Genomic DNA, 72089 nt, shown 5'->3' with positions numbered 1-72089 from the left:
AAGAGAATACAGAGACTAGGGCTTTGTGGGGACTGAGGGAACTCTACACTTTTTTTCTTCTTCCTTTTTAGGTCAGTACTGTAAGAATCTCTGGCCACATCTATACAGGGAAGTTGTGCTGATTTAACTAAAGTCCATTTTATAATTCCTTTTAAGCCTGACAAGCTCTGGAAAATCCAGCCAGGATATATGAAGATGTTACTGACACTTCTGGTCCACCAAGAACCAAAGCCAGAGGTTTCCATTCCTATGAGGGAATGGTCAGAAAGTGACATTTGCCCATGTGCCAAAATCTTAGCACAAGGCTACAATCCTCTACAATTCGGGTACCTTAATATGACAAAAAGTGACTCCCTGGGTACCCCAGAATATCAAACTGTGAACGAGGATGCCTAAGGCACAAGCAGGACGCAGATTCAACAGCTCTGCTGAGTGAGAGCAAGCTCCGCTGGAGAAGCAGTGCAGAGAGCTGCCAGGGCTGGCATCTTCAATTGCTATGCTAAGCATCATCAATGGTCAGCTCTCAGAGACTCAGATTCCTTTTTTGTTTTTCTCCTACTAGGAGCAAGCCTAATTGTAGCTTGTACCAGTTTGGCACAAAGTCCATGCACTGCTAACGGCAATTATAGTGAAAGCAACGTCAAATGTCATGTAGCTGGCTTTGTCCGTAAATGTCCAGGAGCTTTTCTGTGGGACTATCATTATCTCAATTCTTAACAATGGGCAAATTGGTCACAGAAACTCAGGTGTCTGCAAACAGCCCTACTCAAGACCATTTTTAAGATTTTTTTATGGTTCTTGGTATATGACAGACCTTTGTATGAACTACATTTTGAAGACTCTTGTTTACTGCTGATGAAACCAGCCAAAGTCATTTGTGGTGCAGCTCTACAGAGCATGACAGAGATAAATTAAAAGGTTGAAAAGACATTTTTTACTGAAAGCCGAGGCAAAAACATAGCTTTCCTAAAGGGGTGGCAACCAGGAACCTTGCTAGCTTTCATAGAATCATAGAATCATTCAGATTGGAAAAGACCCTTGGGATCATCGAGTTCAACCACCAACGCCACTCTACAAAGTTCTCCCCTACACCATATCCCCCAACACCGCAGCTAAATGACTCTTAAACACATTCAGGGATGGTGACTCCACCACCTCTCTGGGCAGCCTTCAGGGTGAGAGGTTGCCATGCACTGACATGCAGCTGGGAATCACCATGTCAGTAACAGTCCTGCTGGCGGTCTCAAGGAAGACAGAGCTGACAAGAGGACTTTACTGTCCTCCTGCCTCCAGCTGGCCTCTCTGCTCCAGCACTAAAGCACACTCACAGCCCAGCAGGAGAATATTTTTCCACCTGTCATACCTTTATGCTTGTTTGGGTCTTTCACAAACTCTGAATCTATTAACGATAAACAGGATGTACTGGCTTAAGCTAAACATTGACCTTCCCTGAGACTTCTCCATAGCTAATTCACCCACAATATTTTTCATATCTCTTTTCTTCTTAAGAAGAAGCCATATTTAGGTCACAGTAGCTTATCTGCTAGCACTGTACATTTCCTTAAGAGGAGCTGAAATTGATGGCTGTCTTTTCAACAGAGCAAGACAGAATATTTCAGGCTGACGGTTTATTCTTGCTTTGCTGGACAATTGACACATGAGGAAATGGAGCAGCAGATGGAAGAAACAAGAGATAATTTAAGCTGCCTCCTGCAGTTCAGGCAGCACTTGAAGGGGAACTGTGGAATCAGTGCGAGGGAGTTTCCTCTGTTTGTACCTTTGGCTTGTCCTCACTCATTGCTTAGGGTTTTGCTTTTGATTAACAGACCGTCATGCCCTTGCAATCCATAGGACTCAATGAAGATGAGGAACTCCAGTCCACATCCTGTATGAGAAGTGGTTTAGCAGTTCCTCTTAAATCAGCGGCATGCTTATTAAGGAGGAGTCTGAATCTAAATATTTTTTTTTAAACCTGATCTTACCCTTTGAGAAGCCTGACAAGTATAACTTAATATTAGGGCTTCTTTCTGGCTTTTTGAATTATGGAGATCTCCAGATGTTCTTTCCTTTCTTTGTTTTTCTTGTTCTTCTTATTTCTTCTTCTTGTTTTTTTCTTGTTCTTCAGGCATATATATTATTTTCATTCATTCTGTCACAGGAAAACACATTACAAGGAAAAGAAAAGATGTATTTTCGCAATCTTTGCCCCAAAACCTCTGACACAGAAAGCAGGGGATGATAGTAGCCCCTTAACAGCATAAACCTTGATGTACAGCCCTAGCATTCAAAACATCTGCTGGGACAAGAAGATATGTTGGTGTTTCAAATGTTCAGCGCAGCAAAGTCTGGGCTGGCTTCACCCATGGCCTGGGCTGGTGAGGGAACTGCCAGGGGACCCTCAGCAGCCTTCCTCTGGGGGCTGGTAAGGCGGTACCAATGCTCCCAGGATGGTTCTCTGCCCAAGCCAGTCCTCCCTGCCCAGACATAGATCTTGTCACCCCTGGCACAGTGCCAGGCTAGCAAAAGGATGCCAAGCTGTCCTGGAGCTGCCCTGTGATGTGGCACCATGTCACACATGCGCTTTGCACGCTGCTGTCCTGGCGGAGGGGGTAAGAGGTACCCTAAAAAGTTAGTGCCAGTAGGTCCAATAGGATCAGGCTCTGTATTTCCCCAGGACCTGTCTCTAGGGTCTTTTTCTGATTATTGCTGAGTTCAGCATCACAGAACTGTAACAACCAAGTCCCCTTGGGCTTTGGGTTAGGCTAAAAGAATTCTTGAACATCACACCTCTTTCTTGGATAAAGGGAGACTAAAATATAAACAAAACACCCACAGAAAAAAAGAAAGAAGTTCCAGTTACTCCAAGCAAATGCAGACTAATTGGTCCCTCCTTGATCCTTACGGGGTCCTGCTCTTACCACACTCCTCCCCTCCCCTCTGCCCTCGCCTTTGCCTTCTCTAGCTGGAAACCAGGAGCTCCGCACAGGAGGATGCACGGTGCCGTCACTCCCACACCAGCATTATCAGCCCTTGATTTTATGAAGTACTGAGCATTTGCAGAGGTCATCTGTTTTTACAGGGTCGCTTTTCAACTTTGTCTTGCTTTCATCGCAGAAAAGACTTACTTGGTGGTTTCTGTAGTTTGAATGGTTGTCAGGCAGTCCAAACCACAGAAGTATGCGCCTGCGTTCTGAAAAACTCCCTCTCTGCCTCTGGAGATCAGTCATTCTTACTGAAAAAAGGAACGCTTCACTATTTTCATCCCTAAACGCTAGTGTCAGTTCCCTCTTTAAACTCCAGAGTTTTATGTCCTGCCCATATTAGGACAGCTACTTAAGTGGTGATTTAACCACACCAGCCTGAATGGCCGACAGGTAAACCTCTTCTCGTAGGCTTGTCCCCAGAGCAGCCCTTGTGGGGCTCTCGAGGTCCGTACCAGCAAGAGCAGCTGCGGTTGCTCCAGCAGCCTCTTTGCCTTGCCCACCGGCGGCGGGAATAACTGCACCCTGACCCCAGGGAGCAGCCTGCAGCGTTTCCCAAACCATCTGAGTCACCCCACACCAGCTGAACGCTACTTGTCCGCCAGAGAGACGCGAAGTGGATTCCATGGGCTTTTCGAAGGACTCCCCACACAAAACCCTCCCACTTTTGACCCTGTGGGAAGAGGGAAATGCATTCACAGCTCCCCAGGGTGTAATACTGGCAGAGAACTGCCCTTTCAAGGAAAAAAGAGAGAAAGCCAAGCTGTCCATGCGCTTCGCCAGGGGCTTTGAATCAAAACTGAATCACTGTTTGCTCTGTATTATATCATTCTGGGCCCATGCCTCAGCGCTTCCCCAAAGGCTTGAAACCAGGAAGGCTTTTTTCCTGCCTTTGATGAATAACTTTGGTGTCAGTGGGAGCCGGGGCTGGGGAGTCGGTCCTCTCTGAAATACCATGGATCAGCTGCAGCTAGGGACATGCTGTAGCTCCTCAGCCTCAAGCACTCCAGTGACTCTTCATTCCTGGTTATTAACGTGCCTTGGGCATCCGGCGCCAGGAAGGAACTGGCCAGGATTTGGCATTGGGTACCTCCCCAGGGGTGGGGACGGGATGTTGGCCTGTGGGTGAGGATCAGGATCAGGTCCAGTGAGGGGAATCAGCATCAGACAGAGCCCCGGGATGTCCAGGCAGGGTCACGGTCAGGCCCATTCACATAAGCCCCGGGCACATGCTGCTGGTGGTCTGCTACCTCCAGCTCTATCTAGGCAGGGTCCTGGCGGCAGTAACAAGCTCCCACCTGGGGCCACCCCCAGCAGATGCTCACCTCGGCTTCCTTAAAAAGTGCCAGGAGTCACGGTGTGTATGTCTGCCTGCCTGCCTGCCTGCCTGTCTGTCCTGCCATTCCTGCCTGCCCCCTCTCTCAGAAATACCCTGCCAGCTAGCCCAGAGCCTGTTGGCCAATGCCAACCATGACCCTCAGCGGCAGGAGTTTTGAAGAAAATTAAATTCTGCCAAATCTGTGAGAAGAGGCAGTTTGTCAGGGCAAGTGTCCCAGGTGGTAGAGGGATGCTATGACAGGAGGATAGCCCTCCTCGGGCACCCGTGAGCCTGCAGAGAAGGGACATTTTATAAACAAGCTCGTCACAGGAAGATCCCCAGTCAGAGCTTGCCATCCACAAAAGTTGCAGGCACAGCTCTGTAGAAAACGAGCCTTTACAAGCTCGAGGGCTAATACACAGAACTGGCTACCCTAACTCGCTCTTCAGAGCCTCCAGTGAAGGAGATGCCACAAAGCAAGACTTGGGCTGTATTTATGCCCCCACCCCTATATGACTGTATGCATTATCCCTTTGGGTTCCCACCACTTGCCTGCTGGAAAACAGCAAGAGCAGTTTCATAAGGGAGTGAGTGGGTTTGATAGAGTAAACCTGACCCTAGTCCTCAAGAATCCTCAAGGTATGTTGTGCGTGTGAAAGGATTTAGTATCAAATTTATCTTAGAAAGTCTGGTTTGCCAAGCAGTCTGCAGAAAGGCTGCGATAGCTCCCCCCTTTTGGTATGTAACCATGTAACATGCCCTCTTGCAAGAACGAAGGTGACTTCATGTCACCGAGCTCCCCTGTCTCCTACAAGGAATACAGAGTCACCGGTTTTTCTCGCCTTGTGACAGACAGACAAGACAGGCAGACAGACACGTTACTGCATGACATCTTCTCCTTTTTCTGGTGCGCACTGGGCTCACTCTGTACTTTCCAGTTGTGCTGGGGCTGTTGGCCTCCTGCCTGCCTTCAGTCAGCTGCCGGTGAGTCACCCCCGCCGCTCGGCAGGACTTTCTGAGAACGCCCACAAAAGCCAACAGTGACAGCGGGTCAGAGCTCATCCCCAGAAGACATGCACCTTTCCTCCTCCTCGTTCGCAAACTTTCACTAAGCATGAACTCGCTGGCTCCCAGCGACAGGCGCTGCCGGCCCCCGCCACAGCAAAGGCACAAAAAAGCAACTGGGTTAACAATTTCCAAGAATAACAGAGGAACGCTTTTCTTTTTCATGCATCATTTTCATGAATGAATTATTCATTCAATTGTGGCAATTCCTGCATTCATTAAAAAAACCCAAACGAACACAAACACGGTGACTTCTCTTGGCTGCCGGTGGCCGCTCAGCACTGGGATCTGCGGGGAGGGGACAGACACACTCTAAGCTTCTGACCCACAAGGAAGAAAGGAAGAAGTGTGGTCCAGTGGCCCCATTGAGCAGAGGAACTGCCCTACGGGAAACACGGGTGCCCTAGTCTCAGAGCTGATTTTGCATGCAACTAATTTAAGGTTGGGAAGTGAAATAGCCCAAATAACTGCAATTATTTTAATGCTGGGCAGATTATTTTGTATTCTGAGCAGGTTAAAACTGTTAAAATTGGTCAATGTTATATGCGTTGTCTTGATGTCTATCAGCAGCTCATTTACTGGGGGTATCCCACCGGGTATATCTTGCTGGACAAAGCTGGGTTTCTGTTCCTACCTCTGAGCCTACAAGGCATCCCATGAGGCTCAGGTACTTACGCTTGATTGAGCCCTGCTTTAGCATTAGAAGCTCCTCAGGCAGTGGGTGCATCATCCCCTCTGCCAAGCACTCACCTCCTCTGAGCTCATCTTAAAACTGTTATACAAGCCCACAGCCTGATCATGGTCAGAGAAATCAGGAAATACCATTGCTGCTGGCCTGGAGCTAAATCGATTTTTCAAAGGTGGAGAGAGGGGTCAAAATATATTCCTTTTACCTTTTCAACCCTTCACTCATTTCTAGGACTTTTCACGACACTCAGAGTGTGGGATATCGGCAAAATCCTAGACATAGGATCACAGGGTGTCAGACTGGAAGGGATGTTGACAGGTCTCTACTCCAACCTCCTGCTCAAAGCAGGCTCAGCTGTGAGCTCAGACCAGGTCGTTCAGGGTTCTCTTGCTTCCACTGGCAAAACACAGCATTACTTCTGAATTGTAGACAGCAGAATATTTCAGGCAGTGAAATCCTCAGCTTGTATTATAAGATGTCCGTTTTGGGGAATGCTACGTGAGTTTATTACTGAAATGGGGCTCAGAAAAGGACAGCGTGGAACACAGGGAGAAGTGCTGTCTGCCCTGGTTTCCTCCAAATAACACCTGAAACCTCCTCCCTAACTAGTATCTCAAAAATAAAAGGATGGACAGGCACGACCCTCGATTCTGGTCTCAGCAATCCTCAGAGAAGCTCTTTGCTAGCACGTTGTTATTATTCTGGTCTGGCACCAGAAAATGGCCCTCTGGACCTTCAAGTGCGCGTAGAAACTTCAGTGTGGGCAGGACTTTTCCTTGGTGTGGCCATCCAAGATACGCGGTACAGCATCAACACCAGCAGCGCTAAGGGGAGGCAAAGCCTTTCAGCAGTAGGAACAGTTGATTTTACTCTCGGTGTTTACCAGAAAGAGGAATGATCTGATTTAGCCATGCTGCTGCCCCCTCACCAGTAATCTATCCACCTCAGAGGTCTGTGTTTATTTTTGTAACATGCCTACGGCCCGACAGGATTCAACCCACTGGTAACCTGAAGGTTTAATGGTGTGGGGCGGGGAAACACCACCCACCACATGTCTCTCATGCTACCAGCGCCTGCCTGAAACTTGCTCCCTCTCCCTCCCTCCCTCGCACACCTACCTCGCCCACGCTGCTGCCACCAAAAGGGCTGCAGCGGAGGGGACCTTCCCTCACGACCAAACGTTATTCGTAGGCGGGGAAGGGCTGATGAAGCAAAACGCGAGCCGGAGGGTGAAGTCTAAGAGGGTACAAGTCGTGCCTAAAGCCGAGGACGCCGAGCGCAGCAGCCTCACCAAGCAGGAAGCCGAAGGACGTCAGCAGAGTCGCACGCCTGCAAAAACAATGTGTGTATGAGCTCAACCTCTGGCCTCAGCCGCAGCAAGCTGAACGAGCCCTCTGGCGCAGCTGGCAGTCACCTAAATCACACCTAGGTTTGCGGGGTCAAAAATGGATAGCCAAACAAAGAGAAAAATCGCTTTCCTCTTTTGAGCCGACATCTGCATCAGCAGGAGCGCGAGCCCTTAAAGGTAAAACGCTTTCAGGCGACTGCTAGAAGCAGAGATGCACAGAAAACAGTTGCACTTCTGAAACGATGGCGCTTTTGTCGAAACGATAGAAAAGGTAGATAGCCAGTGTAAAGTAAAAATAAGCAAACCAACAGGCTTGCAAAACCTGTTCATTAAAAATTAGTCATTATGCGTCCAGCTGGAATCAGTAGCCACTTCTGCAACAAAGCTGGTGACCTCTCTTAGTGGAAATGATCCACTTCCATCTGTCCGGTGTTGCCGGTCTTATGGTAAAAAGTCACCAGGATTGTCTGGTAGAAAAATATATTCATTTCAGCTATGACAAAACATGAATTTCAAACTAAATTAGTTGCTGCTGGGAAATGAAAAGTAATAGCGGCTTTCCCTGGTCATATAGCTAAAAATCACTTTCAGTAAAGTGGCAGTTGATTCTTGGGAAGTTGCCACATACTTGATGCACAAGAACTAGATGCATTAAGGAGTATTGGTAAATGTGCAGTATGAATGATTCAAGTGGTTTTCTTTTGTTTTTTCCTCCATTATGTAATTACAAGAGTTTGGCTAATGCGAAATTCTTGACAAATTCAGCAGAGGCACAGGAATGAATCGATATACAAACGGATATATGCATATATTTTAAGATGGTACTTGAGGACAGAATTTTGATGGATAAGAAGAAGATAGGGTTGCCACCTTTGAAAGAGAAAATTAATAAGGGAATTGCTATGCAGGCAGCGGCCGCTGAGTATGATCCAAAGCACCAAAAACTACTGGCACATCCACGCTGAAACAAGCTGAACCAGCCTGGTGGCTTCTTTAGCAGGATGGGAAAAGTGATGACCTATGCCATGGATTTATATCCAGGCAGATAATAAGCTAATTTTCAATCTAGGGTCTGAACCCATATGCTGCTACTAAAAATAATATCGCTGTGCTGTTGACTTCAATCGAGCTGTTCTGATTTATCGAGGATGTAGCTCTTTGCTTAATAATCTGGTCGATAAAAGTGAAATAAAAGGTAAGTCCATAGGATAAGAAGAGGTATAGGACCTGATCTGAAGTTCTCTGAAGGCTTTCAAACAAGACATTAACCACATTTTTGTTTGTTTCTGTGGAAAGTCGAGTCCTAGAATGTTTTGCTGGTATCACCGTGTCAGGAATGTGACTTCCCGGGTTGCCTCACACAACTCCCCATCTCGCTGTGCTGCCTTGGCTGTGTCCCAAACCCTACCTGGTGCCAGCACCCCACCGTGAACACCAGCCGACATGCCGTGGGGCGTGCTGAAAGCCACCACCCAGCCCAGGAGGAACCAGCGACGTCCGTTAGGAATTCCTCGTTCCGCAGACAATCAAAATAAGAAATATGTCAGATTTCTGTGGTGCTTGTCAGCCAGGGTATGGCGAGAAGACACTTGGGGATGGATGAGTGAGGGCAAGGTCACCAAATGGGACTGTTGCCCTCCCGCCACCCACAGAGTGACTCAGTTGCCGGTGTACACTCTATCCCACCGTCCATCACAATGGCCCCCAGCTTCACTGCAGACGCGTGAAATGCTGAAGTGAAGCAGTAGCTGGGCTCGCAGGTCTCGGACCAGTAGCAGTGACAGCATGTGCCAGTGACATGAGGTTTGTGGCTCAGTGCTGCCACTGGGCCTAACTGCAGATCAGGGGCACCTGCGGCATCCAGCCTGCAGTGGTGGGTTTTCTACGTTAGCTTTTCACTATGAAGACGGAAAGCAAAGTCTGAAATTAGGCATTTGCACTATAAATACCCATTTTCCCCACATTTCTTTAGTGGGAAAAAGAATCCTTCACTTACTTCCTACAAAATAGAAGTGTTTGGTGCCAAATGACACTTACACTCACATTACTTGGCTCCAACTGCAGAGTGCACAGGTCAGGGAGCTGAAAGTTAAACATGAGGAGACACCTGCAGTCAGTAAAGCTAAGGAGTCCCTGGACCAGGTTGCCAAGAGAGAGCGTGAAACCCTCATCATTGCAGGTGTTTAAGAACAGGTAATAGGGGCATCTGCCAGGGTCAGCTGAGGTGTGGGGGGTCCTGCCTCGGGACAGGGATAGGACAGATCACCTCTGAGTGCCAGGCTTCTTACCTCGTCTCTCATGACCCAATAAAAACTCACTTCGACCTGCTACTGCAAGAAATGCAGTAGCATCTACTGATGCTAAAAAGTGTCAAAACCTCAGTTCTAAATATCATGAGAAAGATAGTAACTATGCACCAACACAGTTTCTCTAACATCAGGCAGAGGTAAAGGATCGGTGATGACTCAGAGAAAATAATGCTGCCTCCTGAATCATTGCTTCCACTGTTGCCACATTACCATCTGCAGCACACGGGAATTTCCTTCACCATCTCCTACCCTCCAGCAGGGCCCAGAGCACTTTATCTGCTGATGTGTGGCCATGTGATGATCTAAGGCTGCGGACAGCTAGAGACAGTCGATACGGTCCAGGGTTATTTCTCAGTAAAAAGTGCTGTGCTTATCTGTTAGGGAATAAAATGTTCTGGCATGCCAAAAGGCACTTTCAGTTCTCTAGAGAATGGTCACTTCTCTCAGACGTCAGCCACATGGATAAAAGTGATTGCTTCCTCAAGAAGACAAGCAAAGCAAGGGTAGCCAAGGCAACTCAGACCATCTCTCTCCTTATCTGAGAAAGATTACAGCTGTCACTATGTCACATATCATAGTAGCACACCACAGACTGTGCCAGGCCAGTGTCGTCTTCTACCCCTGAGCTGCCTCTGAGTTCTTCTCCCTTGTGCACTGCTTCACCCACATTTCTCAGCAGACTTCACAAAGGAGAGCAGCATCCTTATTCACATTTGACAGATGAGGAAACTGAGTCAGAGAGATACCATAGCAGAAGCAAGAGTACAACCAAGGTCTTGTACACCAAGAGCTGTCTAGTCCTTATGAAGATCATAGAATGGTTTATGTTGGAAAGGACCTTAAAGATCATCCAGTTCCAACCCCGCTGTCATGGGCAGGGACACCTCCCACTAGACCAGTTTGCTCAAAGCCCCATCCAGCCTGGCCTTGAACACTTCCAGATGCATGGCCATGTCATCATGATAAAACACTGTCCCTCCTGTCAGTGAAGGGGTTGAGCTGAGGAAACTGGGCCCAGAGCTCAAGGGACAGACTGCACTTCTTGCCCTGAAGCATTAGCTCAAGTAGCAACCTCCCCTGTGGCTTTGTGCCTGCTTTGAGATATGCTCAGCTGCAGGTAGCTCGCTCAAATGCAAAAGGCATCCTGCTTTTCTGACAGTGGTGGGGTGGGAGGTGAAGGGAGGGAACATGCCCAAATAACCGCTCTCCTGATAATCAACTGTGGTATCCCCTCCTTAGGACCATCAGATAGCATCTGATATATAAAAGCAGAATTCAGGCTGGTGTCTCTGACAGCCATCAGGCCAGGCACACAATGATCTTCAGTTTTGGGATGTACGTGCCAGGCAGTGCAGTTTTAAAGCAACCTCACACGCAACCCAACTAAGACACTTGTCCCTCTGCAGCCTATCCTACAAAGTCCAATGGAAACCATCACAACCATTTTCTGTGCCTCTCAGCAAGAGAGAATCAGAAGTCCAGGGAGGAGAGCTTGGTACTGACACTTGTTTTTCTAGGAAGATCATTACGGCAGCTGCAGCGGCTCTTAGTTCACCTGAACTGCTTCATATCCTTTTTACCATGAGGACTGGAGAAGACAGCCTGTAAACAATGGCCCGTCTCTCACGTATCACTCTTTCTGCTTTACCCTCTGATAGTATCTTGCCACTGACTAAGGCCTCCATCCCTGCACGTGTGCTTATCTTTATGTGATGTGATGAGCACCACCGAGGTCACAAAGGAAGTACGCATACAGGTCCCAAGTCCACAGCAGAACAGTCTGAAGATAAAAATAGTCTCCTTGATGTATGTGAGAAGAGCAGTTAGAAAAGCATCCTTGACCTCTGACAGGACTCTGGGATATTTTCTAATGATGGCAATTATATATGCAAATAAATATATATTTGAATATATATTATATACATATTCAAATGGCCACTCAAACACCAATTTTCTGGCTACAACTGTAGTAAATGCCTTAATTTGAGAATCTCCTGTTCCTCTAGGAGGACTGCGTTACTTTGCCTTTCAATGCTCTATTTTTTTTCTTTAAAGCTCTTCTGATGTTTTTCTTAGAAAAGACGTTATCCTCAGCCAAAACCAGATCAGATGGAAACCGTGGAACGCCACCCTGGGAGACCTGAAAGCCTCCTCACCTTTAGATTTCTGTGTAGCGGTGCATGCAGTTCTCTGTACTGTGCATTTATAATAACCGAGAGACCACAGTCACTTTTTGGAAGGGACTGAGGGGCTCAATTTCCAATTGAATAGTTTTTCCCTGGGACATTCTCCCTAAAGTTTGACTTGTGTGTAACTGAAATTTGCATAAGAAAGTTTGAACAGTTTTAAAGGCTTTCCCTCCCCACTTGCTAAGCGGAGAGCTAGTGGCTTCCTGTGAAGGAAACATTTAGTCTGCTCTTGTCTTTGTTAGTCAAGTCTGGCATTCCCCTCCGAAAAAAAAAAAAAAAAGAGAGAATGAAAGAAAAGAAGATATTGCTTAAAAGAATGCAGCCAAGGGATGTTAAATTAGCCTATACCTATATAAATGTTAAAGAGCGTAGGCGCATCCTCCCACGTCTTGTACATGACGTGGGCTGAGACGACTGACCACTACACTCACCACTTCCAGAGACCATCCATTTCTAAGAATATAGTGGCTTTTCATTCCTACGTGCACGTATCTTTAGCACACAGTTTTACTCCAGACCAGCGCAGCAAGGATAGGCCTTTCCACTGACAACGTACCAGTGGCTTCAATCTGCCATCTCTTGAAGTGGCCGCACCAGCAAGTGAGCCAGATTAAGTCCCTTTTGGGGTGATACTGATCATGTAACTAAGGCGAATAAAATGGGTTGGATGTCAACAGCCGTCCCTAAGCAACAACTGATCTGTTGTGGCCACTGAGAGGTATGAAAAGAACCAAGGTTAAGAGGGCTTTAGCGTCTGCAGTAGCAGATTTGTTATTTGCGGAGAAAGTCATAAATGCTTTATCGTGCCAAAATGCTGTGGGAACAAAGGGAGACTGTAGGAAAGGATGAAAGTGGTTTGACCTTCTTTCTTAGATCAGCATCTCGTACTTAACTCTTTTAATTCTGTAAAGAGGCACCTGCTAGGAGAAAAGCACGACTGCTTAAAGTCACGATGACAGCAACTTTGCAACCTAGCACATATTACCATGATGCAGCATCACCGACCTGAGTTACTGTGCAACTTTTCAAGCCACTTCAGCAGCACGTAACAGGAGCAGACTCTCCCCCACTGATAAAACAATGGCAGAAGGATCATGTGCACGTCCTCCCTCCAGCCATGGCAGCCTTGTCTTACTGGCCAGGGGCAAGCCTCACAAGGTGAGACTGCCCTGTATCAGGACAGCTAGGCAGGAAAATGCCAAAGGCTTGCAGCAGCGTTAAACACTTGTGTTTGAAAACCATGGAGGTCAGTGCTTCAGCAACCCAGGAGTAATACTTGCCACTGCGCACCCAGAAGCAGACTCCTGTCTTCGTGGGGCAAACCCCTCAAAAGTGACTACTCATCTCACTTGCCTTCTTCCGGCAGTGTCTTTTTGAGAGGTATTTAAACGGACCAGAATCTTCTACAGTGCTACATGAGTTCACTTCCTTGAGTTTCTTTTGGGTGGCTGGTACATAAAATCTAAGATGCCAACCAGTAATCATTGAAGATCTGAACAGCAAAGGAAGCCATTTAAAAAATAGTTACTAGTTACCTTATAGTAAAAAGGATGCTCCTATATACACTCCTCCTTTCTATGGAGGGTATTGCTATTTTTCTTAATACCTCATCCAGTCAAAACATAGCTATTCAAAGATTTTTATTACCTGATTTCGCCAATTTTAGTTTTCTTGAAAGTGAGCGCAGCTTTATGACCCATAACTGCTTTGTGGGTACAGGCCCTACGCAGAAGAGTTACATCTTCTCATTTTTTTGAGTTGGTTAACAGGATGATGTTCCACTCTACATGTTTTTAAGAGACTGTGCATGTTGGTAAAGAGACCTTCTATCCAATGTCTATACGCACAGGTCTATTGCACCTCAGCTAATCCAGTTTTAGGATGTGTTTGAAATATCCACACTCCAACACCCCTCTCACTTACTAGAGTCAGTGTCCGAACTTTAAAAAAAAAAAAAAAAAAAACAGAGGCAAAAAGAGTTACTTCGCTCTTCTGATAACCTCAGATTTTTTGGCAAGGAACTTTGTAAATGAAGGGTGCAATTTTTTGCTGGAATCATACAATTCTTGCTTTGGACATATTTTATCAAGAAAGAGCTAACTTCCATCAATATAATTTTTGTCTTTTACTGTGGTATGGAAGCACAGAGGACCTTCACAGCCATGTAAATATGTCTCCTCTGGATGCAGATGGCTGCTTGCCCTTAGCTGTACTACTACCTGCATATGAAGACGGAGTGGTTCAAAAATACCTATATAATTTTGGAGCCTATGCCAGATTTTTTACATAAATACTTGGGACTTCAGTATACACTTGTTTGGTTTTTTTTAATCAGTATAAACATGCTGATAAGAGAGGTGATTTTCTGCCAACATAGTTGTGCTAGTAACAGTTTTGATACATAGCTGTAGTAAATAATTTTTATTAATTACCAGACGCTGAATTGGAGCAAGTTGCATCGACATGAAACAATATTTTGTATATATTTATTTATAAATATCTTTGTGTTTATTTATGCATTAATACAAACACACCACCCAATGAATACCAGTAGTATTTTAGTATGAGACATTGTACTTATTTGCCAGTGCCCGCATCCAATGAGACCAGTATGGAGAGTGATATTTGTGTGTGATTATCATAAACCATGGTTCATCCAAGTAAAGAAACTTGTCAGGCTGTAACACGTTGGCTGAGTTTGCCTCTTTAGCATGGTCACAGAGTCCCAGGTGCGCTGAGGTGGGAAGACACCTCTGGAGGTCACCTGGTGGAGGCCACCCAGTTCAGAGGAAGGTCAGCTTGAGCAGGGTGCTCAGCACTGTGTCCAGACAGGTTTTGAATATCTCCACAGCCTTTCTGGGAAACATCTTCCAGCGTTTGACCACCCTCACAATAAAAAAGTTTTTTCTTACGTTTAAGTGGAGTTTCCAGTGTTTCAGTTTGTTCCCATTGCCTCTTGTCCTGTCACTGGGCACCACTGGGCAGAGCCTGGCTCCCTTCTCTTTAGTTCCTCTCAACTGGGTATTTGTACACATTGATGAGATCCCCCTGAGCCTTCTCTTCTCCAGGCTGAGCCATTCCAAGCTCTCCCAGCCTCTCCTCATATGACAGATGCACTGGTCCCTTAATCATCTTTGCAGGCTTTCACTGGTCTCGCCCTCACAAGTCCACATCTCACTTGTGCTGGGGAGCCCAGCGCTGGGCCCAGCGCTCCAGGTGTGTCTCTCTAACGCTGAGCAGAGGGGAAGGATCACCCCTCCTTCCACCTGCTGGTGACACTCCTCCTGATGCAGCCCAGGATGCTGCTGACTGGCTTTGCCATGAGGACACATTGCTGGCTCATATTAGCAATATTCTGGACTTTTTGGCGCAGATGGGACAAAGGTCACTTCTGAAGGTTGGACCTTCAGGTCCAAACACTCCAAGGTGTGGTTGGGTTTGTGGCCCATTTATCTAAGCAGTGGGAGCTTTATGTGTTCTTCAACAAAGTGATCACCTACAGCTTCAGCAAGTCACAGGCCGAGGGGGGCAATCAGATTGTTTGCCAGCCCCAATGTTACAAATCTCCTAGTCACCCCTGCACCGAACACAGTTGCATTCCGTGGTGTTTTGCTGATGCTTATCATCCAGAGAGCTGTCTTGTTTTGATTTGACATGCAAGAGATCTTGGCTCCATCTTGTATTTGTCCCAGTAACAATTAACCATAATTTAGCTATGAGCATCTAACTTCTCATTTGAACTTGTCTAGCTTTGACTTCCAGCCACTGGGGTTTGCCTTTTTCTACCATTAGCACCCAGTCCTGTCTCCTTTAGAAAATGCCTATCAAAAACAAACCTGATCTTCTTTCGGCCCAAAGTTTTGTGCCATTTAAATCTCCCAGTGAAAGATGTCCTCTCAAAAATGCCTCTTAATTTCTGAAAACTGAATCTTCTATCACAAAGTGGAGGAAGGGCTTGTGCACCCGATTTTTTGTCTGTTTTTTCCAGCTATACCAGCTGGTCAGGTAAGATATGAACTCTACATATACTATACTGCCTCTCCATTTTTTCACTGTTCTTTGACAAATAGAGTAGAAACTTTAGGGCATAAGTTCGTGTGTTTGCATACATCAGGCCACTATGAAAAACAGGTATGTTCGCCCAGATAATAATCCAGATGTTCAAATGGTCTGGATTAGAGGCAACACCATAAAGAATTATAATCAGCAGTCCTGCTGCTGAACCCTTCTCCAATATATTTTTATTGCAGGAGAAGAGGTATGCCAGAAAGATCATCTTCTGGGAGTTTAACCAGGTAAGCTAGAAGCTCCCTAACAGCATGTTTGCCATAAAGCCTCATTAATAGGGTCCTTAATAGCTTGAGATGAATCTTAGAACTTAAGACTTCCTTGAACTGTGTTACCGCTTGTGTCTTCTCTTCCAGATCTCAACGTACCTCTCAGGAGCTGCTTGTACCTGTTGCCTCCTCCATGCCACAGGTCCCAGTCCTAACTGACAGTGCTTGTTGTGAGCAAATCCTAATACACCACAACAGCAAATACGGCAGAGAATCAGTTGTCTAAATGAGATACATGCTCTGACTGTAGTGAAGAAAAATGATAGGTCAAGGCCTGCAGCATTTTCTGCTCACAGCTAATATTAAGCATTTTCAAGTTGTTGATGCCAGGCCCACAATTCCAGCTGCAGCAGAAGAGAAAGTAAGAATCAGCACAATTCCTTTGTTTCATGACTGCTTTCTTGGGTTTGCCTTGGAAAGGCTGGAGATACTGTTATATTACCTTTTTACTTATTGCTTCCACGGTGTAATTAAAGAAAGCTCCAATCCCATTTTGAAGACACATTGTTAAATATTGCAAAAAGTTTTTTTAAAAAAAAAGGAAGACAATACATTGCCCTTCCTGCTATGAATACAGAGCATGTAAAAGAGAAGACTCATGTCTGAGACCAAGAGAATCCACTAGTGAAAACAGACACTGGGAAAATTGTGTATACTACCTTTTAAAATGTTACTGATAAATGTCCCACATGATGTGAGACTCATTGCTCTGAATCTACAGACTGTAGTGACATTTGGGATAAATTTCCCTCCAATCTTGTTTTCATGGTGGAGAAGAAAACACAATTCCAAGTTGTGGGTTCTTATTCACTCAGAAATTAAATGTTTCTGTACCCAAAATAGTGACTAGAGTAAGGACATATACTTGGTTTGGGGCTTTTATTTTTTCTCCACTGACTTTTCGATAATTACTAGAAATAGTAACTAGAGTAAGGACCTATACTTGGTTTGGGGCTTTTATTTTTTCTCCACTGACTTTTCGATAATTACCGACCTATATTTGTAGAAGGTTTCTTTTTCTCCCCCTGCTCCCAACTAGCCTCACTGATTCCTGTGACTCACAGAAATTCATAAAAAACAAACCACCAAATGTGTGATTTTAGAAGTATCAGTTACAGTTTCATTATCAGTTATTAGAGGGGATTCCACATACTCTCAGTGCAGTGGAAAGGAGTACCCCTTCGCTCATTAAGGTACAGGTAAACGTCAGTTCTAAGAAACTGCCTTTAATTCCAAAGCTAGACTCCTCATCCGTGCCCTTGGCTTTGAGCTGTGATCTTGATACGAGAAGCTCGTTCAGTTCCATCAAATCAGACCCATCCAGACCCAGAGATTTTCGCAAAATCAAGATTCATTCAGATTTCCATCAATGTCAGGCCTGGATTTCTCTTCTAACACCTCAGCGTTCACAAATAACTTTTCATCTCAGACCTGCCCCTAGTTATGTTAAATAGCAAGACAACCACCTGACTCCAAGGTTAACTGCAGACCTGTGTTTATTTATGTAGTGTTTCTGACCCAATGTGACTGTCTTAGTTTTTCTTTAAGGGAAGGAGCACCCAGGGATCTGTGGTTTGTTCACAACTCTTCAATGCTCATTTCAAATATGGATAGGATAGTTCTGTAAAATGGTTGTGATATTTACCTGCTTTTCTAGAATCCCGCTGCTATGAATGCCAACATTAATTAAAATTACTGCGTAAATAACAGTATTATTCACCAACAGTATACTATTCTACAAGGAGGCAAGCCTCACTCATCTTGCCTTACAGACAGACAGAAATGTCCGTTTACCAAACAGAGTTTGCTAACTCAAGTCTACATTGTGCACAGAAATGTTCATCAGACACTTGCAAACCAGCCACTCAGGGTAGGAAATCCCAGAATTTAAGTTACCTTTGCAGCTCTATTTTAGTTGCTCCATGCCTTAGGAGAGAGTCTTTTCAACATGTCATGAGAACTTTTTCCATCCCACTGCCATCTCTGTGCAAGCACGGGCTGCTAAGCTAGTCATTTGGTGAGCGGCTATTTGGGCTTTCGTGTCCTCCCCTTTGCTCAGCAGCCAGCCTCACACTTTACCTACTACTCAAAAACAGCTCTGAAAATAAAATTACTCACAGACTCTTGCTCTTGCCTCATCGCTAAAGCATCGGAGTGTCTTTGAATGTTAGCTAATCTTTCTTCGTAAGCCCTGCAACATGAGGGGGTGGTACAATCCACATTTTACACATCGGGAACTGAAGGACAAAGTGATTAAGGTCAAAAGTTTCCATTACTTCTGTGTACTCCCTAGGACCTGATTTCTCGGTTTATTTAATACTCTACTTTCTGTCTCCAAAGCACAGTGTGCATTACCTCAGCTACAGCTGTGAGAACTCAGCACTCCCTCACGTCAGACTCGAAATCTCCACCCACACATGCGAAATACGAGGAGCACCCAGTCGATCACCACCTCTGACAAAGTAGGTTTCAAAAATTTGCCCGGCACCGCACAGAAATTTTGCGGCAAGGAAGAGGATAAAGTACGGTTTCCCAGGCCAGCAGGCGGCTGTGCTTGCTCTGGGTGCAATCCCTTCCTTCAGCCTGCAGCGTCAGAACGAGATGGTGAGCAAGGAGGAGGTCCCGGACACACGGGGGATGTCCTGTTTGCTCTGCCTCACATCCCCGACTCCCCCAGGACAGATGTCTTATTTACTGTGAAGGAGACGGGCATTCTCGCGTATCACACTTCGTGACTTTAATGCTCTTTAATTTCAGGGAGAGTGATAGGAAGTGTGGGACAAAAACAATGGATAGGTTATCCATTAGAATAAATGGATATCTGGTGTAGCAATGGCAAAACTCAAGGGGCTTGAACACCAATCCAGGCTCAAGCATAGATCGTGTAGTGGGGCACACATGTGTCTGCCCCCTGCCTCACATTTTCTCCTTTTCATTCCTCGCTCCTCCGTGTTCAAGTTCCACCTGTTTCTTTCTTATCCCTCTAATTTTGTTCTTTTCAACTTTCAGTATCCACACCTCAAGCTTCTCCACCAAGCTCCATACTCCTTGCCTTACCAAGTTCCAGTCCTCTTTTCTAGGCCTCCTGGATCACTCTTCATGTCTTCAAATTTCGTAATATTGGCCATTTTGCTGATAGCCTTCATCTTCTCTATTCTCTGGTTCCCAACTTCTTGTCGTAAACTTTTCCCTGGGCTCCTCCTATTCCTGTCCCACTCATTTCCTTCCTTGACTTGATCTTTTGTTCTCCAGTCATTTCCTTTTCTCATTCCGTATTTTAATTCCTAATATGTGCTGACTTTTTTTCTATCAGCAGTTCCCCAATCCCGGTTGCTTTTTATTGTAGTACCACCGATGAGTGAATTGCTTGACTGAATTACTTACCTTACGCAGCTTCGCAGCTCCTGGTTTCCTGTCTCCCACAGAAACTGCTCTGTGTCCCCAGTTTCCCCAGCTCTGAAATTCAGCCTTCTTCAACTTCAGATACCATCAATCACCACCAAGTCTCAGCTGCCACTCAAATAACACCAGGTTCCGTCCAACTCACAGATATTCCCCTCTTCTACCGTGCTTGTCAGCAAGACAAAGGCCACTAAAAGCATGAGACAGAGGGAAGCCCCCTAGTTTCATTTACATTGCCTCCCACCTTAGTTTGGACTGGTGCGGGGCAGGAACTGCAGGAGGTCTAGCCTTGCCCTACATGTCTGGGCTGCAGCAAACCTCCTCGGGATCACCCTGCGTGGTTGCACCCTGTGGGCAGCACTGGATCTGTGAGGGGATGGCGTATGCTTCATCACCCTGTGGGGAGCAAACAGTTGCAGGATGGCAACTTATTGCAGCTCTGGGTAAACCTGGTTCGGTTTGGTGGAAGAACTGTAAAATCAATAAAAGAAGTGGTTTGATCTGGAGGAAAATGCAGATTTTTCTGTTTCTTTTACTAACCTGAAAAACTACATTCAGCTGCATTTTTACTCATTAGAAAACCTTTCCTTTCCATTTACAGCATTGGAAACATAAAAAACAAAAGGCACAAAGTGAAGAACAAGGAAGCAGTGCGGCAGCTTCCTGCCTTTTAAGTAAGGAGCTTTTGGTTAACTTTTGGCACGTGAGGAGACCCAGGCTCTCCTTCCACAGCTAGTATCACCAAATGGTATCACCCAGGATAAGGTGCTCCCAACCTTGCACGTTGAGACTACCCCACTCTATTTAGAAATATCTATTAATTGGAGTAACCTCAGTAAGATTCCTCTTTGTTAGTCTATGATTAAACCTAACTCCTTGGTGCTTTCTCTCCTACACAGAAAATAAATAATTATTTCTTTAAGTGCCACAGTTTGAGCAAGAGGAACTGAAAGACAACTCCTGCATACTCTGTGCCTCAGCGTGGCTCAGAAATTTCCTTGTTTCCTCAAGGAGGGTAAAGGAAATCTAGGTTTGCCTCTGTCCTCACCTAGCTTTCTGTGTCAGAGGCAGAAATTGAACAGGGCCAACCACATTCTGTACGTGTGACCTCCCCTGGGCCACTGGGCAACAGGAGGAATTGCCAATTCCACTCGTGTTCACGCTAGAATATTTTCCGGGTGCAAGTATATGATTTGACTCCAGAACACACTTCTTGGATGGCAGGCAGATATGCTGTTCGCTGAAAGCAGCACGGCCAAGCCAAAGTATGGAGTGAGCTCTGCAGGACACGGTCTTGAGACACAGCTCCAGCCAGAACAGAGGGAGGCACAGTGGTACAGCCACCCCTGTGAGGAACGAAGGGGCATTAGCACATGATCACTCATTACAGAACCACCTGTAGTTTGACTTTTAAAAGTCTCTACCCCCAGCTGCAAATAGCAGTTGACGAGCAATAGGTTTGGCCTGACATTTCTTTGAGTTGCAAATAGCACATCCCTGATGCATATGTCTTCCTGTCAGGTTTCTGCTCCAAAGAATGGGTCATCTGAGCAATTTAAAGAAAAACTTGCTAGGATTTTTTTTCACACAAGCAAAATGATATATTTTTCCCCCAGCCTTGTCCCTAGAAAAATTTGAGCTATTTTAAGTCATCCTTTCCCTCTTTCTCACCTCCCTCCCCACATCTACTGTGGAGATCAGCTTCAGACATTTCATCCAAAACTGATGTGATTTGACAAACATGGAAAAAATAGGAAAGTGGGTTTTAACACCAGCAATGTGGAGCAATTTAGTAAACTGGTTTTGCCTGATCCTACTTATAATTAAGACATAAGACTGAAACACATGATACAATTTCATTCTCGAGAGATGCTGTATCAACTTTCTCTGAATAATGACAGTGATGGCTCAACATCAAGCAGATACACTGAGCATGGAACTAAAGTGAGACATGGGTAAGTGTGCGTAGGTGCCTCCAATCTGCAATGGTGAATGTTCAATTAGGGGATTTACCTTTGATGAGCAATTCAGATGTTAAATTAGCCAGGGACTGCAACAGCGTTGGGGGGTTTTTTATGCACAGTTCAGTGGAAGTAGGTGAGCTACTGCAGAGCTTCGTTAGAATTGTGTAGGACTTCATTAGAAGGAGTTGCCCTCTCTGCACAGGATAGCTCTGGTACCAGGAAGTTTCTCTGGAGTTCGCAGTCTCCCACTTTGAACTTTGGAGTAACAGCGCTTCTCTACTTTGGCCTGTTGGAAATTCTTCCCATTCTTGTGCAATCTGTCCTATCTATAAAGGAACTGATCTCTCTGCAGGACACGAGGCCAGAGATAATCCTGGTTTCATTAATTGCCAATTATGGTATGGTTGCCAAGCAGCCAAGGGGGAAGAACAGATCCTCCTTCTGCAATCTCCACGAGAATCTACCACAAAGGCAGAGGGTGCAGAGATTACTTCCTCCCTGCATCTCTAGGGATTCAATGTACCGTAGAAAGAGAACAGAGATAGATCATAGAGATACCCACTCCCACGGATAGTGTAACATACCTGCAGCCAGAAGAGTAAATAGCCATAGGAACACAGGGGTTCCTGGAACAATGTGTGCTTAGACCAAGCTCCTGGTCTACGAACAGGAGTAACTAATGGCTGCTATTTCAGACAGAGGACTTCAAAAAGACAGACATGTGCAGCCTGAGCGTACTTGCAGGGGCTAGATGAGAGTGACCGTGTCCGAGTGTACCTAGTAAGCCACACAGACGCTGAGATACCATCCCTAGGACTGGTGATCTTGAAGCGTCACAAGAAAAGCCTGAAGCGTATCACTCCATTTCATTTTTCGTCACACTGAAACAAATGAGATTAAGCCCCTCTCAGGATGTGGATTCTGAATCATGGTTATAACCGATCACAACGCTGTTAGATCCGCTGGGTACGGCAAAAGAGATACTTTCCTGCTCAGCTAGTGGGATGGCCAGTAAGGGTGCTGTTGGGGCAGACAGAGTTGAGCTTATGCTGCCCTGGCTACCCCCAGTGCCAGGAGCTCAGGGGAGTGCAATGCAGGCAGACCTGCGCAGCGGGGACGGGTGCCCTCGCAGACCAGCGACACAGTAGCCCAGCACTGTACCTGTAACCACAGAAAGGCACAGAGATTCAGAGGAGTCATGAAGAGCTGAAAAGCTATTGCTGACAGTGTCAAAGAGCAGAAATTAGAATCACAGAATCCGTCACAGAACGATTCAGGTTAGAAGGGACCTTAAAGATCATCCAGTTCTAATCCCCCTGCCATGGACAGGGACACCCCCCACTAGACCAGGCTGCTCAGAGCCCCATCCAGCCTGGCCTTGAACACTTCCAGGGATGGGGCATCCACAGCTTCTCTGGGCAACCTGTTCCAGTGTCTCACCACCCTCACAGTAAAGAATTTCTTCCTTATATCTAATCTAAATCTCCTCTTTTTCAGTTTAAAACCGTTACCCCTCGTCCTATCGCTCCACTCCCTGATGAAGAGTCCCTCCCCATCTCTCCTGTAGCCCCCTTCAGGTACTGGGAGGCTGCTATAAGGTCTTCCCGGAGCCTTCTCTTCCTCAGGCTGAACAACCCCAACTCTTTCAGCCTGTCCTCATAGGAGAGGTGCTCCAGCCCTCCCACTCTGTAGATACCATGCCACAGTCTTTATCCCTGTTGTTTGCATTCTGCTGCCTCTATTGTCTTAAGGTTTAGCCTTCTCTGTTCCACTTCTCTACCTTCTGTGCACACATGTGCACATAGCTATATATCCTTACTGGAGAATACAGCCCATGTATCACTTTCATGATAGAATAATTATTATTCACACACATATCCAGGATATGCTGTTCTGTGCTCCTCAACAGATGATCTGACACAGGGCACTTTTTGACACTCATTCTCTCTCTCGTTTTCTTGTAACTGGAACTATCCCTGAAATGCGGCCATTTCTTTGGGACAGTATCATAGCTGCATCCCAGTGCACATCTGAATGACTTTGTTTAGGCCAGGAAATGACAGGATGCCATAAATCTGCTGAAACTGCAAGGGGAAACCTATGTAGGCAGATACAATTGGCCTCATTGAAACACGTCAAGCCAGCGCAGGCCTTTACTGCAGTAACAAATCCCATGGAATAGTTACTGACTCTGAGCTCCTTGTGTTTCTGCCTCATGGTCTCATGAAATTTCATGACAAGTTATCTGAGAACCAGCCATAAAGTTAGAGTTTCCCTTTCATCTGTTTTTAAAATGAATGAGTTTGGGCAACGTGTATAACCATAAAAGGCAAAAAATGGCAAAGCAGCAGAACAAGAAGGTCGAGGAGATCAGGATCAGATGTAAGCTGGACTTCTTAGGTTGTTTGACTACTGCTCCCCAAGGCAGATGTAACTCAGCTAGGATAAAGTTGTACACACTGTACTTAACTTTTTGGTGTTAGTCTTTCAGCCTTTACCTTGTCCGCAGTGAGATATTTCCCTCAATCCCCCTTCAGCTAGCATGCAAAAGCATCTGCTTAGTTTTCTTTTTCAACATATATTCTGTACAGAGAGGACTTGAGAGGTAAATATATTTTGATGACAATGATGAGGAGATGACTAGCACTTCAGCAGTGTTCCCGTTTGAAAAAAAATAATGATTTTGCAATGGAAAAAGCAGCTTTCTATAAAACTGGTCTACCAAAGAAATGCCTCCTTTAAAGAGTATGGCAAATTGATCAGTCCTATCAGGAAGCATGCAAAATGCTTTTGGACAACCAACTATTACAGTAACATACCAAAAATCATAAGTCTATGGCCCCTCAGCAGTTGCCTGTCCCGCACTGTCTGGACTATGTTACTGTGCCATGAAAAGGTCTCCCACCCGACACGAAGAAGGTCAACACACAGAGAGAGGCATTTGCTTGGTACAGGTGATCCAGATCAGACAGTCCTTAGTTTTAAAGCTCTAGGACCATGAGGATGGAAACACGGTTACTTAGGGTGCTTCATGCAGACTAGAGATGAATACATTTCTATACCATCTGCTGGATGTGATACACTACTCGTCTCTCTGCTATTCCCAAATCTATCTGGGACTACTTTTACTTCTCTCCACCTGAATGAGCGAGCGATAATTTATAGTAAGCAGCTTGCAGGCTGTGTTCTGCAGCTGCAAAAATTACAGAAGTGGGAGGATGTGGCATGAAAACACATTCCCTGTGTGTACGTGGCAGAAAGCTTACCAAACCCTCTCTGTGAAGGTAGGAATAAATTATTATGTTCGTGCTACCAATAAGTGCTGTCGTTGCAGAAATGAGGAGTCCCTTCTCCCTGAAATCAGTATGAATCAGAAGAAATTCCATGGAAAACAATATACTTTTTGAGCTAAAACACATGATCAGAGTCACCCCATGGACATTGACTAAACCCATGTTTACAAAGCAAAATCACCATTTCCCTGGTGGGAGATGACTGTTAGTTTTTAGGAAACAATCTATGGAGTTTGTTATTTAATTCAGCCAATGCTGGTAAATTCCCATGCTTAAACAAACATCCTTCTTTGGAGGAATTTTTCTTGGGGAAATTCTGTCACGGCTAATACAGGGCAAATAGATTTTCTCTCCACTTGGAAATCTAGCTTGAATTTCTGGCCACTCATATAAGCCTCTCGTGTTATTCCCCCATGCACAGAATTTGCTCTTACCAAAGGAAATGCCTTTCCTCTGCTTTTGAAAGTCCAGGAATGAATTCACTTCCCCATTGTCATTGAAAACGGCTGTGAGATTTGAACATAGCCAAAATGTAGTTAACCTCTTAACACACAAGGTACTGAAACCTATTCGATACTTAACATTTTTGAGGTAAAACCCCAGTGAAACTGTTTGGCTGGGGCTTTGCCAAACAAGATTAAATCCCACACCTACACTAGTGATTCTAAAATAGGATTTACAGTAAGCGCTGGGTGTATCAGACCCCTTGTACAATTCTGTTCTCTTTGAGGAAATTAAAACAGTCTCTTCCTGAAAGAGATGCTGTGCATGTAGCAGAAGTTTTGGTGTTGACACAGAAACTGCAGATGAAGCTCAATGGCCTGTGTTACTGAGGAGGTCAGACTAGACAACTACAAACATAAAAAGCTGATCAAAAACATTCACCGTGTACTCCAGAAATGGATATTTCTTGGCTATTTCTCCACATTTTGATGACTTGGGGGAAATTTCAAAAATTACACAGGGAAAAGATTGACAAGCTTCATGCTCTATGATTTGTGACTAAAGATTACCTTCACGTGGTGGCTTTTTATTCACTTAGAAGTCCCCACTTAATTCCATTGCGGAGAGCTGCTGAGGAGAAGAGATATTTCCACCTTGACAGAAAACAGTATCAGCAGTTCTCCCATGTTAGTGAGGAATGATACAGAGTCATTCATTTACGTATTCGCCATGCACATGGAAATTAACCACAATTCAAAATAGCTTTACTGATTTTAAAGAGTGTAAGATTGGCTTAATAAATGAAAACATAAGTAAGAAAATACGTTCTTGGAAATATCTAAAAGAAATGAGAACAGTTTGCAGTGATCTTTTTACTATTCAGATTATACAAACTGCATAAATTTGGGGAGAAAATAAAAACTTCCAGTGAGACTAGGTTTCACTGGGAAAGGAGCTAAGACTCCACAGCATGCTAAACACCTAGAAGACTTGCAAGTCTGCTGAACTGCAGGCTGTTTTACCTAAGAAAGTTTGACCGACTGCATTATATGTTGAAATTGTCCAGGGAATAGAGGAGGAGTAAGCGCTTTAATTACGTGAGCAGGCATTCGCTAGCTCCATTCTCCAGCCCTTCCGATCTGCTCCCAGAGGGTATAGCTCTGTGCTAAACGCTTACTTCATACTTCAAGTCGGAATAGCTGCTTATGTAATCTCATCAGACGGGAATACAGAAGAAAGGAACACAATAGTAGTTCCCCTGGCTTTCAAATGAGGCCCTTTCTTTAGCTATGTATTTGTTAACCGGTTGCTGACTCATGGATGCTGAAGTCCTGGCTGAAGCAAAGAGCTCCGACATCCACACTCAGCTTTAGGGGCCCCTGCTGTGGTGAGAACTGTACATTCAGGCAGCGCAGCAGTTGTCTCGGCCTAAAAATCGAGGTAAAGGCTAAAACGAGTGGGCTTGCACTACTTAAACCCAGCCATTTACGCTGTGCGTTAAGGCATGCGGACTACCACAGTCTGGGAAAGAGAAGGCCATCCCTATGCAGAACCCATCCCTCCGCAGCGTTGTGACATACGGTGCTTTATCTTTACAACCCTCAACCTAAACCAAAGACCATTACGACAGTCGCAGTTCGCAGTCAAGTGAAGTCTGCTAGACTTGGATGGTAACTTTCTTGAAGCAGGGACCACACTGTAAATATGCACGGTAAATATCCATGTGTCTAGGTGTTAAGGCATGGCAAATACAAAACAAGAAAAGACTCTGTCCTAATGAGTTTGTAGTCAAAATTAAAGAAGCAAGATATGGAAAAGTGTGAGACAAAAAACACCCTTACACTTAGTGTACAACTGAGAAACTGAGGTACCAGAATGCTAAGCCACAGCCCCAAATCCCACGGGAAAACTGTGGCAAAGTGCAAGCTGGAAAAGTATTAGGAACGACCCACGCCATTTCTATGCTCCTTCCCAGGCATTTTCTCAACCACTGTGAGAATCAGAGCACTGAGCTCCGTGGGCCTTTGATTTGGCTTGCTACTGCTGTTCTTATTTTCTTCAATTTAGCCACAAACCCTGTCTGAGCCTGCTTCAAAATCCACTGGAAGCACTTTGCTCTCTTAGGCAAAAATAACATTGGTCTTCTGCTTATTTCTCACTGGGGTCTTCTTGGAATTCTCTGTATTGGGCATTGCAGAGGGTCAGCAACACTGGGCTGTGTCGCTGTCTCAAATATAGCTATAGCTAGCTATACGTCTCTGAGGCTTTTAGGGGCCCTGAGGCTTGATCCAGTATGTACAGATATCAGAGGAATGTATGACAGATAAAAATCAAGCTAGGAAGATAGTATCATTACCACTGCAACTTTTTCACACGTTTCACAGGCTCTTGTAAAACAGCGCTGGAAAAGGCCCTCTGAGATTTCAGCTTGCCCGTTACCTCCACGCCAGGAGGTAAGCATGGTTAAGGCTAACCTTAAGTATGGTCAGGGCCATACTTAACCCTCTTCTAGCTAACATAACCTATTCTTAAAAACATCCAAGGTTTGGCTCCATAGGTCATTTATTGCAACGTCACCAGCCCTAACAGAAGAATATTATCCTTAACGTTTAACCTACAGCTCAAGAAAAGGGGCTAAGGAAAGATTTGAACTTTCAACTTCATTGGAACTCACTGCAGTTCTAGCCCTTTACTTCTGACATTTGTACCACAGCCATTAAAAAAGAAGAAGAAAAGGAAAAAAAGAAGAGAAAAAGAAGAGAAAAAGCAGAAGAAAAGCAGAGGGAGGCTTGGCCCAGTGGCGTAAAGAACCCTGCTCCCAGTACAGTCCCTTGCCACAATACCCTGGTAAAAGTCTCCCTGGGAATTTGGAGTATTCAGATGAGTATAATGGAAAAATCACAAAACTAGTTCAGCTCTTGCTATCTAAGTGGCAGAGATGAGTTTGGGTATTTTTTTTTTTTTTACCATCACTACTTGATTCAGTAGTAAGCACCAGTTTTCTGTCTGATAGAGGTTTAAGGGATTTTCCTCCCTCTTTCTCCTCTGCACTGACAAGAGCTTCTCATCACTTCTCCGCCAGGAAAAGAAGCACCGAAATGGGTCCTGGAAGACAGAAGTGCTGAACTCAAGCGTGACCTCAAGCACCGCTATTGCAATAGAAGGGATTTCCCTTTAATGATCCTTTTCCTCCCTTCTAGATGAATCACACCTCTTACAGAATTATCTGATATTAAAAGACCTGGCAAACGATTGAGCTATTAAAGTCTGAATGCTGCTATCCATAAATATTATCATAGTCATCGTCCTATGATAGAATATTATATGAGTACTGTCTTGACAACGGGTCTTTCCTAATGCAACCTCTGAACAACTCCGAACGCTTGGCGATGGGGTCTGAACACTCTGAGGTTTGGGTTTAATTTAGTGAGCAGGAGCTCCTCCCTGAACCGTAAAAAGAACAGGAACAATTAAAATAATTTCAAGATATAGAGCTGAATGGGGCCTTGAGAGATTTATTGTTCTTCCCAAGTAAAATAAAGAATTGTTATTGACTGATGTGCGTGAAACTGTTCACTTAAATACCCTCCAAAGATGGATATTCTGCAGCTTCCCCAGACAGCCTGTTCCAGGGTTATACAAACTTCACCACTTGGAAGGGTGGGGTTTTTTTACCCTTATGCCTAACCAGAATCCAGGTAGCTGCAATTCAAAGTATTTCTTAGCCTGTCCTCAATGGCAAGGAGAACTTCCCCCTTCCCTCAAGAGATATAGATATGTATATATACATAAAAATGTGTGTGTGTTTGTGTATGTAGGTATATGTGTGTGTATATATGTAGGTATGTGTGTGTATATATATGTAGGTATGTGTATGTGTGTGTCTACACACACACTTCAAAGAAGAAAATTTTCCTTGCCCATATGTATATATGTTTATATTCTGTCAAATGCAAACACTATATCATAAATGGTGGGGTAAACTATGGGGTATAATTACAAGAAACAGGAGTAAATCAGAAAAGAGGAATGTGTATTCATGCATTCTACAATTATTGATGTTGTTGATGTTTTTAATGTATTCCTATACTGCCTAGGAGATTCGGTTGACAAGACAGAACTTTATTTTATGCTGTGCAAACTCAGATCAAATACATTCCTGCCATCCTGCTCAGACCTGCATGATAAACATCAGCCTTAGCCATGTGCAATCAACTTTCAGTTTATCGAGGTGTAAATAGTAATTAGGAATATTCAGACGTGCTCACCATTTAGAAAAACAAAACTAAGCGGTTGCCTTTTCAGGTTTTCCTGGGACTCAGCCTCTCCCTCATAGGCTCGCAGCTAATACCTGCAGAACTACTAGTCGCCTTACTCACCCGTCTTTGCCTTTCCTTCTTCCTGTAAGCGAAAACCAGAAGGCGCTAGGACCACTTGTTAATCTCTTTGCTGCAGTTGCACGTAGAATGCAGGGTAGAAGTCCCTGCTTCCTACCTTAGCTCCTCGTTCCCACTCCACGATAAAACTCGCCATCGCTTCCAACACTCTCGGTAAAACTCACCGAGTGGCTGGGCTTCACATCACATGAGGGAAATGACTTGGATAAAGATAAATATATGTATAGCTGTTTTCTAATCAGATCACCTCAGTAACCCAGTATACCTCAGCCCACATAAGGGGACAGGGAAAAATGTCCAGGAGCAGGGAACGGCAAGATGCTGAAGGAAACATACGCTGGGTAAACCACACCACAGATGCTGCCCTAGTTATACAAGAAATCGCTCAGGCCCAGTTCCCTCAGGCATCCAGCCCCCTGGGTCTCAGTCATCCCTCAGGCCATCAGTCCTTAAGCGCTGAGCCTTCCTACCCAACTACTGCTTTCCAAGGCAGCAAAGAGGTTAGGGGAAAAAAGGGGGGAAAAAAAGAGAAAGAAAAAAAGAGCTGTACTACCAAAAAAAACCAAATCACCCACAAAAATCTTTAAAAGAAATCTCTGCAAGGAAAGGAGAAAAAAAAATGGGATTATTCTTTTTCCAGCCGTATCTCTGACTTCTTACTGAACAAAGGCAGAGGAAAGATGGCAGGCTGCGCAGGCGTGTAAGCCTTGGTAAGGAGCATGCTGCCACGTAACCACGGCATGTGCTGGGCCAGCTGCTGCTACTGGAGGCAAGGTGAGGGAGCTCAAGGCTGAACTCTTCCAAAATCCACCTGTTCTCCGAAGGAGTCATGATTTAAGACCTGATTTCAAGGTGTGGAGCAACACCAAGTCAGCAGGAGTGGTGGATGCTCAGGAACGGCCAGGAGCTCAGCGTCTGTGAGTCCTCTTTTAAGACTTCAAGAAACTTTGTTGCCCTGTATTTCATTCCTGGGGGCCTTCAGGTTGCAAGCCTGGTGGGCAAGGAAGGTGGTACATTTTTCCAGCATAAATCCTTTCTATAAGTCATATTTATAGGCTTTAAGTATTGTGTTTTATTCAGTGAGTTTTTCCATTGCACGGGTTTTAGGACATGGTTCAGAGGTGTGAATTAATTGATTACAATCATTTAATTTAATGATTCCTGCAAATTGCTAGGTGTGGCCAAGGGTTTACAAGCACACTCAGGCACTAAAATCTCCCTGACTTAATAACTCTAGTCTGAAGTTCTGCCTCTTGCCTAAAATGACCTTACCTTGAGCAGCCTTGGATTAAAGCACGTTAACATCTCCTGCCTAAAACACCAGCATATGGAGTTATGGGATTATATATCAGTCTAACCCCTAATTAAAGACATGAAGTCACTTGTGGTTACCTACAATACAAAGCCAAAACTGTGAAGCAGATGCAACTTAAGCGAGAAAAAACCAAAAACCTCAACAACTTGCTTGGGTTTGAAAATGCTCTAGAAGAGGAATAGCTTCAAACAGGATGTGCTCCCTTTCCGTCCTGCTGGGATGTCAGCTCCGGAGAGGTGGGCACCTGCACCCTGAGACTCCTCTGTGTGCAGGGAGCCACGCTCGCACGGACGAGGACCAGGTAATGGCTCCTGGGAAAGCGAGAGCCTCTTGCTGCTGCTGCTACTGGTGCTCAGAGGGTGCCAGCATGCAGCCAGGATACAGCCAGGGATGCAACCAGAATGCAGGCAGGGGTGCAGGCAGGGATGCAGTCAGGGATGCAGGCAGGAATACTGGCAAGGGTACAGGCAGGGATGCAGGCAGGGATGCAGGGAGGAATACTGGCAGGGGTACAGGCAGGGATGCAGGCAGGGGTACAGGCAGGGATGCAGGCAGGGGTACAGAGAGGGATGCAGGCAGGGGTACAGGCAGGGATGCAGGCAGGGTGCTGCCCCGAGCTCTGGGCACGGCAGGGCAGGGCAGGACCGGCTGCAGCTGCCGGTTCCCCAGGACAACTCCCCCGCGCCCGAAGGACACCGCCGTGGTGACACCAGGGCGATGCCCTGCAGGGGGGGCACAGAGCCGCTCCGTCCCCAGCAGCCCGGCCTGCGGGCTGCCCTCCCCCGCGCCGCGGCGTCCCGCCGAGCACCCACCGCGGCCGCCAGGGCTGCGGAGCGAAGCCTGCGAGACGGGGCGGGGAAAAAACGGAATAAGGAAGGAAAAACCGACGGCCCGGCTCCCGAAAAGCCCGCCGGTGAGTCAGGGCGGGCGGAGCGGCGGCGGGGCTGCCCGGCGACGGAGGGGTGGGAGGCCGGGGGCGCGGTGGCGCCCCCTGGCGGCGGCGGATGGAGCAGGCGGCGGCGGCCGCTGTTGTCACATGTCGGAAAGTCCCCGGCGCTGCCGGTGGAAATCCCCGGTGGGGTTTTTTTTTGTTGTTGTGTGTTTTTCCTTTTTTTTTTTTTTTTTTTTTTTTTTATGTGCGCCCGGACGCTGAAACAGAAAGGGGAAAAAAAAAAAACCCCAAGAGGCTCGGCTCAGCCCTTCATTCCGCGGCGGCGGCGGCGGCAGCAGGAGCTCCGGAGGGGAGGGGGCGGCGGAGGGAAGGGAGCCCCGGCTCGGCGCGGGGTTGATGGCTCCCGGGCTCGGCTGCGTCCCACCGCCCCAGCCCCGCTGCTGAGCAGGAGTTACCGGAACGGGATCGACCGGAGGAGGAGCCCGCCGGCGGAGGGGTGAGCGCGGCTGCGGGGACGGGGAAGGGAAGGCGGGCACGGCGGGGCGGCGGACCCCCAAACAGGCTCCATCTCCCCCATCCAGCTTGCAGGAGGGCTCTTCGGGGCACCCGGCGGGTTTGGCCGCGGTGTTTGGTCGTGTTTATCGCTGCGGGGAGGCCTGGGCGCCGGTTGGCGTTGGACATCTTTGTGCGGGCGGTGAGGTTGTGCCCGCCGGTGCCTGGCGCTGGCCCGGGCTCGGCGGGACCCCGGACCCGGCGGGGGGCTCAGCGGGCGCCCCCCAGCGCTGATCTCGGGGAAACCGACCGGCGGGGGCGGGGGGGGGGGTTTGCTGGCCTTGATTTGGGCTGCTGGAGAAGTTGTCTGCTGTGAGCTCCTTCTCTGAAGCGGGCAGGTGGCAATAGCGGCTGTCGTTGCCACCTTGCGTACGCGTGTTACCAGCAGACAGGTGAGTTAGGGAACGGAGCCGCGTAAACCGGCCCTGTGGTACATAAAACACCCTTAATCCTCATCATCTTCCTTGGTAAAGACTGATTATGTGCTTAATTCTGTACCAAGCGCTCAGAGACCCAGGCATAGGAATCCATGGGTGCTGAAGGTGTATTAAGCATGTTTATTTTAGTGTTGTCTTAGCACTTTACGGAAAAGAGTTTATTATTGCTGTTTTTCAGATAGAGGACAAATAATGAAAATAACTTTATGAAGCCACTGGCACATCTCAGAACAGTTTTCAGCTTTCCTCAGCCCAGCATCCTCAGTATGGCATGTGCAGAAAGGATGCTACCTCAGCTAGCTATTTAATCATTGTTTACAGCTGTTCTTTTCTGAGAATTCGTAGTCACTACGTGTCAAAAGGTTAAAGTAGTATAGCATACATTAAAGCATGCTACAGTATAAACTAATAGAATTGTAGCTGAGCTTTCTGTTCTTTTAAATCTCTAGCTTAGGTGGCTGTTTAGTTCTGCTTGTCGCGTTACATTGTTTTTGAAAATAAGGGTTGCTCAGCTTTTTGCCTTGATTGACATTTAATGACCGTAAATAGCATAGACAGTAATTTCCACGTGTGGAGAGGAAAATATACATGGAAATGTAATATTGAATAATATAGTTTCAGTGCATGCTTCTGTAAACTCAGTACTTTTTGTTACTTAAAGCTGGAAATAACCATTTCAAGGGTCCATGCCAGTAGTGCTTAATCATGTGATTAGTCTTTATTCATGTAAAAAAATCCCATTGACTCAGTGGCTCTACTTACATAAGTGAGGAATTCAGTATTTCGGTCATCTCAGAGCAAAGTACAGAGGTGGTTATTAAACAGATTAATAAGGGGTTGTTTATATTTCATTCCTTAAACAATCCATTAGGATTATGTAAATAGCACTATATTGGGGGGGGCAGGGGGAAGTGGATGAGAAAATGTATTATATCCATTTTAAGGTTGTATGTTTGTGGGGGAATGATAAGAATATGCCATCTTTATTAGCTAAAGGAAAGCTTTTCCACGTGTTGTGGGATGTGACAGCTCTGAGTGTCCCTGTCCCCAGTGCGCTTACAGGAGCAGAGGAAACACTGTGTGAATGACATTGCCCTGGCTGAGCAGAAAGGGCTTTACAGCGTCTCGTGTTTCACCTGCCTCTATTTAGGGGTTGACAGGACATCCACTGAGTCCCTCGATCAGCTGGCTCTCAGAGAGGTTGTGGAGGGCAGCTGTTGGCAGCAGGAGCTTGAGGTCCCCTCTTACCCTGGCAGGGTCCTTTCCAGCGCTCCGGCTGGGCAGCTGGAGGTGGATGTCACCAGTGGAAGTGTCTGGGTGAAGAGGAGAGAGCAGCTGGTTCCCCGCGGGGAAGGATGTGCTTAAGCCTTTCTGTGCAAGAGGGGTCTTCTGCCTCCACAGACCTGGGAGTCCCTTCCCGGTCAGTCTGTCAGGTTGTAGTCCTTCTTCCTCTCTCCTCTCCAGACTCCCATTTCCACGAGAAAACTTCCTAATAGTTGCATAAATCAGTTTTCAGTTGCTTCTTGTCTCTTTGTACTTGGCATGGTATGCATCACGACCTTAATATATACCTATGGCCTGATATTTTTCCATAGATTCATAATCACAATAGTGGGCTCTCCTAACATGACAGGCTGTATTCCAAACATGCTAGGCATGCATACCTTTGTTTGTCTTAGTAGAAATTTTGCCTTGTTTTTAAACAGAGCAGTAATGTACGTGGACGGCATGGAGAGCCTCTCCATGTAAAAATAGGTTGTTGGTATTAGTGTAATGCATGGGAGTTCTGAGGGATGTGGTCCCTACGTTTGGCTCTAGCTAGCCACAAAGTTGGTGTGCTCTGAATAAGTATTTTAGAGTGTAGACAGTTTGAGGTTATGGGGCTTTTTTTGTTCTTCCTGCCGTAGCCCGTGAGGCCAGAGACGCTGAAGAAAGGGATGCAGGGCAGCAAACATTACATGTCCCACTGTGGAAAAATATTGGGGTTTTTGAGCCAAGTGGAAACGCTTTTTCAGCTATGTTGACTTACCGCTGAGTAATAGCAGCACTGCAGTCTGCACCCCCACACGCTATACAAGCACCTCTATGCAGTGGCTCTGCTGCTCACAAAATATAAGGAGCCTCAAGAAGAGTAACGTAAGTCTGTCCTTGAGTACTTCCTCTGCTACAAATTCCTCATTTGCCATCTTCGGCCACCGTAAGTATGGGACAGATACTAGCATGGCATGTAATTCTTGGGGCTCTTTTTGTACTGTACCAAGCATCGCTTCTCAGAACATATGGGCTGCGGAAACCTGAAATGGTCATTATCTGCTTTTTTTTGGCATGTCATCAAAACAAGAGGTTGAAGTGTGCTGAAAGTTCAGCAAGTTCATATGGGATTACACTGTGCAATTATCAATTAGTCAAGTTTCCAGGATAATTTTCCCTTCCCTTGATCTTGCTTTCTTTTATCCTTACTTTGATTGAAATGCCTTTTTTTTTTTTTTGAATGATGATGCAATTTCCTTAGTTATGAATAAGTTCTTTTTAATATCTCAGTAAGTGATAGCAGTAAATGACTGGAATAAGCTGGTCAGTGTCTGTATCAGTAATGCAGAGAGGCTAATGGATATGAGCTTTAAAAATCGTCATTTATATAAAGCTGAGTGGACTGCAGCTACTCGGTGCTCATTTGGGGCAAAACTGGAGCCAGAATCCTGCCTCTGAAAGTGCCTTCTCAGTCTCTGCAGAAGTGATAGCATTAAGGACATTAACATGCCAATAAAAGGATCCTTTTTCATTTCAGATGTCTTCTAGAAACATGGCTGGCCAACACATCCTTCCTCAAGCTTTGTATCAGAGCAACATGCTGAAAGCCATGAAGATTAGAGAGAGGACACCTGAAGATCTGGTCAAACCCCCCAGTGGAATAATTCACCACTTCAGGACTATGCACAGATATACCATAGAAATGTTCAGAATGTGCCAGTTTTGTCCTCAGTTTCGGGAAACACTTCAGAAGGCCCTGACTGACCAGGCCACCCAGGCTTCGCTGGAGCGCCAGAGGAAGCTCAACTGGTGCATGGAAGTTCGGAGACTTGTCCCTCTGAAGACTAATGGTAAGTTATGAGCAGGTCTTCGCATGCGCATTAAAATGGGTAATATGAATGTAGCACCTTTATTAATAGCATCTGAGTTCACGTTACTGAAACAGAAGCGCACGGCTTTAAAAAAGTGGTGCCTTTTAATCTTAGTTTTGTAAACTAAAATTCTTTCCACGTGAGGTATTGTCCTGAGGCTGTAGCAGTCCCCTGCCCACATCACAGTATTATGAATAGCCTGAGTATTTCACAGATATTTTCATAATATCAGTAACCTATGGCACGTCAGAATAAAATACCAGGCGGGAACCTTGACTTGCAACTCACTGCCTTTCCACGTAGCTGACTCTGCTATGTGTCAGCTGCCTCATCGGAAGCGCTGAACAGCCCTTAGTGCCAGGCAAGAGGAGTCTTCAGATGTTTTGAGTGACAAGGATGCATTCCCATGTGTACATAGCAGAAGTTAATATCCTGCCATAAGCCCTGCCACTGTAGCTGGCAGGCAAGGTTCCCTTGCTGATGCAGCTTTAGCAGTGCTGTCAGCGGGTGCGTCCTGGACTGGGAACCTCTGGGAACCTGACCTCGCTGGCCCTGGAGTGAGTCCCGCACCCAGCCGGCTCCCTCATCCTCAGCTGCCTGCTGGAGTTTGCCAGCTCTTCCCTTCCCTCAGGGCTCACCAGGAACTCCTGGGTGCGTGAATGACTGACAGCTTCGTGCCACACAAAGTGTGCAGTGCCCTTGTCTTTCAAGGGTCAGTGCTGGTTTCAGGACTCGGCTGTGGGGTTACTTTGTGTGTATTGCGTCAAGCACTGTAAATGAAAAGGTAGAGCAGTAGCACAAAGATTTCTTGAATAGGGTACGTGTGTCCACAGGTCTGGAGCAGGAAACTTTTGCACGTGACTAAGAGTCGCTGGGCATTTCACATTCAGTGGAGGAAAGACTGGGTAATGGCTATGACTTACTGTCACGCAGCTGCAAACAGGATTAGACTCAGGATTCCCTAAAGCTGGGAAGGTAGGCTGGGACAGTGAGGACTCCAAGAACATGGAAAATATATATTCTTTGCTCAAGGAGCAGATGACACTGGTTATAGAAACACTGTGTGTGGTGGACCTGCAGCCTTGTTGAAGTCCTTACATTATGTTTTGTGGATGCCTCTTTTCATATCTGTTGTTATACACATTGCCCTTATCTTCCCAGTCCACATTCTTCCTTTACCAAGTTCTACCGTATTTCTCAGTCTGATTGCACGCAGCTGTGTTGTATAAAAGCCATAAACATAGAACTGCTGTGTAGATGTCACAGCCCTGACCTAGAAGACCCCGATCCTAATGTGCATCTCTAACTGTCATAGAAGCACTGACCTTCTGGTGGGCTTTTGTGGGCTGCCTCTGCACTGGCATAAAATTCTCATGACTGTAATTAGGCTGTGCATGGAGATTGCCTAATTTTGAACTTCCAGAAGGACTGGAGTTGCGGCCAGGGCAGGCAGTGCTTTGCAGGTACTGGGAAGGTAACATCACTCCAAGTGTTGCATCTTCAAAACTTCACCCCAGGAGATAAACTCTTAACAGATTTAGTAGGAAAATGGACACCATGCCTAATTTTTGCCCAGGGCGAAGAGCAATGTTTTGGGAATCCCCCATCTCCTGTTAATACAAGTCCTGCAGGGGTTAACATTGCCTGGACAGGCCCTTGTTGCTGACAACCCTGTATTCAATAACTGTGACCTCTTGCATTGTCTCATGACTGTCGGCCAGTGTTATAAATGGGAACAATTTGAGAACTGGGGACTTGGATCCCATCCGTGAGCAAGCCTACCGATATACAAAATGCTGAAATATTGGGGCAGGTTGAGGGAAGGCAAAGCAAGGGCTTGGTTTGTGGTCCCCACCACCACCCCGTACCCCCTGCGTGGCTAATGAACTCAGCATCAGATCAGTGCTTTAGGGTCGTTAAGTGCATGAGTAGAAGGAGTGGCTTTGGGAACCTGCGGTTAATGCAAAGTAGTTACAGTGAGGGACCTTTGCAGGAGAGAGAAGGTAGACTGGACTGAAGGAGGAGATCCCTGAAAGAAGGGGCAGAAGCCTGGAGAAGCCCTGCATTACCCCAGAAAATAACATGGGTTTTTTTTTTCTGCCATGTGGCATGAAGAATATTTTTTTAAAGCATTTAGCTTCTTAACCCGTAGATGTGGGAGGAATATATTAGTTCTTTCAGTCAACAGTGGGCTTTCTTCAGAAACTTCCAGGTTTTTTTTTTTTCTGATGAAGGCTGTGATTGTTGAAAACAGAGAAAGTATCTCCTATAGGATCTTTCAATGTATATTTTACCTAATCTGTATATGAGTTTGTGGAGGGATGGGAGTTTTTTAATTAAAAAAAGCCCTTTTGAATCACCACACATTTCTTTGCAGACATGTAAATGGAGGATAGAAGGAAAGCAGTAGGAGGTATAAAAATCGAAACTTTTTTTTTCTTTTTTCAAAAAAAAAAAATTTAAAAATTCCAGCAGCTATTGGCTGTAGAGATTTCACTTGTATAATGAATCGGCATTCATTCCAGCTCGCCCAGCCACACCCCCCGGGAAAGTCCGAGGGAGGCTTCGCTGCTCAGCCCTGTGCGCCGCAGAACAAAAAGTACAACTGTTGCTCAATTGCTAGTCAAACGGCGCAGGGGAATTCCAAGTGCTGTGTAAGGAATTTTGGGCAGCGCTTCTCAATAAAGAACTGAAAGCAATCTCTCGGAGAGAGAGAGAGAAAAAAATCTTATCTTTGCTCTAGATTTTGCAAAGGGAAAATTTTAATGGGATTGATATGTCATCTTTCTTGGTCAGAAGGAAACCCAGTCAGTTTTTCTGTCTAATATGTCGTTCCCTGATTTTTGAGCTCAAGTAAGCAGCCTGCAGACTTGAAGTAAGCTTCACAAGACAGCATTCAGAGACCAGAGCGCAGTTTGCAGGAACCTGATACGCACCGAGTCCATAGGAATTTACAAAGTGTTAAGCAGATTTCAGATGGTAGCTTTTTCAGGATCTGGGGTCTGTTGTAGGTTTTTTCTCTGCAGTCTCATAGAAAAAGTAGCAAAAGTGTTCACAAGCAGTGCACTTGAGCTCTTAACGCGTGTAGCAAACTGGGATTAAGTCTTTTGTGGGGGTTCTTTGGGTGGGTTTTTTTCACACGTGAGAAAAATCTAGTAGCTTTAGCATGGCTGATGTCCTCTATTCCAAGGAAATTGCTGTGGTTTCTTAGCGTTGGGTGAATCTGCTTACCACTGTAGTAAACACTGGACCTAGTTCTGAATCTGAGGATGTGACAGTAACGATTCTTTATGTCTCCCTTTCAGGGGAGACATCCTCTTTTGAAGAAGGTGGCTAGAGACAGAATTTGAAACCCACCCATAAGCATATTTTGTCACACCTTTTAATTTAGTTAACTCCTCTGATTCCCAGTTTCTTCCCCTCTGAAGCTGCAGAACATCACTTTCCTTCCTACTTGTGAAGAGGACCTTTTCAATGCAAGGAAGGTGTCTAAATGAAAATCAAATTATTATGTTTTGCATTTATTTCGTTTTAATTTTGTTTTAAAACACAGCCCTCTAAATAAAATATTTAACAGCCTAGCATACTATCAGCTCTGAGAGGAAGGAAGAGGTGTTCCTATGATTGCTTTACATGTATCACCTACTGTTCTCTTTCTGGCTCTTTTTTTTATTACAGTTCCTCCATCAAGCCCAGCCAAGTGCCTAAAGCCTTTCAATATGGTGCTGGTCAGGGGACATGAAGCTTGGTGTTACTATAGTGTATTCTTAGTGGTTTCCATTATCTCTACCTGTGCCATCAGGTGTTCTTGTATAAGCATGGATGAAGGAGATTTACACATTGTTTTGTAATTTTAAGTTGACTTTGTTGTGTTTAAAAGTTATTTCCGCTGTTTGACATTTGCAGTTGACCTCAACATTGAATTCATGATATCAGTCAAAGTTAAGTAAGACGGATAAGGGGCAGGCTTCCCACTGTTGCTGAATGACAGCTTAACACCAACCAGTGAAGGGGCAAAACCAATAGCGAGGGGACTTTCTTCTTTTCTGTCTCTGAGCAGAGAGCTCCTAGCTGTAGTCTTGTTAAAACTGTTCTGTCTGAGACTTAGAGAAAATTGCACAGGGAGTATGCATAGGCGCAGCGTAATTCTACATCCCGCATGCTTGTGGGGTTTTATTTAAGTAGCCACTTAAAAATCACATACTCTTTCTTTTTTTGCAGGTGATGGAAATTGCCTCATGCATGCCGCATCACAGTACATGTGGGGTATTGAAGATATCGACCTCGTCTTAAGAAAAACATTGTTTAGTGCACTCAGGGAGATTGACACACGAAACTTCAAGCTCCGCTGGCAGCGGGAGGCTATTAAATCCCAGGAGTTTGTAGAAACAGGACTCCACTATGACACCCGGGTAAGGTGGCCTGAGGGAAAGGTGCTGTTTTCTGAGTGCTCGTCAGCGATGCCTTGCTGATTTCACTCGCATTTTGGCTTCATGGATTCCGCCATTAGTGGAGAGCAGAAGTAGTCTTCCTTTGGAGGAAATGGGAAAGCGTGACTGTTTTGAGCACTGCTGTGTGGCAGTTGTTTCTGACCTCCATGTCTTGGAGCCGTTGCTGACAGATGTTTCTTTCCTCAGAACTGGGAGGAGGAGTGGGAATACCTCATTGAAATGACCTCCCCAGAAACATCTGGGGCTCGAAACAGGCTTCCATATAATGCACTGGAAGAAATCCACATCTTCATCCTTGCTAACATCCTCAGGCGGCCAGTCATTGTTATTGCAGGTGAGTTGCCCCACCAGTCATCTCGCATTATAGAATCATAGAATGGTTCGAGTTAGAAGGGACCTTAAAGATCATCTAGTTCCAACCCCCTGCCATGGGCAGGGACACCTCCCACTAGACCAGGCTGCTCAAAGCCCCATCCAGCCTGGCCTTGGACTGTGTTACTCTCTGCTGTACCAGTAATCTTATTTCACTCACGATTGTTTTCAGGTAGAAATTGGGCATTTTCAGCAATTGTTCTGAAACACCCAGACTACGTTTTCTCTTGCCTGTAGCACGTACCTACTTGTGTTTGTGTTTTCTTTATCTTCCTTATGCAGATAAAGTGGTGAGAAGTTTAGAGTCAGGCTCCAGTTTTGCTCCTCTGAATGTTGGTGGTATTTACTTGCCTCTCCTTTGGCCAGCCGAAGAATGCTACAGATACCCAATTGTGCTTGGCTATGACAACATGCATTTTACGCCACTAGTGACTCTGAAGGACAGCGGGCCAGGTATTTTTCAAGTACCTTGTTTGGTATTTATGTAGCTTCTTCAATATCATCATGCTGATAATGCATTTTAATATAATCTGGTTTAGGTTTGCATTTCAAAAGTTAAAATAAATGTAAAAGATTCCTTTGGAAGGCGTGCTTACAATGTGAGCAGAAACAGTGTTGACTGTCAATCTGAATAGAAAGAAAAGATTGTCTTCAAAATGCTGGTTGAAAGTAGAGTGCAACCCACCTGCTTGGAGGCTGGGATCAGTCAAAGAGTGGCCTCTGCTTCATTGTATTCTGGCCTCCTTTCCATGCCCCATCACAAGAGAAGAAGCGTGGAAGCACATGGTCTCCCAGCGATGTACCGCTGCCTGGCAGGGCTACTGAGATACATGCTTTGCCGTTTTTAGTGCATCTCTTCTGAACAGATAGCAATTCTCGAGGTTCAGGCTAGGCCATCATCCGTTGGAAAGATATAACAAAGATCTAGAGTGCTGCCCACACTGAGAGGAAAATTGCTATGGGGACATTAAAACTCCCATGGGATGGGGCTAGATTCATGATGCAGATGTGTCTGTGTCCTCCCCCAGTGGTACAATTTAGAAACTGCTTGCACTTGACGGCTGTTCTTCTCTCCCTCTCCGAAAATGAGTGGCGGTGGTGATATCTCTGTGTTGCATCTTGTGGTTACTCCTCACTGGTAAAATATATATGTGTATATATATATATATGCGCTAATCCATCTTGTTTCCCCACAGAAATCCGGGCTGTCCCTCTGGTCACCAGTGAACGAGGCAGATTTGAGGACTTGAGCGTGCACTTTCTGACAGATGCGGAGGAGAGGGAGAAAGAGCAGCTGCTAAAAGACTACTTGATAGTGATAGAAATTCCAGTGCAAGGCTGGGATCATGGTACAACTCATCTAATTAATGCTGCAAAGTGAGTGTCATTCCTGTTTCCTCAGTTATCTTGTTTACAGTGGTTGGAGAAGCCAGGCAGCCCAGTGTGTTCCTTCCTTCCTTCCTTCCTTCCACAGTGGCACCCGTGTTTACCCTCTGCAGTATGAAATAATGGCATTACTGCTGACGTGCTTTGAGGAGATGAGCTCAAGCCGGTCTCAAACTTAAAGGCAAAAATGTCTTCAGACTTATCAGACTGAACCTAATATTTTAGAAGAGTAAACCCAATGGGTTAGTTTCACCGACTTTTAGATTACACGGGCGGGTGGCTGAAAAGTAGTTAAACCCAGAAACTATTCAGACCGAACTCTTGCGCTTTATGTAAGGGCACATTGCATAAAGGGCAGCTGGCATAATTTTGGCCGCCTCAGGGGAAAGTACTTGGCGGTATGTTCTTAGGGCAGATGCCTCGACACCCTGGGCGGTTGCAGTGCGGCAGCAGGCAGGAAGCTGTGGCTGATGGAGGAACCGGCATCTGCACTCATCCCCCTGATGGTTGAGCATCAGTAACGTGCAGGGGGCAGCTGGTGGCACTCACTGGCTTCTCACATTTAGGAGATGCTGGCAGCAGCGTCTGCCCAGCCCCTTCGCAAGTGTGGGAGGGAAGCGACTCCCTGAATCCTCTGTCTTTGCTTCCATTACCACACAGGGAGTGGTGGTTTGGGAGCCTTCGGAATGGAAGCCCTCCTACCCAAAGGATATACGCGTATGTAAAGAGTAGCAATCCACGTTCCCTAGCCCCACTGCACAGATATGTTATTATCAGTAACACTAGCTCCTCATCCTCCCAACTGTGGCACGGTGAAGCCCTGGTGTAGGGTATTCTCTGTGGTCAAGGGCAGAGTAGGCATGGTGGGATGGATGCTAGCATTACACACGCTGCACTGCAGACCCATAGTTGGTTTGGAGAATTCCGCTGGTAGATACAGACCCAACAGGGCAAAACCAGAAACAGATTTCATGATAATATGTATCATGAAATGCTGAGCCCGCTATAGGAAAGGCTTGTTCTTAGCGTGGGCTGGTGAAGAAGGGGGGTCTTCCACTCTAACCTCAGCTCAGCTGAGCACTGGTCTTCAGAGGAATTCAGACTTTTTCTTTTCGCTTCTGAGAGATTATCCATATTCTTCCTGCAAACAGCTCTCAGACAAAAAAGCCTCACCTAGAAAATCCTTTTAAGAATACTTCTGTTTAGCATTGCATCAGACCATTTCTTTAGATGTGAAAGTCTCCATTTGACATCACTGGACACCTGTTTTTAAAATTATTTCCATTTACAGTAACAGTTTAGCATCCTGGATCTTCTAGCTGAGTAATATGGATGTGCATTAAACCTACATTTCCTCCCCACATTGCTTGTATTTGCCTCCACCCCCACCATCTGCCCTTTTCAAACACTGATGCAATCTTCCTTTTCTTTGGCTCTCAGGTTAGATGAAGGCAACCTACCCAAAGAAATAAACCTTGTGGAAGATTACTTTCAACTGGTACAGCATGAGTACAAGAAGTGGCAGGAGAACGTTGAACCTGCTAGAAGAGAGACCTGCTCCAGGAACAGACAGGAACTGTCCCTCTCCCAGCTCTCCCTCTTACAGGTGAAATGTGAAACGCCAAACTGCCCTTTCTACATGTCTGTGAACACCCAGCCTTACTGCCACGAGTGCTTTGAGCGGAGGTCCCAAGGAAGCAAAGGAAGAAAGCAGACCTCCAAAACAGCACCCGAGAAACTGAAGGCGGCTGGGTCGGGCTCCTCCCGTGGGGACGTTTGTGAACCTGGGGGATGGATATCTGAAGAGCCTGTAACAGGGCCTCGCTCCGCACCTCCGACTGCTCCAAGCCTTTTCCTATACAGCGAGACCACGGCCATGAAATGCAGGACACCAGACTGCCCCTTTACGTTGAACGTGCAGCACAATGGGCTTTGCGAACGCTGCTACAACTCCAGGCAGCTCGCTCCTTGCAACAACTTGGATGACCAGAGACATTTAGACTATGCCACGTGCAAGGTGTGCCGTCAGAAGGCCAACAGGACCTTCAACGGCACATGCAGCACTTGCTTCAAAAGGACTACAGAGCACTCCTCAAACGGCAGCCCCGCTTTTCTGCCCATGTGCCATCAGAGATCGACGTCTGACCCATCCCAGATCTCGCAGAGCCTTCTCCAGCACTCCCGCCACCAGCCTCCCAACATCCACGGTGAGGAGCCCCCACCGGCAGCACTGCCTCCCGAGGAGAAGAGGGGAGGTAACCTCTGCAGGAAACCTGGCTGCAAGTTTTTTGGGACATCGCAGAATGAGGGCTTTTGCACGCTGTGCTTCTTTGAGTACAGGGAAAACCACGGTAAGTGGCGATGGGGCGAGCTTTGGCACACTTTGGCTGCAGATGTGTCCTTCTGGAGCTATGAAGCTCTGTGTGCACCAGATGCTAAAAGGGCAGGGGGCGATGGAAACAGTGTGGAGCAGAAGCAACAGTCTGAGGAGAAGGTGCTTTTTTGGTTGTTATTATCCCTTAAAGGGGCACACAGGAGCAGTGTGGGAAATCTGTGAAATCTCTAGTAAAACTTCCCGTTGGCTTTCACAGAAGCAAAACTATCTCAAGATGGGGGTGGGTTGTGATCCCTCCCCACCGTCCACTGCAGTCATGGTTTGGGATGAGTTTTGTTCACAGCTAGACAAGTTGTAGGAGTCAGTGAGGGAAATGCTATCGTATTGATGCTGCTGGAAATGAGTTGTTTTAGCAAGGCTTTTAAAAACCTGGTGATGAATTTGAAGAGCCGTATCCGTTCTGGATGTGACAGGTATAACACTCTGGAGTAACTACTGAAGTCGCCTTGATAAGCAGAGCAAGCAGAAGTTGACTGTAGATAATGTGCTTGTATTTTGGAGTAACATAGGAGCGTATTGTTATAATCTACCTTGAAGTCGTTCTTGGTAGTATCATGTGCATGCGTGCACATGTGCGTTTAATGGCAGGCCTTCAAAAACAAAATAGTCTGTGAATAAATCACAGCATGAATCTTCATCTTTCATGCTACTGCCCTGTTACACAGGCAATGAGCCCTTGGGTATAGAGCGTGAAAGACAGAATTATTGCATATCTGTTAAGACTGTTTCATTGCTGACAAGCATGCCAACGCTGCGCTTTCCACATACCTTCAAATAGGGAACTTGTATGCCAGCGTGCAATAGCTTGTTTTCTAGCATGGTTCACAGTGAAAATTTTTTTCCTTCTGATTGTGGAATATATGATTGCTTCATGAGAATAAAAACCATAAGGCACTTTTTCCCATTAAGCTCTGTACTGCTGTACTTCCATTACCCCATGCGCCTGAAAGGGGGAGGCCAAAAGGGAAGTGCCAGGGTAGGCCACAGATGAGATGCTGAAGCCAAAGGTGAAATCCCTCTTGACTTCAACAGTATTTAGTTTTGCCACTGAGGGCAAGTTTTTCCCAAATCAGCTGTTTCCAACAGCTTCTGATATGAAAATCAAGCTGTATTAGCTCCCTTGTTTATGTAACACGGAGGAAAGTGCATCAACTGAGGGGTCTCAGGATTGTCCAAAACCCATCTTTGAGGCTGGTAGATTATTTTTTTTTATATTATTATTTGGGGGAGCTTTTTGTAGTTGCTTTGGGCCATCAGATCTACTGGGCGCATTCAAACTCCTCCTGTCCTTACTTTGCATTACAGACAGCACTTTGCTACACCACCAGAGGAGATCTCAGAGGAAGACCTTGGCAGCGGGTCAGCTGGGAACCTCCGCTGCCACCTTCCGTAACAGCGTGTCCTGCCAGCGGCGTGACTGCGGCACCCTGGGCAGCACGATGCTTGAAGGGTACTGCCAGAACTGCTTCATTAAAGCCCAGAACCAGCGATTTCAGGAAGCCAGGAGGACAGAAGAACAGCTGGTGAGACAGACAGAAGTAAGTGTGAACTTCTCAAAATCTTCTTCATGTTTAGCGCCGCGTGTTTTTCTCTTGTGAGAATGACTCTGAATCCTCAAATGACTGCTTCCTAAGTATCACAGAAAGACAAGCATAGAGTTATCTCATGATTTTTACCTGCTGCAGCTGAGCAGCACTCCTAAAAGCTGTAGAGTCATTTAGCTTGGAAAAGACCTTTAAGATCATCAAGTCCAACGGTAAACCTGACTCTGCCAGGTCCAAGTTGTTCTCAGTTTAGAGTTATCACGGCCACGTTGAGTTTTATGTCAGCTGGGATTTCATCAGCAATTTCAGTGGAAGCAATCGGACCAACAGTTGGTTTGTTTGCTGGCTGGGGAGAGATTTTCATTCTTACCCTTAGAGCTATGCAACTGCACCCAAGGGGTTCAGTCCACTTCATCTCGTGTGTTCCATTGAGCCCATTACAGGCTTTTTTTGTATTACAGATTTTTTTTTTTATTTGGTTTGTCTTGTCCCTTTTAGAATTGAGAGTTGCCAAAGATAAAAAATGTATTTTTTTTCTAAGAAATGACAGAATTTGTGATTTTCCTCTGGTAAAGCCCAACTTGGCTCTTGGTATTGTACTTTTCAGAAGAAGCATGTCTGCAACAACGGCCGGTGGTTACCTGTACAAACCACAAGCAGAGTTCAAAGTAAATGAAAAGCCGCTTGCGCTGCCAGCACGGCAACTAACAATGCATTTTAATGTTGTTGTTTTTTTTCAAGAGAACGGGACAGCACAGAGATTTGCAGCGAGCAGCGCTGAGTAGCCAGAAGAGACAGTGTGCTGTGGCTTCGTGTAGAAACAACCTGGCCTGCAGAAGTGATGACTTGTGCCAGGAGTGCCAGCGCCTCGCTCAGCTTCCACCGGCGGGCGGTGCCAGGGACCCGGCTGCGGAGGAGCCCCCGAAGCAACGCTGCCGAGCCCCTGCTTGTGATCACTATGGGAATGCCAAGTGCAACGGCTACTGCAATGAATGCTACCAGTTCAAACAGATCTATGGCTAGCGGAGGAGAGGAGTTGGTACAGAGCAAGAAAGCGATACCAGCTACTTCTTTCGCTGAAACGGTGCTATGTCCAAAACACTTAATGGCCCTGGGAGCGGGAGGGCAGGGGGAAATATAAGCTGTCTGCTCACGTTCATGTTTATTCCCATGAATGGGAATAAATGTCTACTTCCTCTAAACACTGCATACAAGGACTGCTGAGAAGGGCAGGTTGCCTTCTGCACAGAGCTGTCTTTCATGACTAAGCTCCTACAATGCCATATTTAATTCTTGGACTTCCCAAGAGGAAGTGTGAAGCATTTGAATCCAAAGAACTTCCCAGTTCTGCCTCTTCCTCAATACCTCCCCTGCTCCCGGGCGAGGAGCCGCAGCTACGGTCGGAGGTGCAGGAGCTCTTTGTGTTTGCGTCCATCAGTCAGAGGCAAGTCTTTCCTGAGAGGGATCCCCCAGGACAGGCTGATGCAACTTGCAGTTGATGTCTGAAGAAACTCGCTTTGGGTTGCCCGCGTCCTTGCTGGTGTTCTTCATCAAGGAGCTCTTCAAGGCAGGAGGGAGCTCCCGCAGGCGTTCAGGGCGTCAACAGCGAGTGGTTCTGTGTTTGCGGAGCCCTGAGCAAACTGCAGCCAAAATACAAGACCAGCAGTGGTCTGCTCCTTTAACATGCTTAACCTAACCAGCATTTAGATCCTTTCCCAAATCCCAAGACAGCTGGAAAGATAGGTGACTACAGAAGCAACTTTCATGAGCATGTGCACGTGGTGGGAAAACCGAACCCCACTTGTATGGAAGGAATTGCCTCCAACAGACAAAAAACCCCAAAGCCCTTTGTCTTCAGCTTCAGTTCTGGAACCAGAGCAACTCTCTTCTCCTGCTTTCTAACTGTCGGGAATATGTGTGCTGCTGTTCGTACCCTCCTTCCCCATTTCTGTCACACTTCTTTCTGTTATCCTTAATGTGATTCTGTTATCATGCATTGATAAGCTTGGTAACGGAGTGCTTTAGGATCGAGACTCTACTCCTGGAGCTCATGCATCCGCTTCTCAATCTGCAATACTTTCTTTAGCGACCTTGCCTTTACCATTGTGCCTGGTACCTGCTTCTCTCTTCTCATTTCACACCTTTTAAGTTTTCAGCCTCTGTTTTGCTGCTATGATTTTGGAGGTCATACCTCTTCTAAGTTGCTTCTCAAGTTTAAAATCTTTTTCTAGTTATTAAAAAACAGTTTTTAAAAGGAAAAAAAAATTAAATAACTCATGAATTATTTCTGTTAAATTTTATATATTTTGTGAACCTTAATGTGAACATATGTTTTATTAAAATATTTATATTATTTGAAACAATGCAACTTTTGAAATTTGCACAGCTAGGATTTTTTTACTTATATTTACTCTTGAGTTGAAAGTTAAAAACTTAAATGTATAATTGAAAACATTCTCTGATATAAAGAAATAAATTATTGAAGGATTGAGTTTGCTGTTTTATATTGATGAGAGAGAGCAGAGTTGAGCACGAGACACCCACTGAAGAAAGCATTTATTCAGGATCACCATTCAGCGTGTTACCAAGCGCTCCCTGGTTCAGATGATGTAGCCACGTGTTTTGAGGAGGTGATAGCTTGCTGTAAGTCTCTGCATACTCCCACCTTGTGTCATTGTCCTCTCAGGAAGAGTTCTTGGTACCATGGGAGACCCATGCAGTCCATGTGCATAAGGAATTGGCTCCTGTGGGTATAGAGTGTCTTCAGTCCCCAGAACTATGGGTGCAGGAAAGCAGTCTGCAAGAGAAGCTAAACTTAGACTGACTTGGCTTTGCTTTCTTCATTCATCCATCAGTTATGCTAGGGATTCCCAACTGACATTGCTTGAGTGCCACCTTGGGAGGTGGAGATGGCAGCAGGTGATCCCCACCTCTGCCCAGCCATGTGTGCAGCCCCAAATGCGCAGGCCAGCCCTATCACCTCCCCTCGCCAGGGGCAGCAGGGAAGCACCTCACCTTTTGGTCTTGGCATCTGGGTTGCTCAATAGCTCATGAAAAGCAAGTTGCCATCTGCTACTTGAAAAAGCACTTGGGCTGCATCAAAAGAAGCATGGCCAGCAGATCGAGGGAGGTGATTCTTCCCCTCTGTTCTGCTCTCATGAGACCACACCTGGAGTACTGTGTCTGGCTCTGGAGCCCCCCCAACATAAGAAGGACATGGACCTGTTGGAGCGAGTCTAGAGGAAGGCCACAAGGATGATGAGAGGGCTGGAGCTCCTCTCCTATGAAGTCAGGCTGAGAGAGTTGGGGTTGTTCAGCCTGGAGGAGGCTCAGGGAGACCTTATAGTGGCCTTTCAGTAGCTAAAGGGAACCTACAGGGAAGAATGGGGAGGGACTCTTTACCAGGGAGTGTAGCAATAGGACAAGGGGAAACAGTTTTAAACTGAAAGAGGGCAGATTTAGATTAGATATTAGAAAGAAATTCTTTACTGTGAGGGTGGTGAGGCACTGGAACAGGTTGCCTAGAGAAGTTGTCAATGCCCCATCCCTGGAGGTGTTCAAGGCCAGGCTGGATGAGCCTTTGAGCAGCCTGGTCTAGTGGGAGGTGTCCCTACCGATGGCAGGGGGGTTGCATCTAGATGATCTTCAGGGTCCCTTCCAACTCTAACCATTCTATGGTTCTATGAAAGCTGTGTTTTCTTCTCATCCCAAGCTCAGCCAACCCAGCCCCCCCTGCCAGGGGATTTCTGCACTGTAACGCTCCTTTAGCATGGCATGAGTATGCCTGTACTGGCACTCTGGTGTTTCAGACCTCAGCCTAAATGGGCAATACTGCACACTACCATGGCTTCTTGGTGTTGCCCATGACCTGCAGGAAAAAAATGAGTCAGAGCTGCAAATGTCCCTGCGTAGTCAGGAAAGAGGACCCTTTCCTAAGAGGCTGACCAGACCTCTCCAGATCAGCTGCTCTCTATCCTGGTTAACTCTTTAAGCCCTCCCAGCTCTTCAGGAGCACACCTCCGCAAATGTTTCAGTGCTGTCCCAGTTAAAACCATGTAGGTGTTAAGTTCCTGAGTACTTTTGCCACAGGTTAGCTAGTCCTTGTAATTCACTCAGCTCTCTAGCCCATGTTTCTGGATGCCTGTCCACCTTCCTCATCCCCACTGCTCTCCTTACAGTTTAGTCCAGCTCCCTCTGGACCCACGTATCCCTCCTTTCAGAGCATATGACATAGACCACAGAGCAGAGCCTGCTGGATCTGCCAACCCCATCTGTACAGCATACTCTTCTTTTTCAAAATCTGACTCTCTCTTTATCCATATCCTCCTTCCCCTTTCTTTGCAACTCATGCAACTCACATGCCTGCCCGATTCATCCAACTTCTGCACCAGACGGACACCTCAGTGCTGAAAGAGCAGGCAAAGACTGGGAAGGATGTCTCTACCAGGAGATGGAGGCAGCTCATGGCATCCGGTGTCGGCAACCATCAGCCCCTGTGCACTGAAAAGGCAGAGCCTCCACCATGACACCTTCAGCGTCGGGAGGTTCGTTAACTGCAGTTGCTGTTAACTGCAACTTCTGCAGAGAGGAAGGATTTCAGATGAAATGCCCCAGATCCCACTGATTTTTCTTTGCTGCTTTCTGGGCCCATTACTCATAACCCTAAAGTCACATGAGGCTCGTCTCGTTCTGACGCCCCTATGTAAATGAGTGCTCAGCCTGACTCTTCTGATTTACTTGCGTGGGAACATTAAAGCTGGTAGGGCCTTTTTTTTTAAATACTCTGGTATTTCCCTTATGTCCTTAGGGGATTTTGACCCTCTGCTGCTTTCTGCTCTTTGCCCAGACACCTCTTCAAGTTCATGTATTTTTTTCCTTCCTGTTTTGCAAGAGAGAACTTTTATTTGGATTCTCCCTTTTTGTGACCACTTCTGGAAGTCTCTTTGCTAAGATGCAGATCTTTCCTAGCCAGAGATTCCTTTCTTAGTAGAAAGGCAAAACTGACATAAAACAATTGGCTTAATGACTAGTTGCATTACACTGGAATTCCTTATAATACAGCGCAGGAAGGCATTGCTGCACAGGCTGTGCTTACACATTCGTTTTGTTCATGGAAGGGATACTTTTAGATGATTACAGTAATTCCTGACTGGGAAGATGGATGATCTGAATATTATCTATGTTTCTGGATTTCTCAAGGATCTAACCACTATATTAACAGACAACTTATGATATAGAAAAGAAGAAGGCACTTAGTAAGTTTTTAGTGCAGAGAGAACATCAGTTTATCTTTTGATACTTCAGTGCTCTGCCCAGCAAGTCTTCGGTGTGATCTGAAGTACTAGACCACTTAACAGGGCTGGGAATATCAATCAGCACGTACTCTGTTAGATCAACACACTTCCATCAGGCTACTGACCTAAGTAGGAGCCCCAGGCAGGACTCAGTGTGGTCAGTGGTTTGCAGGGAAAGCAAGAACGGAGGCGCCAGCTGCGATGTTCTGCATTTACACAGAAGGTAAGGCATCCTATTGATGGCCTGTGAGCCCTCTGCCCATCCTTTCTTCCTGCACTTGTTCGGCCCCATCCCCATCCCGCACACTACTCCCCCTCGCCCAGCAGAGCAGAAGAAAAAAGTTACGTGCAGATGTAGCAGGTAGCTAGATGTAGTCTGCACTGCTACTCCTTTGCTGCAGGCAGACCTCAAGGCCAAACTGCGTCTCTCTGAAGTAGTCATCGAGACGTGGTTATTTAAGTAAGGCTGTCTTATTTGATTAGCCACTCATCAGTTGCTTGCCACGCAACTTGGTGTACAGATTCCAGCTGACCCACCGACGGCCTGGAGCAAGTAGGAGTGCAATAAATGGAAATGAAAAACACTTGTCTGAGTTTGTGTAAATGTAGGAGTGGCTTCATATCTACTTTTTATGTGCTTGATTGACTCGCAAGTGATAGCTATTTTGCCAGCTGTCTCTCCTCCTGATGTCCCTGCACATGTTACAGATTGTCCTAATTTATACCACCCCATTCCTCAGAAGTCTCTAAAGTCAGTTAAGTCATCCATATCTGGCACCTATGACCTTTACACTGACAGTGACAGGCATAGAAGAAAAGGCGGTTCAGTGATTAGGATACACACAAAAAACCCACTCCCATCATGAGACCAAAGCTCTTGGGATATGCTAAGGTGTCCCTCCCACCTGGGACAAGGATACCTGACTCTAAGCTCCTTTCTGAACAGGCACAGCAGGAACTTTTAAGCTGCTAGTCCACCTAGAGAAAAGAAAAAGAAAAAATCTTAACCTGCTCGTTCCTATCTGTGTTTAGAAGGCAATGAGTGGGCAGGGATATCTGATAGGGCCAGATCTGGTAGTTCAGATACCCAGGACCATGCTTTGTTTGAGAGTCCTGCTGAGACTTTGGCACCAGGAAGGCCTCTGAGCATCTCTGCAGCGTGGGAATGGGGACACAGGCTCACCAGAGAGATCCTCAGAACCTGGGGATTTTACTGACAGAGGAGCTGAAGGACTTCAGGCAGTATTTAAGGGGACCTGTGAAGATTTCAGTAGTGTCTAGGTGTTGGATATAAGTGGTTTGGATATAAATCTCCAGTGCATGGCATTAGCTTGTGCATTCAATCTGTGCAAAATAAGTGGTTCAGCACAGTGGTATGATGCATGTTTTGTTCAGGTGAGAGCCACAGGGGAGCAGCGACTGCGTAATTTTATCATGCATACTTGAGTAGGATGCTATAGTGTAATATGTACGGCTCCGAAACAGAAAACCACAACGCCAAACAGTTACAATTTCAGTTTATATTAAGCTGCCAAGGCCCCTTAAAATCCGGAGTTAGAAGTACAGGTGCCTTTACATCCGAGTGCTCCATTTCTCAGATGCCGGCGTTTAACACGCGGTGCTGCAAAGCTGTCGCTGGTGGGAGCAGATTCAATGCGGTCACGCAAACCTGTTCAGTCATTTCTGTGCTGATGCTTTCTCCACATTGGTGATAAATACTGATAGCATCAGCTCTTGCCTGGTTCACAAAGGTTGTCCTAGCTGCATAGGAAGAAAGACAAAATGCTTGTAAGTGGTTTAATTGAGCTGCTACTTCATTAACTCACCTTTCCTTGACCATCCATGGTCATTTTGGAGAAGACTGCCACTACCTCTCACAACAGTTATTCCTCTAGCTCTTATATTTACACATTCTACACATTTAGTAGGACAGCCACAGCTCCTGTATGAGCATTATCACTTCTTGTCCTGCAGCCGAGCCAACTTGGTCAGTTCCCCAGTCCGTCTGGTAGCCGGCCACTGCTGCTGGCTGGCCAGAGCCATGGCTGTCCATCCACTGCCTCCCGGGCAGCCCAGCACGCCCTGCAAAGGGCTCTCGCAGCCCTTTCACACCAAACAGCTGCCGTAGGAAACTTAGTCAGCCTGGTGTGATTACATCTCCATTTGTCAAGATAAATGTCTATTGAAAAAAAAGCCTGTATGTATACGTATATATACTTTTTTTTTTTAAACATCACGTATTTAATGTCTGTCAAACAGAAACCTAAAATAAGAGCAGGTAATTTTGCTTGGGAGTTTTGTGATGACTTCTTTTTGTACTAATGTTAATTTTCAAAAAAATCCCTGTGTCTAATATTGAAAGACAGCCTACGGCATGCTATCCAGACTGCCCCCTCCTCCAGCCTCACTAAAGTGAATAATATTACGTACGCAACCACTCCCCCCTCCCACCTCCCCTGATCTCTGACAGCAATGATTCTTTTTTGTTATTGATTTAGCTTCCTCCCCCCACTTTTTTTCTGGTTAAGCTCTAGTACACGTCCATGGTGTTGGGCAGTAAGTCAGATTTCCCCTGGTGAATTACTGGTGGGGGGGAAAACTTTGGTTTTGTTCTCTGGTTATGGCTCCATGTCAAGGGATTCATATGAACTCATACGAATGCACATCATGAGTTAGCCCAATTCCCAGCCAGTACTGTGTTTTTGTAAAAAAAGCAACTGCTTGGTCGCACATCACAAGAAGGGGTCAAAATCCCCTTGTTGTTTACAACGTAAAGCAAAGCCAGTGAGCTGGGGATCTGCTGCAAGGAACGCAGCTCTGTGCCGTGGTTTATGCTTTGAAACCAATGGTTTTCTTACTGACTGCTCTCAGAGCGCCGCTGAGTACCGTGGGGCAGAATTTGGTCACAGCGTGAAGTATTATGTACCGTGAGACCACCCGGTAAGAATTCCCACTTACTAATATTACTTGGTGGGGGACTCGTTTCATTTCCTCTTGCCTGACACTGGTGACAGAAGAGTGCACTCTGCAGTGACGCCTGGTAAACATCTTACTGCAAACTCTGGCGACATTTATATTGGTGTAAACCTTTAATAATTTGACTGGCTTCAGCAAATTTACTCCAAGTATGCTGTAGGATAACTAGGATGGGGATTTGGCCAGCTGTCATATAAAAACAACCTCTTACTTCCTCTTATACATTCTGGAGTGAAAAGATGCACCTTAAATTGCCTCTGTTGCAAAGCTCATGCCACTAAGGTATGCCTATCTAAGCAGACTTTGTTTTTAAGACTTCATTTAAATATATGCCCATCTTGCACTGCTTGCTGGTTACAGTTTAATGGGAACTAGGTGTCTTAGCCTTCGCTGTGGTCCTTAACACACAACCACTTAAAAGGAAAGAAAAGTAGCCAAACCTATATTTCAGCATGATAGGTTATAGCTTATTTAGCCTGGAACTCATTACCTGCAATGAGGACAAGACTTATTTCTACTGGAGGGAAGAGATGACATATTTTTTTTATTTACGTATTATTAATGCACAGTCTGACAGAAAAGGATGATGTTGCATGGCTCTTTCACAATCACGTGCATGTCTAGACCAGCCTACATTTGCCTGAAAGAAAAAAAGTCATCATTTCCACAGACTTTTTTTAAAAACGGGAAGTTTGGGTGGTGGTGATAGAGCAATGAATGATGACCCCTGGCATAGCTGTTCTCCAAGCGTCAGGCGCTTGGAGGCAGGAGAGCCTCCGGTGCTTGCTGGCGCTCCTGTGCATTTGAGTCATATCAGTAGTGTGCACCATTAAAGTTCAAAATGCATTACTCAGACCAGATGTGTAGCTCAGGCCCCGTCAGGCCCAGCCAAACCTGAGTCTACGTGAATGTCAAGTTCAACATATTCATCACCAGAATTTTTTTCCTCTCGCTTTTTCTTTTGGGCACTCAGCAGAGAAGACCTTTTAAGGCAGAGTTTCATATCTATCAAGGTTTCATTATTTAATTAACCAACTTTCAGTTCAGACAGTTTGCTGTTACACCAGACCTTTAAGCTTTGCTCATCTTCCCTGCACTGGCGCTACATCAGATTTCCGCTCTGGGCTCCACTATGCCCTCAGTCCTCCTCACAGTGGCAAGATTTTTTCCGAGGATTTGGGTTTTTCGTGTTGACTACAACCACAATGTCGTCACAATGTTGAGTTACCTCACTGTCACACATCCATTCTCTGATCCAGGCTCACTCTCCTCTCCCAGAAGAGAAACCTGCCAACAGCTTTGACCAAGAGCAAGCTGGTCTTTAACGTGTGGAGCTTTGCTACACTTCCCACTGTGCGGCTATGCTTTCACTTATAGAAGTGTCTACATGTGCTGTAGATGGCATGGCATTTCCAGCTTCAACCAACTCCCCAAGGTACCTGTGGTTTCATTTTGCACCACAACAAGGCTTCTGCCTCACTGCTCCCCCACCCTCACGCTGGCTCCCGGGTCGGGCACGTTCCTCCACTCCCCGAGGCTTTGGAGAAGGCAAGGGTCACAAGCACGGCTTGCTGAAAATTTCCAGCACCTAATGCTTCTCCTTTATGCTTGCCTTCTTCATCTGGCAGATGGCTTCATCTGTAACAATCCAGAAGTCCGATCATGCTCTGCAAAGGGATGAACTTCCAAATTTCACAGTATTTACTCTTTTGAGTTAACAATGCTTCCTATTTGGAAATAACTCTGAATTAAGCTCTCATCAAAATCTAGCAGGAGATACAGCAGTCATGGGTAGGTTTTTATCTCTTTTTTTCTTCTCTATAATGAAGGTTCAGCCTGTAATAATAACATCTGCAGTATTGCTGCTGAAGCTATGTTTGTGCCTAACCTCTTTTTATTAACAGGCTCTTTCTGTTATGTTTCAGGGTGTAACTGAATATTTTCACTTCTAGGGAATGTGTAGCTAGATCATATCAATCATGACTTATTTTTGCCCGGTTAAAAAGCAATAAGGGATTTAAAAATACTTGCTAATGTATAAAAGATTGCATAAATCTCTGTTTTAATACTGCAATGGTGAAAATACCATCAGCAGATAAAATTAACCCAGCAAAGCCTATAATAAATGGAAAATAATCACAGGACATCACAGAGGTCAGCAAAAACAGAAGATGATAACTTTATAGGCATGTGGAGCCAGTAAGTGTTTAATCTATAAACTCTCTTGTTTTGAGTTGGGTGAAGCAGAGACAAGTAGACACAAGAAAAAGTACAAACAAGTTCTTTATTCTGAAACTGCATTAGAGCACTCTAAAGATAGCATCAAGGACTGCGTGGAAATCCCCTGGATACATTTTGTAATTTTTTCCGGTGAATCTCAGGATAGCAAATACGAGAGGGGAGGGTAAGTGGATGACCACAGCTGGTGTAGGCTGCATTTGGTATTCCGCTTTTGCGGTGCAGACACCCAAGGTGGAATTCGTCTCTGTTGCCCTTGACTAGAAGGTGCGTCCAGACGACTAGTCCAGACGCAGATGTTTACTCTGTAAAGGTGACGTGCTTGCTGAGATGAATCTCACAAACCATTTCTAAGGTGATGTTTGCTCTTGGAGAAAGTTAGAAAATCAGGGCAATACGCAGATTGCCTTTTACTTCATAGCTTCCTGACTAATGAGTTTGATGCCGAGCAAACTACGGAGTCGCTCAAAACTTATGGCGACCAGTGCCTTCTGAAGTCAATGGGTGTTAGGCATTTAAAAGCCTTGCATATCTGGGGTAATTAACCTCTCACTTCCTCCATTTACATATTTGTTCTGCTTGAAATTGGAGAAATAACACTTACCTAACTCTCCTTGGTAGTTATAAGATTAAATTCATTGATGATTACAGTATGCACTGACATCCTGAGGTGAAAAGTCCAATACGTAAATAACAATGCTTAATATTTCTATCATCTGCATTGAGAACGTATTCACTCCTCAATAACAGCATAACTTGCAGATCAACCAGGTCTCACCTTTTGAGACTCCTCTCTCATTTTTCTGAAGTCACTTTGTCTTGTTTTCTTTCAGGTACTCTGTAGGATATAGAGGAACCAAAATGAAACTTGCCCAAGGGGAGTGTGTGGAACCAGATGCATGTCTCTGCACTAAACAACAGCTAAATACTAAGCACACTTCATTACCAAATCCTTAGTTATTTTACCAGTGTTCTAGAAATGTATTTGAATTCTCACAGGATTTCCAGTTCTGTCCCAATGTGTTCCCAGTGTAGAAAATCAACGCAGATGCATTTATATCAGGGTAGAGCTGTTTGGAATAAGTGTTAATGGTAAGAATCTTGCTGCCAAACACAATATATGCTCCATTTGCATTAATAACATATTCAAGAAAACAGGGTTTTCCTTTGTAGTCAATGGAATTGCATTAAAGAACTACCTGGCTCCATCATCGGTTTCTCTTTCTAACAAAGCAAAAGATCTGAAATGTTGTCAAACGACAAGCAAAAGTACTGGGACGTGGTTCTCTGCTCTGCTTGCAGCTGGCTGTCGATCAGTATGTTTAGCATCTTTGAATGATAATACAGTTGGGATGTACCAGGGAATTTGTATCTGCTTTACACGATGATTAATGTTATAAATTAGGGGAAATAGATGACCCACTTGTTTACTCTGTGGTTTTCAAGGTTATCAAAGGAGATGAGAATAAACCACGGTGGCATGAAGAAGGAAGATAAGTGAGAAGTTCATCTAGCTGGCTTTTATCTATTTCTGCAGTGACTTATTACCATAATCAAGGGATAAACACCCTCTTTGCAGTGGAAAAATATTCGTAATAAAGATAGAATTGTGATCTCGGTGAGACCTGGGAAGTACCGGTAAAAACATCTTAGAATTACTAGCATGGAAAAATATCCCAGCATTGAGAAATACAGGGGCAAGAATCACCTCTTCTCCTAGCTTGCTTATACACCCATGAATTGCATTGTTCCCTTTTACCCCTGTAATGAACTGTGAATTCATATTGATCTATTTGCCCACTGTGCCCCCTCTGGTCTTTGTCTATGTCCCTTGTATTTGCCTGTATTAAAGTGCATTTGTTTCAGTGGGTCTAGTTTGCTAATCCGTCTATTTTATACTGTCTGACTCCTCTCCCTCCTCTGTTTAAAAACAGTAAAAACTGTTTTCCCAGTCTTCCTGTCATCTTTGGTTTTTAACAGTAACGACTTAATATTTTCTTCCTGGCCACGGGTGAAAATGTAGAATGAGATCAAATCTGGCACTGATCTCTGCAGAAAATAACTAGAGAAGTCATGTGCTGAAGATTTCTTATTGCCAACCTGTTAGTAATTCTGCCGGGGCATCAGTTCTCAGTTAAATGGGCATGGGTTTTTTGCCAGCAAGAGTTGCCAGATTTTTCTGGCGAAACATTGTACAATACTGAAACAAATACCTCTCAAAAGTCTACGTAACTGCTTTTATCAGCCAGGCTAATGATTGACATCAGCCAAGCATGGAATCAGGTTTATTTAGGAAGTTTTTTCTCTAATAATTAACATAGAATGATACTGGTTGTTTTCCTTCTTCAAGCAACTGCTGTAGGATTTGTGGGTGTAAGTTGCATTCAGGAAGAAGTGATATTATTTACTTGTATCACATAAGAACAATATTTCTATTACATTAATATTTAAGGGAAATGTTAGATACAGTATCAGGATGTTTGCCGAACACTTTTTCCCTCTACGTTTAGAATTTTATTATCTCTGGAGGAGATATTTACAACCTCTGAGATTAATTTAATGATAAAAAAAATCTTTCTTGCCTTTAGATTTGCCAACCTCAGATTTTCCCTTGATGTGAGTGCAACTCGGACTGGGGAAGATGTCCAAAATGTTTCTAAATTCATCCTTCTACAAATGTTCATGTTCTGTTTTGATAAAGTGGAATTCCTTTGAAAAGATCTAATCATTTTATGCCGCCCATTGACTCGCAGTTCTGAACTGCAAGAAACTTTTCACTAGGGAGACAACCTACAGTATAAAGGCTCTCCAGTGTCATTAACCTCTAGTAGCCCCTGGGTACCCATCAAATCCACATAAGAAATAAGCAAAGTCAAACCCTTGAAAAAGTTTCGTACCAGGTAAAATTTTTTACCTATCATCTGTTCAAAACATGCAAACCGCCCTATCTCCTGGCATCTGGTGCTAGACTTCGGGGAGTTTCGATCCCCGTATGTGGGAGAGAAGTGTTCGTGCTGTAAACAAGTCAGAAGTCAAAGGAACAAATGGATGACATACAGGGCGCTGGGTTAGAGTTCAACTGTCAAGTTTTGGCATTATGTGGCAATGCAAAAGGTTCCCTATTCCTACATGTCTGCACCATCCACCCAGCTCCACTGCCATACTCTGGCTACCCAGCTGCTCCAGCACAGCTGAGGAAAGAACCCTTTGGTCCCTCGGTCTGGAAAACGCGATGTTCTTTATTTTCACTTCTACTCAATTGCTGTGTTGTACGAGAGCTAAACAAACTGCAAATGCAATTAAAAAAATAAATATGTTTTCCTGTATTAAGTAAGAGAAAACAATATGCTATTGGTTTCCTCCCTCAGGTCATTGAAAACTTTCAAGAGGAAAGTATTATTTTAAGAAACTGTAATTCATGTATTTGTACCAAGATTTATGTAGGGACACAAGTAAAGGAACTTAGAAGTATATTTGCTACCAGAATAAAAAATGCCATGCAAATGAGAATTACCTAGCTCTCAGATTAGCTTATATTCAAGGGGGAAAAAAAGCTTATGAAGAATTGAGATATTTTTATGGTTCTTGCTAAAGGAAATGAAAAATGCCAAATTCGCAGCAGACCAACTGTCATCAGCCTCTATGCTATGGGGTGCTTCGTGGTGACTAGAGATCAGCATGACCACACCTACACTTGTCTATGCTCGCTGACTCCTGGGGCGGTTGCTGGGTCCCCCTTGTCCAGCTCCAAGCCTCTTTGCAACTTAGCTCAGCCCTGATCCAGGCTGTGTTCAAATGGTGCATGTCCCACCAGCAGTCCTTCCCAGCGGGGTCCCAGGCGGGATGTTGTCACAGGGCAGGCGAGATATGTGGCAAGTCACCTACATAAAGCACAGGGTAGCCCATCCCCAAAAGAGAAATGAAAAATCCTTGTTGTATACGGGATATTTCTTTTTCTGGGGATACTGGTCCCACTCAGTGGTGGGCTGGTCTTGGAGCTAGCTTTGGAGATAACCCAAAGGAAGCCTGGTAAAGCTTTTTCTCCAGAGAAACATCCTTTATCTCGGATTTCCCTGTCTCTCTCAGGTCCAAGAACTCCAGGTTACAACTGACAGGGCTGAGGACACCTTAGGACCATTTTTCTCCAACACATTCAGGCCTGGTAAGTCTGAAGAGGAATTTTTCTCTTGGAAGGCTCCATCTGGGCAGAGTCTAAGTGGCACTTTTACAAGGTCATTTGCAAAGAGGGGGTTTCCCATTTGTGACTACAGGAGATTACCATGTTGACTTTTTAAAAAGAGTAAATTACTAAGAAGAATGGCATCAGCTGACTCTCAGGCGCAGGCTGGCGGGCGCAGTCTGGGTGAACCATCCAGGGGTTCCACCAGTGTCCAGGTGCTCAGGCAGTTTGGTCGTGCTGGGAGAGCAGCAGCACACCACACCACTGTGCGGTGGGTGCCCGGCTGCCTCACATTTGGCAGAATTTTCATTTCTTTCCTCCTCTCCATGCATTTCATATGCCAGCAAACACCAGCGCTGCCGCTTTACTCCGAGGACCCTGTGTTTGTAAATTGAGGCAGCTCCCGTCAGGGTACTCAGGCAGGTCAGAGCATCCATCCCTGCCCAGCCATACCCTGGGCGGTCCTGGGGCGCAGGAGCTGGAGCTCTCCCCTTGGGCTCTCCAGCATGACCAAAGCAATGTGGAAAGCTGGGGAAGTCAGCTCATTAGAGCTTGTTTTCACCCCAAGCTCAATGCAGCCTCCATCAGTTCGCCCCGCAGCAGGCAAAACGCGGCCAAGGGTCTTCAGGACATGTGGCAAAACCCCTTGTGCAGTGAAGCGTGGGCTAAGCGTGAGTTTCTAACCACTGACACCACCCCCGTCACCCACAAGGACACAACTTTTTTTTTTTAGCTATTAAATTCTGGTTCATCCATCTCAGCATTTCTCAGAATGATTCTCTAGAGAGCTGGAGGCACGCGTGTGGATGGGCACGTTGATACCGCACCGGTCGCTCGGGACAGACGGATGCGCAGAACTGTGCTTAGCCTTGCTGACAGCAAATGAAGCATGGTATCTGTGCTCTAAATATTTCCAGGCTTTGAAATTTCAAGGGAACTCTAATTACAAATTTAAGAGGAAAAATTTTGTGTAACTGATTTTTTATGAGAAATTGTGAGGAGGTTGAAGCAGAGAGTTTTGTTGCTTTGTTTTAGTTTTGGGGTTTTTTTTAATACTGCATATTATAATTGTAAAATTATCTGTGTTAAAACTACATAAGCTTTTTGCAATATTATTGTACATAATGTCAAAACCTTAACATTAAGTCGTTACCTGGCACAAGACAATATTACTGAAAGGCTGGATGAAAAGGAGAGAGTATATTTACAATCTGCCTTGCTTTCCTCCATAACTAACCTAAGTCACTTAACCAAAGAAACCAGTGAGAGGAAAATGAGGTCTTGCTTGCAACATTATTTATCTTGTCACCAGAACTAAGTTTACCATGCAAAGATAATAACTGCAATTAAAAAGCCATCATCTCACTGAATAACAGTGAGAAACAGGAAAAGATAAGTCACACCACACCCAGAAACTTCTCTTGCACAGTCACAGAATAACCTGAGTTTCCTGAACAAATGACAGGTGATTTTTTCCAACCTTCAAATACCCATTTTTGTCCTCCTACTTCTAGCTTAATCAAAGACGGCATGTGAAAACCTCAACAAAAAAATTCACCCTTAAATACTCACCCAGACTAGATGAGTCTGTCCTCTATGCCCACTGGCAGTGCGGTGCATGGGCTCAGCTCAGCAGAGGGTCTCCCCCTGTCCCACGTCCTCCACCCCTCCAGGCACACAGCGCTGGGCGGGATGCTGTACGACCAGGCCACTGAGCAGCTCCTCTGATGCTTCTGCTCAGACCATCTCCAGATTCTGCCATCCGGAGGAATGTCAGTACAAAAGCATATTTGATTTCATTTGATCAATACCCACTTGAGAGTAAAGAGGGATTACTTCAACAGATGTCCCCTGCTTTTCCCCGGGGTATTAATTACGCATACTCCTCCCCACCCCTTGTCAGTGAGACACAGGGGAAGCTAGCCACTGGTAATGGCTTATCTGCACAGATTTCATGTGGCTTGTCATCGCAAGACAGGGTTTGGTAGATCGTACAGCTCTTTTGCTAAACAAAGTGGTTTATTCTGACTTAATGGTTTTTTTGTTTGTTTGAAGTATCGGATTTCCACAGATAGGTGTTTTAAAAACAAATTCTGTCAACTTTTAGATGGTATCTCTCCTCCCTAAAACCTCACTGCTGTAAAATCTAAGTTGGAAGCATACCATGATTCATGCAACCTCTTCCTTTCCCACGTGAAAATAATTCTTCCTCAGACACTTTATCTACATGCTTTTCACACATATATATGTACCTTAGTTGCAAATGCTTGTACATTAGACTCAGTTTTTCTTCATTTCAGTTCAGGATGTTTTAGACACAGCTCTTATCTTCAGCCATATCTCTCCAAGCAACATGAAAATATTGCCATATTTTTCCAAAATGTCTCAGGTACTTCCAACCATCTCAAAAGTGATTGCTGCCAGAAGACGTCAGATGGGAAGTGGGCCTTTGGCTGGAGCAGCACATCATGCGCACTCATCTGATGATGCCTTCAGTTCCCACCATTCCACTGTCTTCCAAGGGCTGGTGGATCTCCACACCTTCACTGCGTGCATGGTCTCCCATCTGCTTTGGTGTCCCGACATCTCCCCCTCTGTGCTTTCCAATTGCAGAGGCTCGTTGCTGCCTGCCCATGCCGGCATGGGGCTGGAGGACCCTGAGCCAGCCAGGGCATCGGGGCAGCACCCATGGTCGACACAGCTGCCCTCGTGCAGTGAGAGTGCTGTCACACTGCCGGCTAAGAAAAGTTTCCTTGTGGGTAGATTCTCCTTCCCAGTTCCTCTTTTAGCCATTTTTGCATTCCCCTTGCTTGTCACAGCCTCCTCCTGCCTGCTTGGCCAGCTGCCTGCCTGCTGCATTTCGTCTTCCCCTCTGCCAACAAGCACGTCGCTCCGGGACCAGCAACCATCCTGTTCTGCCCCACACGCCCAGCTTTCCCGCGCAGGATTCTTGCTGGCTGACCCCTCGCACCACAGCCGCCCTGTGAAGCCCACAGGACTTCACGGTGGCCACCTGTCTCTGGTGCCCTCTTGGTGCTTCTCTGCCTCTTTAAGAAGGTATTGCATCAAGAGGGAAGAAGTGTATGTTTTTTTTCGAGGAGGTTATTTAAGGCCGCCAGTTGCATAATTGAGAAATGTTTCCACCAAGTGATTAGCAGCCTACCCAGCTGTGAGCATCTTTTATTCACCCTGCGCTTGGGAGCACACCCAGGCTTTGGGCTTTGTGCGGAGCTGTTTGCACTTTTTTCACCACAGTTGTTTTCAGTGGAAAGGGCTGAAGAAGGGCTTCTGGGGAGAGCCGTGGGAAAGCCCCAGGAACGGCTGGCCCCAGGGCGAGCTGTGTCCATCCCCTCATCCCATGTGGGACAGACCGAAGAGGGTAAGGCAGGGCTGGCTCTTGCACTGTCTGACTGCACCCTCCACATTTCGGAGAACGCAATGTAGGTGTGCAACCTCACCTTGCCTCTTGCAAGCCAGAACAGACAGTGCTGCAGCCACCCTGGCGCAAGATGAGGTTTCATTTCTAACCATAACAAAAGCACGGGACGATGCTACCTAATGGGCAGTGAAAGAAAAAATATTCTCTATACTTCCCAGAGAAACAATCTAGTTGTCATCTGTAATTCTCTATGGACATCTTCTACACCTAGATTTTCTGAGGCATCACCTCCCCAGAGGCACACAAGTGCTCTCTTTCCCTCCTCACTCAGACCGACCAGCAGTGTGCCTGCACGTGTCCTGTGGAGCCAGCAGCCCACATGGGTCCTTTGAGAGCTGCTGTGTTCAGCTTAGGTGATCAAGGCTAAAAATGGCACAAGAACTTGGGAGAATTGTTCCCTGAAGAACAACTTCCTGCCATTAAACTATGCAGGTTTTTTGCCCTTTTTTCTTTCTTTTTTTTTTTTTGGCTTGAGAAGCCGCATAACTGCTATTTGTAAATATTTCCTCCCTCTTCAGTAATATTCTTCATGTCACCTCCACTTTATAAAAGGGAATCCAGATGTCTTCTGGTCTTTCCAGGGCCTGTGGAAGGTAGAGAAAAACACCACAAGCCTCAGTAGCTGACAGTCATGCATTATAGAGCCCAATAAAATATTCAAATATTGCAGTAATGAGCAAGATATAGCTATGTGGGCTATAGCTCTCCCTTTGGAGCTTCGTGAGAAATTTGACGCATGTTTCTTTCTAAAAGCAAAAAAGAGGGATGATGCACTTTAGACGAATCAGGTAAACAACTTGTACTTGCCTGAGCACTTTATTTATGGATTGTATTGCTCTCGGCTTGAAGGAGGCAGAGAGTCAGTGTCACTTGGAGGTTCTCAGGTTCAAACCCATCACTCTGAGGGCTGGGTTACACGCACAGCAGAGGAAGGCCTGTCTAGCTAAGCATGCTCATTCATTGATTAAAACTGCAAAAGGAGAAGATCAGAGAAGAAAATTGAACTTCATGCAAATTCCAATGTTGAGACTGAAAGTGACCCGAACAGCCATTACTATTCTTACTGTCCCAAGGGGCACCACCAGCCATGCAAGATGCTGCTCATCAAAAACACAATTCTCCCATAAAGGAGGCCCTAGAAAATCCCACTGCTACACGCTGTCTCTCTACCTGTGTTTTTTCTACTTGACATCCTTTTCCTGAGGAAGGTGTCACCTCCACCCACTTACAGACAACCGTACAGAACTGCCATGGTTTTGCCTGCGGCTTGAAGCCTTCCATTGCCATCCCTTCAAATCCGAGAGCGAGAAGTACGCCAGCGCCTGGGTTAACACCACAAGCTTTCCAACAAAGCTTCCTGGCAGCTTCAGAACTTTTCTTGTACCTTGATTGTTGGTGGAACAATCCGATACCAAAGATAGAAAACACTTGAAACTAAAAATATAGAGCAGCCAGGGGTATTGTGTGTGGTTGAATAAGGGGAAGTACTTGACCTCGTGGTGCACTGGGTTCCAGATGAGCAGTCCTGAGACTTTTGAATCAGTATCTGACAGCTTGCCCTTTCGTCAGTGTTCATCTTTGATGTTATGTGTCACGTCTTTAACTAAATAATAATAATGACTTCATATAAATGTTTGCTGATGGACATTCAGGATAGCTGCTGAAGGTATGCAGAACAAACAGTATGTAGCCGTGAGGAGCACGGTACAGGCCCTGCAGCACACTTAATGTGCACTACTTTCAGTCATGTAGAGAAAGAAGGAAAAGGTGAACAAAGGATTCATTACATGGAGAGAGGAAACAAGAGCATTGGAGTTCAGTTTCCACTACCTAGAATGTAGGTGGATCCTTTCTAGAGGCCTGTCTGTGCATAACGTAATTCTGTGGGTTTGGGGTGATTCAAGGCTGTTCTGGAGTCTCCCACAATTTCCCTATATAACCTAGACAAATAGTTTAACTTATCAATGCTTCAGTTGTTGGATTTTTTAAAAATTCCTAGTAACACTGCTCTGCACAAGATTTTCATATACTAGATCAGGTGTTTGAGATATTCTATAAAAATACATGTTATATATACATACCTAATCCTGCCTTCTAGTGCTGGTGCAGCAAACAGAAGACTCCATCATCTCTTGAAGGTGCAACATTTCTGTAAGAGGAGATGATGGTCAGAGCTAGGCTCATAGCCGGCAAGCTCTAAAGAAAGGTTCATTATCACAACTCACTTTCTTTTTGGCATCACAACGGGCAATTTCATCAAGGACTGACTAACCAGGGATGCAAGATTAGCTTTCAGGTCTCTTAAGAAATCCCTCATTTCCCCATTTTAGAAAGCTGCAACCATGTGTTTTCTCCAAATTTGCATAGGTCCTGGTCCTGTTATTAGAAACAACAGACAGAACTCCGGAGACTTACTGGCAATTGACACAAATGGACAAAAAGTTAATAAATAAATCACCACTCAGCGTAAGAAAAGTCTCTAGAGTACGCTTGTGTAACTACTTATTTGCATCATCTGAAATTTATACTGATTTCTATTGCCACGACATTAATAAAAAATTTTTAGAAAGGGGTTTGCACAATTGTTATGAAGTCTTGTAAATAAATTTGCAGTCAGCAGTTTGACATGATATACTCTGGAGAAAGAACCTCCCTTTTACCGAAACACTAAGAAGGAGGTAAAAATTTGATTAAACTATTTTAGCCTCAGCTAAATCTCATCTCAGACACTCTCAGATGACCCCAGTTTTAATATAGTAGCTAATAATCTAAATTTAAATCTCACTGCCGGAGCAGTGAAAAGGTGTAGAAAAAACACCTATACTCTTCGCCTGGGAATTTGCTACAAGATTTTGAAGGCAATTGACATGTTCAACAAGATACACCAATCCCTCCTTGTGGGCCAGTTGTTTCGGTAGCTGTTGCTTGACCTGCCTACCATTCTCCATTGCTGCTTCTTCTTAATCCCTGGCACCACGTATCAGAGTCCCCACGAGTGGCAGCGACCAGGAGCTCAGCCTTGTTGGGCAGAGAACTGTCAGGACACCCCAGAGATTAACCCAGTGCTTTATCAAGTGCTTACATATTGCCGGTTTATGTCAAGAAATAGGAATCTATTTAAAAGATTTTGTCAGATATGGATACAGAAGCCAAGATTTCCTATCACTGGGCACTCATGGTAATGCTTGGTAACTGGGATGCAGCATCGCTTCAGATCAGGCAGAACTGCCTTGAACTTCTGCTCGTCTCTCAAGATGAACCCACAATTTTCACATTTTAAGTGAGCAAGAAACTATTAAAACCTTTCTACTTTTAAAAATTACTCTTCTCTTTCTAATCTATGTAGAAACAAAAAAAAGCTGCTCTACAGGGGAAAAAAAGTCATTAAAACAAGTAATTTAATTGCCTGGCCAAGAATGAAACAGCTCCAGGAACTGTAGGGGGAAAAGACTTGCCACACTGAGGACAGTGGCTGATTTTCCTCTTGCTTGTCTGTGAGGCCAGTTTTCCACATTCTGCCTGTGAAATCAGCCTGGATATCTTAATGATTATAAAAAGCAGGTGGTCAGGAAGAAAATGCGTTATACAGGTTAGTCACATCCAAAGTGGTTGAAAAAAAACCTGATGGAACGCTTCTGAATTAAAAAAAAAGCAGTCTTATCAAAGTGATATTTCACAATATCACATCAATTCTGCCAAAATACTATTTCAGAGGAAATGAGTAATTCCTGACATAGTCAGATGATCTGCTTAAATTTCTCATTAAAAAAAAAAAATAACACTGAAACTACAGGTTTTTGTTAAAGTGAAATTCCTGTGCAAGTCCAAGTTAGACAAATTGCCGAATAGTTGTCACTTGTCTAGCTTTCTTTGGTGACAAGTTCAACACTCAGGTTTCAAAAATTTCAAAATCCTTTATGAAAGAAAATTTTCAGCCCTTTTTAATAATTTTTAGTTTGCTTTCTTATGGATTTTTGGCACAACATCTTTATTCCTAAATGGTGAAAGAAACAGTACAATGTTTAATAAACAATGTTTCTTACTCCATGAGTGTTAACGTTTCCTTCACAGGAATATTTTCAAATATGGCAGACTAACATTAAGTACCTATATCCATGCATAGACCACCTCTGAAAATGCAAAATTAGCATTTATTTCCCTCAAGGAAGATGACCGCATTAATGTAAAGGGGTAAAAATGGATGTTAGAGGGCACGGAATTCCACACTGGCTAAGACATGGGCACCTCTGCTTTCACACACCCCCAGTAGGTATCAGGAGCTGGAAAAGCACTTTAAAGAGAGGAGAATATTTCCTGTTAATTCCTGACAAACTAAATGGCACAGGAAAAAGCTTTCAGAGGATGCTAGATGGCAGCACCTTGCTGCAGTCTAATAGTATATTGGGGTTTTTATCCTCACCCTGTTGTCCAGGGCCATTCTGCCCAGACTGTGTTACAGTTGAATGGGACTGTTGTGATTTATGACCCTGCCTGGGAGGCTTGATCCCTACCTGATGGTCATCTCCTCTGCCCTGGGGTGCTGTGCCCCATGCTGTGCTTGTGGTAGGCTCAGAGCAGTGCGGACATGCTGCCAGGCCATTGGGAGCCACTGAAACAACTCACCTGTAGGTAACACCTATGTAGTAGGCACAAGATTTCATTTTCATTGGTCTTAACTTTCTATCTGCCTGATCCACTGAAATCATTGCATCATGTCAAGTATCATAGCAGAGGTTTCAGGTTTATTAATTTAGATGCCATCTAGAACCCAGGGCCTGACACAATTGTCACAGTATAATTAACATTCAAAAGCATTTAAAAGGCTTGCTAAGTATGGACAACAAAACTGGATTAAAGTTTTACTTTCTAGGTTGCAGTGAGCAGAGATCTCTTGTTTCTGACTTTCACTGTAAGTCTAACTGACCACAGCAATACCTTTGCTGTTGACAGAACTAATATTTTCTTTTCTCCAAGAATAAAAGTTTGCTGTGATTCTCTGAGTCACGAGATATCCCGTGGAGAAGAGATAGTACACCACTGAAGCTTTTGGAAGCACCCCTAAGCTATCTTTACCTTGATTCGGCAATAGTGAGACAAGCCATGCTCAGTTTTGGGGAAGTGTTTCAACAGCAATGCAGACGTGGCCAGTGAAATAATACTGCATTCCCAGATTTCACAGGAGCTAGTATGGATGCACCAGCTACATCCACGTTGCAAGTCCTTCCCTTCTGTGCCTAAGCATCCACTCGAGGTCCTGTCTGAATTGATACCCAGTACAAAAACAAGACCCCTCCATCACACTAAGTGACCCCATAATGTCCTCATCAGATGCATCCTGTGGCTCTTGAAGTCCCACTCAGACAAATGGCTTTACCCACAGCTGCCTTTTCTGTCATGTACAAAACTGAGGAACAGGCAGCAAAGAAACAGCCAGATCTACAGAGCTGTCTGTACAGGTAAAGAGACCTTCACAAGGCTGGCCTGCCGTTTATAACTAGGGCTGTGAATCTATGACTAGAGATAGCAAAAGATACGTCAGCCACCCCTTGATACGTGGCAGATTGGTAAATGGTCAACATAAGATTACTGAGATAAAGCACAAAAAAGATACCTTTTTGGTTCATTCATGTCCACAGAAGCGCAATAAACAGACACGGACAACTAGCCCTCTTTGACCTGTGTTTCAGGACACGAGCCCGGCTTGTGCGTTGTAAAGCCATGCATTACAAAGTAGCCTTGGTCATTGTTTGCTAAAGCATACGCACAGGGCGTCCCATGAAAGACCAAAAAAATGCACCTCATAGCCATCACTTGATCAGTGATGCCTCACTAACAGGTGTCATGTCCCACAGTGCCCTTGCCCTGTTGGCAAAAAAGGATGAACACCCCGTCAGCTCAGGACCATCACCAGTAAGTCAACCAGCAGCCGTAGGCAACCTTCCCCCTGTCCTGGACCAGGCCTCCCACAAGCTCCTCATCTAGCTCCTGATGACATGATGCTTGGAGCTCCTGCTCTGTTGCCATGGCTTTGCCAGACTTTCACAAGAGCCTGGGGCTGGCAGACTAACACTTCTGCGCATCCTCTAGGGGCACTGAAGAAAGGCCAGATGTGCCCAAGCTGCTCCCATGGTAGCAGAAATGCTGGGAGCCCTTCCCAGTGCACCCAAGGGCAAGCTCTTCACAGTTGATCATTGAAAGAAGGCTCAAAGCCAAGTAAGCACACTAAGTATTTCTTTTCCGTGATTTCTAGAGGGTCCTCTGATACTCAGGAGGAGGAAAAAGAGAGTGAGAAGCAGCAGAGGAAACACCAAGGTGAGAGAAAGGAGAAAGAGGAGGGGGTGCTCCACAGGGGAGCAGATTTTCCCTGTGACCAATGGAGGACCCACACTGGAGCAGATGGATATTACTGAAGGACTGTAGCTTGTGGAGAGCCTACACGAGAGCACGTTTTTCCTGACAGGAACTGCAGCCCATGGGTAATTCACACTGGAGGAGAGGAAAAGTGTGAGGAGGAAGGAGTAGCAGAGAAAAACCACTATGTACTGACCATACACACCCCTACCATTTTGCACCACTTGGGGTGGGTAGAAGAGTCTGGATTGAAGAAGTGAAGTTGAACCTGAGAAAGGGGGAAGGAAGGGTATTGTTTTAATGCTCTTCTTTTTGTTTCTCACTACGCAAATCTATTTTAATTGGAAATAAATTACATTGATTTTATCCCATTGAGTCTGTTTTCCTCGCAACAGTAATTGGCAAGAAATGTCCCTGTCTTTATCCTGGCACCTGACCTTTGCCTCTGTCCTACTGGAAGAGAAGGGGAGGGAGGAGGGAGTGAGCAGCTGGGTGGGAATTTGGCTGTTAGCCAAGATTAACCCACCACAGCCCTCTTTTGGCATCTGTGGACTTCTTTGTGGCAAGGGGCAGACGTGCTACATTTGCCTAACCCTTCCTCTGCCACCCAAAAGCATGGCTGGCACAGCCATAGACTGACAAGTATTCCGTATCTGCAACTTCCAGCAGCATCTCAAATTGAGGCAGGAGCGCCTCCCCGTAGTCCCAGCAAATGCCATCCCTGGCCTCCATTAGAATTAGGCTGGGTCTGGCACTAGAGGACAGCTCAGGACCTACATGCTCAGGCTCAGTGCTGACCAAGCTGTCCTGTTCCTGGCTGGTTTTGTGAAGAGCTACTGCACAGAACTCTGTGCCCTACAGCCCTCCTCATCTGGAGTAGCCCAACTACCAATACACAGACTAATCAAGATTGCTCATATCACCAATAATCTTGTCAGAGTGCGTTGTCCTGCCTCTTTGGCCTGTCCACATGAATTCGTCCATGAAAAGACTGATTAAGTTTATAAAAATAATAACGTGCGTTTAGTGTGGATTACAGCAGAATAAGAACATGTGTGTGGCCTTTTGTTACTGAATACAGCCATCTAGTGGTTAATTCTTGTTTATTCCCTACAGTTTTCAAAAGAGAAAAGTGCTGACAGACAGAGAGAGGCCAAAAGAATGAGGGTGCGCAAGAAAGAAAATCCCTTTCCTCCTTGTACAGCACGTAAGGGTTATCCTTGAGGTCTGACTTGAAGAGGCCACTTGGCCATCTCAACTTGTGGCTATGGGTAGACTTTCTAAACAGGAGCCACAGTAAGGTCTGGGCACCGAATGCCCACCAATACCGGATGGACAATTCCTGACAGAAATGGCAACAGTTCTATTACTTCTTGTATTAATTCAGTGTTTATGTGGTCACATATCTAT

At 45.4% G+C, this 72089-nt stretch overlaps 1 protein-coding gene across 1 annotated transcript; it reads left to right on the top strand.

Moving 5' to 3' along the window:
* Positions 1-32184: 32184 nt before the first annotated feature.
* On the top strand, positions 32185-48606 carry TNFAIP3 (TNF alpha induced protein 3). Its single transcript, XM_063329495.1, has 9 exons — positions 32185-32438; positions 35720-36032; positions 40275-40465; positions 40691-40838; positions 41159-41329; positions 42073-42253; positions 43703-44613; positions 45963-46195; positions 46943-48606. The coding sequence occupies exons 2-9, from the start codon at positions 35720-35722 to the stop codon at positions 47222-47224; spliced, it is 2430 nt and encodes an 809-aa protein (XP_063185565.1). The 5' UTR covers positions 32185-32438; the 3' UTR covers positions 47225-48606.
* Positions 48607-72089: the final 23483 nt, after the last annotated feature.

The sequence above is a fragment of the Chroicocephalus ridibundus genome, chromosome 3 (assembly GCF_963924245.1).
Source record: "Chroicocephalus ridibundus chromosome 3, bChrRid1.1, whole genome shotgun sequence".
Lineage (NCBI taxonomy): Eukaryota > Metazoa > Chordata > Aves > Charadriiformes > Laridae > Chroicocephalus > Chroicocephalus ridibundus.
Note: the sequence above shows the minus strand (reverse complement) of the source record. Positions and strands in the feature narration are given on the sequence as shown.

Coding starts and splice junctions, on each gene's coding strand:
- TNFAIP3 (XM_063329495.1), top strand. CDS start 35,720: ATGTCTTCTAGAAACATGGCTGGCCAACACATCCTTCCTCAAGCTTTG. Junction 42,254..43,702: donor CATCTAATTAATGCTGCAAA/GTGAGTGTCATT, acceptor TTTGGCTCTCAG/GTTAGATGAAGGCAACCTAC. Junction 44,614..45,962: donor TGAGTACAGGGAAAACCACG/GTAAGTGGCGAT, acceptor TTTGCATTACAG/ACAGCACTTTGCTACACCAC.